This window comes from Mixophyes fleayi, chromosome 2 (genome assembly GCF_038048845.1).
Source record: "Mixophyes fleayi isolate aMixFle1 chromosome 2, aMixFle1.hap1, whole genome shotgun sequence".
NCBI lineage: Eukaryota > Metazoa > Chordata > Amphibia > Anura > Limnodynastidae > Mixophyes > Mixophyes fleayi.
Genome location: NC_134403.1, coordinates 85,539,686 through 85,611,774, shown reverse-complemented (window position 1 = coordinate 85,611,774; position 72,089 = coordinate 85,539,686). Strand labels below are relative to the sequence as shown.

Here is a 72,089-nt window from a genome sequence, read left to right as displayed (position 1 = left end):
CTTTCTGTAACTAGCTTATTGACCTGAACTGCCTCACAGAACGCCATCATACAATGTTGCCATACTCTCGCTCCAGCATGCTACCAGCTCTACAAGCACAAATCCCTTCTTTTCCCTGATACTGGCTCTGTATATAAGACTGACCCACTACATTATGGTGCAGGTTATAAAAGCCCTCTTGCTGCATCCCTCTCACCATACAGCCTGGAGAAGAAATGCCCACCCGCATAGTGTTGACACTGGCCCTGGATGTCCAGCAAAGCCAATAGTATCATAAGGAGGTCCTTAGATGCGTAAAGAGTGTATGTGCGTGTGTGTCACACACACACACGGCCTGACTGATTCAATAGGGCATGTATTCTGAGCACAAGCTGCGCTCAGTATTTCACACCCGTATTTAGGTTTTGCATGCGGCCGAATTAATCAGGATCCGTGCCCTGCTGAATTCGGGCACAGGGCTGCTTTACAGCACAGGAGGCTGCAAGTATGTATATACCTGTCATCGCCTGCAGAGCTGGCGGATCGTGCATCATTACAGCCTCCTGATCCCGCCGTGGTGTAAAAATAAAAAAACGAATTAAAAAAAATGTGGGGTCCCCCCTCCTAATGCTATTAACCAGCCTACTGCTCGTTGCTGCGAAATTGGGGGAAGAAAATGCGTGGGATCCCCCCGATTTCACGAAAACTAGCACTAGGCAGAGCGGCCGGGGTTAGGGGCACTATAGCAGGGGGTCACGCAGCAAGAGGTCCCCCTGCCATAATGACATACCAACCCCAGGCTGTTCAGCACAGGATTAAATGCCCGAGGGAGTGGGGTTTGCATATAAAATGCGCGGCCCCCCTTCTAGGGAGACCCAGCCCTGTGCTGAAAGCCATAGAGCTCTTCCTACACCACTGGGGCGGTGGGTGTAGAGTAATAAAGTGAAAGAAATTAAAGAAAAAGTATAAAACACTATTTTACTTTGTGGAACTACAAGTCCCAGCCAGTCCGGGCTGCCATTAACAGTCTGGACATGCTAGTGCTTGTAGAACCAATGGCAGTCAGGACATGCTGGCACTTGGAGTCCCACAAGTACCAGCATGCCCTGACACCCAGGGCCCACTGAGCCATTTAGTCCCACATAATACATTTTAAATAAACCAAACAATCCTGATTACAACCACATTTGTTTAATAAAAATAATAAAACCCCTAAAATATACCACACACGTCTTTAAAATCACATATATTTATTAAAAATAATAAATACCCATATACTTACCATCTGATGTCTTCGTCTGCAAACATATCAATCTTGTAATCTTTTATTCCAATATTGCTTGAAACCAACCATAAAAAACTCATAATCTTCCACAGGTCCTGTAGGTGTCCAAAAAAAAAATCACATCCAAGGTCCTAGAGAGGCCCAAAAAAATAAACCCTCAAAAAATATTTTAAATGTTCTTAAAAATAATCTTATTTTCTTCAGTCTAAAAGACACCAAAATAATGTAAACAAAAAATTCTTACGAACGACCACACTTTGATCTTCTATGGAAAATCACCGGAACCAGAATGAAATATCAAGAGACACGTGGCCTCCTTTAATTTGTATAAAGAATCGGACTTTCTATGGATAATCTATCCTCCTGATGAAGTCTATTAGATGACACGCGTTGAGGCAATTACATGTGGCAGACTACTCCTAATTGTGTCCGTTTTCCAACTGTTTTGAACCATCTGTAAGACAAGTCCCTGGTTCCTGACCCCACTGACTGGTAACTGAGAACTGTGAGAACTGGGGGTAAATGTATCAATCTGTGCGTTCTTGGGCTGATTTAAAACGGTAATGTCTTTAAAGGCAAGTGTAAAGATATTGCCTTTTTAAAATTGCCCTGGAAAGTTGCCGAATATTGGCGACTTGCAGGATTCACAGATTGATACATTTACCCACTTGTGTTATTTTACCTGGACTGGCCAGGTCCTCAGGTTTCTGGCCGTTGCATGTGTGCGGCGGCCATCTTTAGATGGACTCTGGCGCTGGGAGGGTTAGCACCCGGTGCTGGAGTGGTTAAAGTACTGGCGCTAATAGGGTACAATAGGGTATTATTGGGAAATAAACAAAAAAAAATGTAGCGGCGCTAAAATATTATTTGATGGAAAGACGTTTTTACATGTGCGCTGCTGCACCGAGTATACCCTGCACCACAGCACTATGTGGGTTAAACCCCGGCAAGTAAGCAAGTGTTTTAATGTTTATGTCTAAAATAAAAATGTCTATTTGAATGTGCGCTGCGGCACTACAGAAGGAATACCCAGCACCAAGATGTTAACCCCCGGCGCTAGGCGCAGTGGAGTGTGACAAACGATTTTAAATGTATTTAAGGGTTTAACTAAATTAATGAAAATATGTATATGTGTAGGTGCTGCGGCACCAGTCATTAACCGGCGCACAGCCCTGGAAGGGATAACGCCCGGCGCTAGGCTAGGAGTGTAACCATGTGCATTTAAAATGTACGTTTAAAATCACTATGTGCAAAAAAATTATATAATAGGAATAAAAGTATTTACTGTCTCTGGTGGTCCAGTCGGGGCTGCAGAGGCAAGCCTGGATCCTTCACCCCCCAGCAGCCAACTTCAGTGGCTGCCAGAGAAACTTACCAACTAGCCTCCTATATGCAAATAGAGCTAGGGGGTGCACTCCCCCTTGCCACTAGCAGCAATGTAAAAAGGTGTTAACATCTCCAGAATGATTCACGTGCAGGCTGGATGAATCAGTCTAGATTGATTAAAGGGGCAGAAGGCTGGATTACCTCATGCCAAGCTAGTGTCCCAAACTGAATACAAAGCGCTCTATGTTACACTGAAATTTATTATACCATCTGTACTTCGGAAGATCACTAGTACCTTAATTTAGTGTATGTAACTGTCCTTTTCAGGACTTCCTGAGCTAATAAACGTCAATGGCTTCAAGAACCTGCTTTGATGCCTACTTACTTGCTGTGACCACAGATTAGACCAATCTAATCCTTTATCCGTCTGTTCTGAGGTTGGGACCCAGCAATCAAGTACCAATGCTTTGCCTGCTACCTGCAGCTATGGCTAGTGAGATAGGCCAGGGGGAACCATCCACAGCAACCCAGATCTGAAGGCAAGAGGTCAGGGCTACCAAGCCAGGTATACCAGCAAGGGCATATACTAGCAGCGAGTGTTACCCAGAAGGTTGCGGTTCTGGATGCCGCAAAGGAGTCCAGTGGTGGTAGCAGCAAAAGCCCCTCCTACTGTGGTTAGAGAGCTCATTAAGGAAAAGGGGAAGGTGGCAAGGTAAGCCCAGCCGGTCCCCAGCAATACAATAGACAGGGTGGCATAGGAGGTCAATCCTGTCACAACTGGACTACAAATAAGGTTTTGAATTATTTATTTATTGTGAGTAGGGATGTGCACCGGCGACTTTTGGTGTCCCGTGTTTTGTGTTTTGGATTCGGATTTTCTTGAGGTTTTGGGTTCGGATTTGTTTCGCAAAACACCTGCCGAAAGGTTTTGGTTCGGATTTAAGGTTTTGGATTCGGATTTTTTTTAAAAAAAGCATAAAAAGTTAAAAAATCAAGTTTTTGGGCTTATTTTCACTCCTACGCTATTATTAACCTTAATAACAATCATTTCCACTAATTTACAGTGTATTCTGAAAACCTCACAATATTGTTATTAGTCCAAAACGTTGCAACGAGGTATCTTTCTGGACTGCGTAGTGGAGTGGTCCCCACAATATAATAAGAAAACCATCAACTGGTCTTAATTACACCAAAAATTGTACCTGGACTGCGTAGAGGAGTGGTCACCACAATATAATAAGAAAACCATCAACTGGTCTTAATTACACCAAAAATTGTACCTGGACTGCGTAGAGGAGTGGTCACCACAATATAATTTAACAACCCTCAACTGGTCTAAATCGCACCAAAAAAAGTACCTGGACTGCGTAGAGGAGTGGTCACCACAATATAATTTAACAACCCTCAACTGGTCTAAATCGCACCAAAAAAAGTACCTGGACTGCGTAGAGGAGTGGTCACCACAATATAATTTAAAAACCCTGAATTGGTCTGAATCGCACCAAAAAATGTACCTGGACTGCGTAGAGGAGTGGTTACCACAATATAATTTAAAAACCCTGAACTGGTCTGAAACGCACCAAAAAATGTACCTGGACTGCGTAGAGGAGTGGTCACCACAATATAATTTAAAAACCCTGAACTGGTCTAAATCGCACCAAAAAAAGTACCTGGACTGCGTAGAGGAGTGGTCACCACAATATAATTTAAAAACCCTGAATTGGTCTGAATCGCACCAAAAAATGTACCTGGACTGCGTAGAGGAGTGGTCACCACAATATAATTTAAAAACCCTGAACTGGTCTGAATCGCACCAAAAAATGTACCTGGACTGCGTAGAGGAGTGGTCACCACAATATAATTTAAAAACCCTTAACTAGTCTGAATCGCACCCAAAAATGTACCTGGACTGCGTAGAGGAGTGGTCACCACAATATAATTTAAAAACCCTGAACTGGTCTGAATGGCACCAAAAAATGTACCTGGACTGCGTAGAGGAGTGGTCAACACAATATAATTTAACAACCCTCAACTGGTCTGAATCGCACCAAAAAATGTATCTGGACTGCGTAGAGGAGTGGTCCCTACAATATAATTAAAAAACCCTCCACGGGTCTGAATTCCAAAAAAAAAGTTTCTTGACTGCGTATTTGGGTGGCCCCGGTACACAATTTTTTACTGGGGCCACAATATAATTAAAAAACCCTCCACGGGTCTGAATTCCACCAAAAAAGTTTATGGACTGCATAGTGTAGTGTTCCCCACAATATTATTTAAAAATTTTGCAGCAACAGTCAACGTTGTTTAATATCTGATACACCTCTATCTGGACTGCATAGTGGAGTGGCCCCGGTACTAAATTTGGTACCGGGGCCACAATACCTCCTCCAACTTCCAAGTGTAGTGTTTATAACGAATAAACACTACAGTAATTCTAGCACGTCAATACCTCTTGTTTTAAATAATGACAGGGCATTTTACTTTTGGTTTAATTTTTGGAATTTGTTGACATTTTGTTTTACTTTTTGAACATGGCAAACGACTGTTGAATGGTCACAAAATGCCAAAAAAATAGTTGCAAGATGGAATTGTCCTTGGGGATGTTGTTGAAATATGGACATGCACACTATAACAAACCAATCATTTCAGCGACAGGGCCTACCAAACAACTGTGGCTGAAATGATTGGTTTGTTTGGGCCCCCACACCAAAAAAACAATTCATCTCTCCCTGTACAAACTAAACACGCTCTACTGAGGAAAGATGTCGTCCTCATCCTCAACCTCTGATTCCTCTCCCCCTACAGTGTGTACTTCCTCCTCCTCACACATTATCAATTCGTCCCCGCTGGACTCCACAACCACAGGTCCCTCTGTACTATCTGGAGGGCAGTGCTGTACTTCATTGAGGAATTGATTATTCATTTTTATAAACATCATTTTTTCAACGTTGTGAAGAAGCAACCTCCTTCGCCGCTCACTGACCAGGTTCCCCGCTGCACTAAAAACTCTTTCCGAGTACACACTGGAGGGGGGACAACTCAGGTAAAATAGAGCAAGTTTGTACAGGGGCTTCCAAACTGCCTTTTTTTCCTGCCAGTAACAATATGGACTGTCTGACATGTCTATTTGGATGGTGTCAGCAAAATAATCCTCCACCATTTTTTCAATTGTGACAGCATCCAATGCAGCGACAGTAGACATGTCTGCAATGGTTGGCAGGTCCTTCAGTCCGGACCAGATGTTATCAGCATCCCCGCCAGCGGCTCTTTTAGGAAAACTGAGCTTTTTCCTCGCAGCCATAGATGTGGAAGAAAATGAGGGTGGAGCTGTTGGCATGTCACGGTCCTCTTCAGAGGACAATCTCCTGACCAGCAGGTCTTTGCACCGCTGTAGACTTGTGTCCGCCGGAAACAGAGACACAACATACGCTTTAAACCGAGGATCGAGCACGGTGGCCAGAATGTATTCCTCTGACTTTAAAAGAGTGACCACCCTCGGATCCTGGCAAAGCGTACGAAGGGCTACATCCACAAGAGCTACATGCTTGGTGTAATCGCAATGGTTTACCAGCTCCTCCCTCACTTTCTCCAGCTGCTTCTGCAACAGCCTGATCAGGGGAATGACCTGACTCAAGCTGGCAGTGTCGGAACTGACTTCTTGTGTGGCAAGTTCAAACGGCTGGAGAACCTTGCACAACACGGAAATCAGTCTCCACTGCGCTTGACTCAGGTGCATCCCCACTCCTTTGCCTATGTCGAAGGTGGCTGTGTAGGCCTGAATGGCCTTTTGCTGCTCCTCCATCCTCTGCAGCATATAGAGGGTGGAGTTCCAGCGCGTCACAACCTCTTGTTTGAGGTGATGGCAGGGCAGGTTTATGGTTTTTTGATGTGCCTCTAGTCTGCGGTAGGCACTGGCTGAATGCCGAAAGTGTCCTGCAATTTTGCGCGCCACCGCAACCATCTCCTGCACACCCCTGTCACTCTTGAGGTAATGCTGCACCACCAAATTAATGGTGTGGGCAAAACATGGGACGTGCTGGAAATTGCCCATATTTAATGCCCGCACAATGTTACTGGCATTGTCTGACACCACAAATCCCCATGAGAGTCTAAGTGGGGTAAGCCACTGGGAGATAATTTCCCTCAGTTTCTCTAATATGTTGTCAGCGTTGTGCCTCTTATTAAAGCCTGTAATACACAATGTTGCCTGCCTTTGCACGAGCAGCCATTTTGTAGATGCTGCTACTGATGCAGCTGTTGCTGTTGCTGCGGAAGGGGATGCATCTACCCAGTGGGCTGTCACAGTCATATAGTCCTTCGTTTGCCCAGAACCACTTGTCCACTTGTCCGTGGTTAAGTGGACAGTGGGTACAACCGCATTTTTTAGAGCACTGAGGACACTTGATCGTATTTCTTTGTACATTTTTGGTATCGCCTGCCTAGTGAAGTGGAATCTCGACGGGATTTGGTACCTCCATCAACCCTCTAAATCCCACTCCACTGATGGCGGACACCGGGCGCACGTCTAACACCAACATTGCAGTTACAGCCGCAGTTATATGCTTTGCAATAGGGTGACTACTATCGTATTTTGTGGTAATGGCAAACGACTGTTGGACGGTCAATTGTTTTGTGAAAGACTTAGCGGTCTTACGACTTCCCCTCTGGGAAGATGACCGACTAACAGCAGCAACAGCAGCAGTGGCAGTAGTAGGCGTACCGCTGCAGGATTCCTCGGATGAATCCCGTATTGAAGAGGACTCAGTCTGGCTGCTGACTTGGGCTGCAGGACTGAATCTGATGGAGATCGTGGAGGACGTTGACGAGGAGGGTGTTGCTGGTGTGTATCCAACTGGACCACGGGATTTAGGTGTCCCTGTACCGATAACGGTCCTAGCCCCAGTTCCTGAACTAACCACTGAACTATGAAGGTTATTCAGGTGACGTATAAGGGAGGATATCCCTAGGTGGGCAAGATCCTTACCCCTGCTTATTTGAGCTTTACATAAGCTACATATGGTCATACATTGGTTGTCCGGATTTGGATAAAAATAACTCCAGACCGAAGAGGTGCATTTTTTGGTCTTCTGACCAGGCATGACGATGGGCTTTTTCATCCCATGGACATCAGCTGTTTTCCCCCCTGGTACCTCATTTTCAATAACCACATCACCATCCTCATCTTCAAGTTCCTCCACAGCGCCAGCTACATCATCAATAGCCTCCTCCCGAGCCACCTCTTCCCGTACAGTGATGGGAAGGTCAGGCTTGACAACCACCAACACTCTTGGACTCGCCTTGGGGATTTGCGATAATTTCTCTTTAGAAGGCAGAGTTGTTTGCTGTTTTGTTGCTGACAGCATAACTCTCTTCAATTTTTTGTAGGGGGGGGGAGGAGGAGGAGGGCTAAGATCCTTGGGTGAAGCTGAACCACTAGTCATGAACACGGGCCAGGGCCTAAGCCGTTCCTTGCCACTCCATGTCATAAATGGCATATTGGCAACTTTACGTTTCTCCGCAGATGATTTTAAGTTTCTCTTTTTGCTAATTTTACTTAACTTGGGCTTTTTGGATTTTACATGCCCTGTACTAGGAGATTGGGCATCGGGCTTGGAAGACGACGTTGATGGCATTTCATCGTCTATGTCATGACTAGTGGCAGCAGCTTCAGCATTAGGAGGAAGTGGGTCTTGATCTTTCCCTACTTTATCCTCCAAATTTTTGGTCTCCATTATATGTAGCACAAGATACTGCAGAATGTGTGAACTTGGTAATATTGCAGTACCAATGGACTTATACTGCTGGATTGGTTTTGCAAATTTTGTTATAATTATTTTTTTTAAAAAAAAAAAAAAATTTTTATAAGTTTTTTTTTTTTTTTTTTAAAAACTTGGGAATAATGGGGAAATAACTATGCCCTTAGAAGCACAGAGCACAGGACACAGCACCACTGGACTGAACAGGACACAGCACAGGACCCAGCAGCACCACTGAACTCAGAAGGACAGAGCACAGGAAACAGCACCACTGGACTGATACTGCAGGATGTGTGAACTTTGTAATATTGCAGTACCACTGAACTTTTACTGCTGAATGTGTGAACTTGGTAATATTGCAGTACCAATGGGCTTATACTGCAGGATTGGTTTTGCAAATTTTGTTGTAATTAATTTTTTTTTTTAATTCTTTTTTTGTATTTTTTTTTATAACTTTTTTTTACATTTTTTAAACACTTGCGAATAATGGGGAAATAACTATGCCCTTAGAAGCACAGAGCACAGGACACAGCACCACTGGACTGAACAGGACACAGCACAGGACCCAGCAGCACCACTGAACTCAAAATTGACAGAGCACAGCACACAGCACCACTGGACTGATACTGCAGAACACAGCACAGCACAGCACAGAACTAAACAGCACAGCACGAGATCTACCAGGACAGAGGACCACCTAACACATCCTCCCTCTACCCTGATCAATGCCTGAGTGAAGATGGCGGCGACTAGCGGGGAATTTATAGGATCCGAGTATCGCGATATCCGACAGCGGGAATATGACTCCGAGCCTCGGTTTCAGGTTTTCATTTGGCGCAATTACCCGGATCTGTCTCGGATCCGACTCGGATCGGAAACGTTCGGGTGGGCTCGGATTCACGAAATCCGAGTGCGCTCATCTCTAATTGTGAGCGTGAAATTTCTATGACTTTCAATAAATCTGGTTTTCTAAAAGAAAAATATTACACCATATGAGATCTCCCATTCTTTCTTTCGGTTATAGAGTGAACTGGACAAGCAGTGCTGTGTCAACAAGAACCTCTGCAGATAAGCAGACTTTTATTTATCTATCTGGTACACATATATACAGGGGCGCGCTGGGCAGGGGCAGTGGCGGATTACCCCCCCTAGCAGGGGCTTGCTGCCGACAGCTACACACTGTGCAGTTCCGTTCAGCAGTGACAGTGTGCTGCCCAGCTGCACTGTCACTGCTGAACGGACCTGCACATACTGTGCAGCCGCCGGCAGCCTTAGAAGTCGGAAAGGGGGCGGGGCCTAAATCGCCCCCCCTACATCGCCCGGGGTATAATAATTTCCTAGATCCGCCCCTGGGCAGGGGGGCATATGACCCCCGGGCCGCAGAGTTAAATTGTATTTTGGGCCGCCTGGTGGTCCAGTGGTAATGCGATGGAGACAGCCTTTGCAGCATCTGTCACATCACATAGTGCTCACTGCAGCCGCATCATTCATTCACAGAATATTGTACTACAGCTTGTAGTACAATATTCTGTGAATGGATGATGCCCCCGCAGTGAATACTATGCGATGAGACAGCCCCTGCACAGTCCGCAAAGGCTGTCTCCATCACATCTCACTTGTAAGGCAGTATCTAGATCCCCTTCACCCTGTGACATCGGCAGGTCATGTGACTGCTGCAGTCAGATGGTGCACAGTGCAGGAGCTGCTGCTGGAAATCGTCATGTTCCTGTGCTGCCACTGATGGAAGAAGGGGTAAAGTGATGGGGAGGGGGCATGTGTGTGTAAAGCATGTGGCAGAGGGGAGCATGTGTGTGTAAAGCATGTGGCAGAGGGGGCATATGTGGGCAGAGGGTGTATGTGTGTGTAAAGCATGTGCCAGGGGGGCATGTGTGTGTAAAGCATGTGGCAGAGGGGTATGTGTGTAAAGCATGTGGCAGAGGGCGCATTTGTGTGTAAAGCATGTGGCAGAGGGGGTATGTGTGTGTAAAGCATGTGGCAGAGGGGGCATGTGTGTGTAAAGCATGTGGCAGAGAGGGCATATGTGGGCAGAGGGGGTATGTGTGTGTAAAGCATGTGCCAGGGGGGCATGTGTGTGTAAAGCATGTGGAAGAGGGGTATGTGTGTGTAAAGCATGTGCCAGGGGGGCATGTGTGTGTAAAGCATGTGGAAGAGGGGTATGTGTGTGTAAAGTGTTATGAATATTGTTTTATGAATCATTATAACATGGTGTTTTCAAATGTTAATGTAGTTTTATTTGAATAAATAAAAGTATTTTCACACCACTGCCTCTATTATATCTAAATATAACAGACTTATAACATCTGTATCTGGTACCATTCCTTGGTAGTCTACCCAATCATATTAGACTTAATATAACATTTGATTATACAAGAACTAGTGTTGACCATCACAATATGATTAGTTAATAGCACATTACCCATGCTGGGTCATATCATAAGCAGCAACCCCTATACATATCATAAAGTACAGAGGGGGTATGTGTGTGTAAAGCATGTGGCAAAGGGGGTATGTGTGTGTAAAGTGTTATGAATATTGTTTTATGAATCATTATAACATGGTGTTTTTAAATGTTAATGTAGTTTTATTTGAATAAATAAAAGTATTTTCACACCACTGCCTCTATTATATCTAAATATAACAGACTTATAACATCTGTATCTGGTACCATTCCTTGGTAGTCTACCCAATCATATTAGACTTAATATAACATTTGATTATACAAGAACTAGTGTTGACCATCACAATATGATTAGTTAATAGCACATTACCCATGCTGGGTCATATCATAAGCAGCAACCCCTATACATATCATAAAGTACACAGGAGTTTTTACATACTGTCCAGTAAGCACCTGATAAGTTTAAACCTTAATACACTTTGTATTACACTTTTTGATAGTGCTGGATCATTCGTATATGTGTTTATGTAAAATTTGATCGTTCTGGACCACCTATAGACCTGCAGCTGCTTTAGTTATACAAAGACAACTGTCTAAGAGGGTATATTTACTAAACTGCAGGTTTGAAAAAGTGGAGATGTTGTCTATAGCAACCAATCAGATTCTAGTTATCATTTATATAGTACATTCTACAAAATGACAGATAAATCTGGTTGCTATAGCCAACATCTACACTATTTCAACCCCCCCCAGTTTAGTAAATATACCCCTAAGTGTAATTCTGTGTGCATAAATATAGTGTATGGAGTATGTTAATATAATGTGGGAGGGAAGGGGGCTCTTAATATAGTGTGGGAGGTAGGCTATTAATTTAATGCTAGACTGTGGGTCGGAGCTAATTATTTTATAGTGGGTGCTATTAATTAATTTGTGGGGTGATGGTGGGGCTATTTAATTTAATAGTGGGAGCTTTTAGTTTAAGGTGAGGTGACAGGACCTTTAATTTAATGCTGGGGTGGGTTGGGGCTATTAATTGAATATGGAGCTGAGTTTGGGGAGGAGTGCTATTTATTAAATGTCAATAGGAATTATTTAATGCAGGGGATGGTTTTGGAAAATGGTTATATTTATTAACCGAAAATGCTATTTAGTTTATTGCTGTGGCTGTTTGGTTGAAGGGAAATAGGTTTATTTATTAAAAGGGAATACTGTTGATTTAATGTTCAGGCTAGTTGTAGGGAAATAGATCTATTTATCAAATATGAATAAGATTACAGTATTTCCCCATGTATAAGACGCACCTTTTCCCCCAAAATTTTGGGTTTAAAAACTGGGTGCGTCTTATACAGTGGTATTGCTAATTCTGCCTTACCCTGTAAGATGCTTCCTCTGTCCGGTAAAGTCTTCTTTCTTCTGTCCGTTCTGATCCCGATGCTGGAAAGTCGCTTACCGTCCACTTCCCGATCACCAGATGTGATGCGTGAACCGCCGTTAGAACGCACACTTCCGATTTCTGCATTTGGCGTTTTGTCCAATCAGGACTTTGTCAAAGTCCTGATTGGACATCCTGGCATCGGGAAGAGGATGGTAAGCGACTTTCCAGGATCGGGATCAGAATGGACAGAAGAAAGAAGACTTTACCGGACAGAGGAAGCATCTGTCTCCGTCTCTCCTCTCTGTAGTACCCGCTGCACAATTACTCTGCAAAAAACATTATCCTCAATTTTTTCACATGATTTATACAGGTGCGTCTTATACTTGGGAGCGTCTTATACATGGGGAAATACGCTATTTTAATGTCAGGGCTGGAGGGGGGCCTAATTATAAAACGTGGGTGAAATATTGATTTAATGCTGCGGATGGTTGAAGTTTTCTAAGTTTCATGTACCCATTTTTTTTTTTTTTACCAAATAGGGCCTCCAAGGATCCAGACAAGCAGCAACTGAGCTAAAGACACCAGCAACCACAGGTGGTGAAAGTGACAAGAACAGATAGGAGAGAGCAGGATATTCTGCCAACTGTTCGGAATCTGGTGGGGCAGACCCAAATTTGGGTGACTTTCTCACTTAGTCAGACTACAAGGACAGTTGGGAGGTATGTCCTGCTTCACACTGTACTGCTCGTAAAGGCAGAGCTGCGTGCACCTAACAGTAGTACACACAGTATTGCCTGTATAGTTGTCTAAAATGATAACCATGTTACATCATAGGGGCCCCCCTGCTTATAATCCCCTGTGCCCCCCAAAGAGCCTTAATCCAGTTCTGGGCCAGGGTGTCAGATTGAAACCTAGTGCTCTGCTCCTCCTACCAGTACCACACCTCATATTATTTGTTTTAGGTTAACCCTAAAGCAAATAATAACCATATTTTAGAATATAGGGCGAAGCAAAAACAAGCCCAGTATAATCAGCTTGCTAAGAAAAAAGAGAAATATATAAATAAAAAAAATTCAATATAAAGTGTTGTTTGTTTTTTGTTGCATTATTTGTTTTCATTATTTAAGATTTATCATTTAAAATAATAAAGCATTGCTGGTTTAAGCAACACTAAAATAGCCTCTTTTTATATTGATAAATATATATTGTACCAAAAACCACCTTTTAAGGATGGGCCGCTACTTATGGGCCAGTGCTGTGTGCTTGCCCCTCGAGCTAAAGTCTGCCAGCCAGCCCCTGCATATATATGTGGTTTGGTGTGACACTATTGCACTAATTGTAGAATCCTTCTTCCTGTTTCTATGGGCATGACTGGAGAAAATACACACTGTTCTAGCTGAGTAACCCAGGATTCGTGTGTTGATGAGCCTTGCTGAGACATACATCTGGTATGCTTTTAATTGACACCTATTGTTTTTTTGGATTATCTTCCCATATTGCCTCCTGGAATCTCTGTAAATAACAAACTCAGTGTGAGGTGGCACTTAGGAAATTTGCAGATAGATGGAAATATGCTTTAATGATCCTACTTTTCAGTTTTTACAGTAACTTTCATCACCATCACACACACACTTGTTTTTATTTTATTGTGAGGACCTATGTCTGGAACATAACACATAGGGGCAGCCTTTTCCTAATGCCTTGTTAACAGGCATTAACAATTGTATGGGTATGTGTAGCAGCTGTTTGTCACCAGTTATCACATGAGATTTTCGGTTTGACTTTGATCAAATTATTGACATGGACTGCATGGTGGAAAAAGTTTCATGTATTTCGGCTGTCTGAGAGCATCCATATGCCCCGGTTACGTCAGTCTCATTATGGTGAACATGCTGGATCTGCCGGGCTATTTTTGAGAGCCTTCTCACAGTACAGCAGTACTGCTTTTTGTTATACACCCCCTTTTTTGGGGAAAGTGTTTGGATGGAGGCCGCATCATCTTTTCGGCCTTCTGTGATCAAAACAACGCTGTCATCAAGTCAATAATCATTATAGAATGCGCCTCCGTGTTCCTTTGCTTTGTTCGCTGCCCCGTAATGGAGCATCACCGCTGCTATTGCTGGTGTCTGAACCACTCTCCTCTGAAGGGTCAGGGACATAATCATCTCCACTGCTCTCCAGGCAATCGTCTGAGCCACTACTGGTCTGTGTCATTACCTACTGTCCCCACTTTCCTTTTGGCAGGAAGGATGTGACCGTCTCCTCTTCCCGTTATGTGTAAAAGCTGCAATCTCCTTCACTTGTGCACGTGGTCTAACGCTGCTTTTCCAGTGATATCCAGTGGTGTCATGCACATATTGTCCCCTTTATCATAGAAAAACAGACTTTTATGATCCAAAAAAGTGTCTCGCAGGAACATGCCAGATTTTAATGTATATTAGCAAGGTCATCTGCATTGACTAGCGTTGGTATTTTCTGTCCCCACTATGACTGTGATCCCCACCGTGTTGTTGTGTAAATAGATCAAGTCCCCCACAGGTATATACCGCTACTTCTCCTACTGCCTTCATTGTAAAACTATCAAATTTCATTCACTTACCTTTTCTACATTTCAATTTAAACTGTGTATAATATATAATATATATATATATATATATATATATAGTATACACACATGCATACATACACGTGACATTTAGGTTGTGACATAATCTGTATACAGTACATTATAGGAAGGATGTGATTCTATCGTTAAGCTTCATAAATTAGCTATACCAGTTATAGGCTCGCCTGGGACGCACTTCGCCCTCCATGACATGCTCTGATGCAGGCAATGGATATAACGCACTGTATGCAGAAATTATTAGGCAGGATAGAGAAACTAAAAGTACATTTCAATGTACTGGTTACCCGCCAAGTGTGGAACGGTCTTGTTTACCCGATGCATGTGCACTTGACCATCCCTTTGTGTGTCAAAAGTGATTTTGCATACTGCTAGCCCCCTAACTCAATGAGATTTCAACTTTAGTAAGCAAATGTAAAATAAAATGCTGTAGACTATACCTTGGTAAGACTCCCACCTAGATACCCATTTGAAACTCTTTAACGGTCATCTCTTACAAAACGCCCATTAAAACATACGGCTGCCAATGAAATCCCCAGTTCTGCTTAGCTGCAATCTTAACACAGTGTAGGCTGTTCTTGAGTCTTGATTTTACTGAACGTATTTACAATGTCTAAGCTCACTTCCAATTTATGAGCTAAGGAACAGTAATATTAGGATATAGTGCACCAGAGTTGATATATACACTAATGGATGTCCCAGCGAGTGATGCCTATAAACCCAACTGTCCTGTCACCACTTAACACCTTGGCAATTATTGCTGATGGTTAATGACTTGCACCACAGCCACGTTATCAAACTCAAAGGTGCTGTGCCTCTTGGTTAGCCAATGTCCCTGTATCTCCCTTGTCACCTTATTTGGAAAATGAATCCTGCACTACTAATTTCATGGTCAGTCTTTTAGTAACTTGCTCCTAAGAGGTCCATTCTCCATGCTTATTTTAATGTTTGAGAAATTGCTCCTGCTTGGCTGCCCATCTATTAATTTTGTTGGCTTACTGGACATTGATGCATTTGTGAAAAAGAGATCCTCAGTCTGGTTTGATTCAATGGGTTGTTTTGTTTTTTTCACCCTATGAATTACATCAGATCAAGGAAATATTATAGGTAGGTATACACAACCACCACTGCATTACAGAAAATATTTTGGGGACAAGAATATTACAATTAATATTGCAGCAGCAATAATTATATATTCATCTAAGGGGACACTATTAGTTATGATTAAATATAGGGGGCACTATTTATATTTATTAAATAGATGGGGGCTCAAGTATTAATAATTAAATTGACAGGCAACTCACTATTATTTGTTGTGTGCCTGGTGCGCACTGGCCAGGGGTACCAGGTATATTTGCAATGGTCCGGTCATGTGTTGGTGCAGGTACCTGCAAGTTTGTCCAGCCCCCTTCTAGATGACCAGGATTGCGGCACTATTGCGAGGCAAAATAGTTCAAGATAATTTCATCTGTGTGCAGTTTGAGGTATCTCATGTCTCGCAACCACTGTTTTTTTCTGGCAGTTTAACAAAGCATTATAGCAATGATGGTTGCTTGTCTTTACTCTTTTTTCATAGTGACAATAATGAGTATATGGTGCAATTGTGCCTGTTTCTGCGACATCCCATACATTGAAACCATGGGAAGTGGGTGTGATCCGGGACAAATACCTAAAATTCGGTTAGCCAAGCTGTCTATAACCGAGAAATTACCGGGTCTAACAAGGCTAAGTACATATAAAATACATACAACCACATATAAAAATAGTCACAGTAATATTTACAAATACATGGGAAAATCATAAAACAAAAGTTAAAAAAAAAATCTGGAATAAAAATCTCAAAAAAAGGCAATCTCATAGTTTTCATTCAGACTATTTGCAAATAATATATTTAAGTGAAATATCTAAAACATGTTTCTTCGCAATAACTTTTTTTCATAAGACACCACCTTTCACCCAATTGCTAATGTTCTATTGCTTTTAATGACATATTTGGAGTCAGTTATGTTCATTAATGAAATGTCTAGAACGGAATGGCTCTTCAGTTTGTTTTTAATGTTTCGGACATGCTCTTGTATTGTAAGTCAGAGCTCTTATTTTTCCTACATATTTATTTACACAAATACTTTCCAGGAGAAAAATCACTGAGGTAATTATAGTTAGTGAAATATTTAATCTCAAAACTCTTTGAAATTCAAAATTAAAGACACAGCATTAGTATATTTTCAAATGTTACAGTACCCACATTTCTAAAAACAAAAAACAATTTACATGGTTTCCCATATCATCAGCTATTTATGTCAGCTCACTCACATCAGTCCTTGCCCCCATTGGAGCTTACCGTCTAAATTCCCTAACACACACCCTGAGAGATTAAGGTCAATTTTTAAAAGCAGCCAATTAACATACTACTATGTTTTTGGAGTGTATGAGGAAACTGGAGCACCCGAAGGAAACCCACGCAAACATGGGGAGAACATACAAACTCCACAGATATAAAATATCTAAAAATATTTTTTTAGGATGGCTGAATATTCATGTATTTTGTATGTAACCTTGTAAAATAATGTCAATGTGTGCTTTGCTGAATGCCATGTGTTTTACCTGTGTAAGGTTCAAGAGTATTTTGAAAGTAACCAGGCCAGACTGATTACACAAACTCTGTAAAGCCACAGAGATGTTAACAGTCTGGCCAGACAAGCAAAGAGGTAAGAAATCCTGTCCTTTGAGATGCCAGACGATATCTCAGGAAATAGAGAACTAATTTTTAAAGCTCTGTGGCGTTCTGGGAACCAGTCTGCCCTGACATTGAGAGTTCATTTTCAAAGGGTGGGGACAGTCTGAGGAAGGTTACAAATCAGCTGCCTACCCAGTAAGGTTGTTCATTCTATGGGGAGACCTGTCTAGGTGGGGGGAATGTGCCATTTTCCCCCGAAGTGTATTCCTCTCACGCCAAGTCTTAAACTAGTAAGTTAGTGATTCTAGTTTTATTTCTGAAACTTATTTGTGCAACTTTTTTTTGTATGTCTTATCAACTGTTTTGTACTTCATCCTTGGAAACATTGTTAAGATTAAATACATTTAATCTAGTATATTCTGTGTTTCTTTGTGAATTGATGAAGCCAAGTGAGGCTCATGCTACATGTGTATGTGATTTATGTGTGAAACACTAATAAGTGGTTTAGGTGAATACAAGGACTCCAAAGTAAATCCTTTGTGGCGGATAAGGTGTATGCATTGGTGAGGCAGTAGTTCCCAAACTTTTTCAGTTTGCGGCACCCTTAGAAACTCCATAATTTTTTCAAGGCACCCCTCCAAAATAATTACCGAGCAGTCCCGTTTTTTTAAGTCAAAATAACGTAAGAAGTATTTAGGTCAAGACAGAAATACTTAGAAAGTTGTTTGCAAAAATAATATACATAAATCCAAGGGAAAAGAATATATTTATATATTTTTTTTCAATTATTTCTGTCAAAGAATAATTTACAACTAATATTAAGAGGAAAGAACCAGGGAAAGTATATATAGAGGCACTCCGGGTTATGGAATTAAAATAACATTTTATTGGTATGCATTAAAAGTATTATCTTGAAACATCTAGCGAAATAATAGTAAAAACATGTGCAAAGTGAAGTTTAAATGCAGACTTAGCTGCAATTGCTATGTTCTCACGTCGTTATATTTGAATATTATATTTGTTGATATTATTATATTTTATTCTGCTGATTGATATTAGATCACGCACGTGCCCAATAGTAATATAATTGTCCTAATTAATGAATATCAATGGGGACAAGGTAGTGTGTTAGAAAACCTGTGTAAAATGTTATTTTAATTCCATACCCCGGAGTGCCTCTATATATACACTTTCTTTCCCTGGTTCTTTACTCTAACTTACTAGTATAAGGGAGCACCCTCCAGTCAATATATTATATAAAATCTGGAATACAAAATTAGTAAATTGGGGTTTAATACTAGTTAATTTTATGAACCCACTTAGTGCGGTCATCCCTATGCTTATTACCTAATATTAAGAGGAATAAGATCAAACAAAACATGTACAAAAATCATCACAATGTGCCTCTTCAACCCCACCCTGTCTGCCCCTCTTCATCCTCACTCTGCCCCCTCCTTCATTCTTTTACCCCTCCATTTCTTAACTTACCATACTTGGCCTTCTTTCTTTTATCTTCTGTCTTCTCACCAATGGGGCGGCGCCCAGAACCCACCATCCTTCCCTCTCCTGCCGCTTCTCACTGAATGTCGGGCATGATGACGTCACACCTGACATTCAGTGAGGGAGGAGGATGCTAGGTCCCGGCCGCCGCTGAATTGGTAAGTTGTTGTTTTTTTTTTGTCCCCTGGCCGCGGCACCCCTGGGAGCTGCGGCGCATACTTTTCCTGCCTATTCAAACTTACAATCTGGTATTCGGTGCTTGAAACACACAGGCAGACTGACTTGACTAAGATCATAAAGAGCCGGCACTAGAAGTCCAGTATATCCATTAGTTTGTTCATGTGTTGTGCTATTCCTTCTCCCATATGAGTAAAAAAAAAGAGGATTTATACTTCCGATAAATCGGTTTCTCTGATTCCATCTGGGGGACACTGCTAACCATGGAGTTGAGTAGGGTAGGGTAGGGAGGAGTCTGGCACCTAAACAGTTAACTTTTCTAGCTGCTGACAGACCATCCCCCCGCCAACTCCCAACAGAACTCAGTTTGATTAACAAAGCCCCAAGAGAATAGGCCAATCAACCAAGAACACCTAGAAGCAAGCAGAATGGAGGGAACGCAGTGTCCCCCAGATGGAATCAGAGAAACCAATTTATCGTAAGTATAAATCCTCTTTTCTCATCCATCTGGGGGACACTGCTAACCATGGGGACTTACTAAAGCAGTCCCTCTGATGGGTGGGACCGCTCTGATCCCCCAGCACGTAGAGTACTACGGCCAATTGAGGCGTCCAAGACGCCAGCCAATGGATTGGTAAAATCTTGTGAAAATATGGACAGAGGACCCGGTAAGTGCTCTGCATAACTGGTCCGCTGAGGTCCGATTCAGTGAAGCCCACGACGTGCCCACAGAACGGGTAGAAAGGGCAACAATACACTCTGGTAGTGGACGGTTAGTACAGACATAAGCTTGCTTTATAGTCAGAGCAAGCCACTTAGCAAGATTGTTTAGATGCTGATCATCCACGTCCAAAATAATCGAACAAGATAAATAAGGAACCTGTCCTACGAAGCCTTGCAGTTATTTTGACATCAATTCGTAGAGCCTTGACCACATCCAAAATTTCATGTTCCCTGTTCCAGATCCCTGAGGATCCTCTGTGAACACAGGAACCCTCATTTGCTGGTTTACATTAAAACCAGACACCACCCTAGAAAGAATGATGAATTGTCCCCTAGGACTGCTCTATCATCCTGAAAAAACAGATAAGGTTCACGACAAAGCCCCCTCAGCTCAGATACCCTTTGAGCTGCGGCAAATAGCAAGAAGGAAAACCACCTTCCAAGTAAAAACCGTAATTCTGCTGACTGTAACGGTATGTACTGAAGCTCCTGCAGCATATAAAAGGACTAAACAAAGAACCCAATATTCGCTGGTGGAACATAGGGAGGTTGTATATGAAGCACTCCCTGTAAGAAAGTCTTAACATCCAAACCATCTTGTATAAAAACAAGATAAAAGGACTCTGAACTGCAGGCCTTATTCCTACACCCTGTATGTATAAACGCCAAATGCGGCGATAATTTGAGCCGAACCGGCTTTCTAGCCTAGATAAGGGTATCAATAATCCTGGAAATAAACCCTCTGGATTTCCACAGAATGGCTTCAAAAGCCATGCCATTAAATTCAATTGGGCTAGAATCTGATGCAAGAAAGTCCCTGAATCAGCAGAAGTTTCCAAAGGGGTAACGGAATACCCAGGTCCAATGTCATAAGAAGCTCTGGACACCAGACTCTTCATGTCCAAGCTGGCGCCACGAGAATGACTGGCCGATCTCCTTGCTTGATTCTCCAAAGGACCATGGGAATCATTGATATAGGAGGAAACAGGTAACCTAACCTGAAGTCCCCTGGCATTGTGAACACATACACTGCCATTATCAGATCTCTTCTGGCCTTGCACTAAATCTTGTAACCTTCATGTTGTGACTCAACATCATCCGAGAGACTGTCTCGTCTCCAGAGATAACACCATCTGACGATCTAGCTTCAGATGGGACCACCCCTTGAAAACACAGAGAGTGGATCCTGACATAAGGGAGAGTCTCAAAAGATGCTACCATGTTTCCTCATACACAGAAGGACCTACGGCCTCCTACAGGACAGAATCCTGTTCATCCCCTCTTCCAGAGGATCTTGTCCTCTGGAAGAAAAATCCTGTGACAAACCATGTGCATAATTAGCCCCAGGAATAACCTCCTTTCAAAAGGTATCAACTGTGACTTCGGTGGTTCAGTCATATCACTCCTGAACCAGAACGGTAAATTGCAGTAACCAATAACCGTGCTGATGCAGCTTTATTAACCAATGTCCAGATAGGGTACTACCTGCACCCTTCTGGTATGAAGAAAAGCCACCATTACCGCCCTTATCTCTGGAAACACCCTTGGTGCTATAGGAGATTTAATTGCTTGATTTTCAATCCTGGCCTAAACGAGCCATCCTGCTCCTGGACCAAAAAGAGGTTGGAGTAAAACCCCAGCTTCTTCTGATCTTTGGGAACCTTTACAATAATTCTCTGTGAAAAGTAGAGTATATCCACAGTGGAGCATTGCCTGTCTTTTGAGTGGGAGACGGGGCAAAACTGGTTACCGAAAAAAAACCTGTGAGACGCTGGCCCCACCACATCCATCATGGAACCTCTTGTGACCCCTGATGACTGTCCACTGATCTCTGGACAGCAGCAGGCGTATCACCACCCACCCCTACCTCCAACAGAGGAGGGAGAGCATCATGCTGCCGGTGTATCCGGAAGCTGGGAGGAGGAACGCCCAGAAGAGGAGGATGAGGCTGATCTTCCCCAAAGATTGTCTCCTACCTCCAGAAGATCCTGATCTAACCGGCTGACCTTTGCCAGACATGCCCCCCAAAAGGGCTGTCTGAAGGAACCAAACCTCAGAATCCTAGATCTTGAAGTATTAACTCCACTAGCGTAAGGAAGGGATAATAATCTCTCAGATTCCACATACACATTCCATATCTTAACCATAATGTTCTTCTTGTCGCTACAATTGTAGCCGAAATAGAAGAAAAATGGATGCTGAATTCTGGTCTGCTTCATACACCTAACCCGTGTCTTCCTTCAGATGCATAGCCAAGGAAAACAGCTCCGTATCCTACAAAGCAGATGCCAAGTGGCCAGCCCATGCTTCCATCTACCTGGCAACCCAGGTCAATGAAAATGGTGGTCTAAAAAAAAAATTATTTTTTTTACATAGCAAACCCTGTCTGGATGTTTCCAAGAAGCCGCTGCAATCTCTCTCAACTCTGCCGAGTGAGGGAAAATGAATAGACTCTCTTGCAACCTCGTAAAAAAAAAAAAAAAAAAAAAAAAAAAAAAAAAAGAGACCAGTCCAGACCTAGTTCACAAATCCCAAGGTCTGATGTACTACCTAGAACCCTCCTATGATCCTACTAATGAGGAATCTCAGTCCTCTAACAATTCACCTTCTTGCTCAGAGGAACCCTCTGAGTCAGCCCATAGAACAGCAAATTTGCTGATCTATGTCTCTTATTTTTAGGTAAATGTTTCGGGTTCTTCAGTCACTAGTTTAACCAATATAAACCTGTCATTTCTGAATTCCTGGCCTACTATCACTGCAGACCCTCCAGGCTTCCCACAGGGGAAGATACCCGATGCGCTAGAGAAAGATTGTCCTACTACCGAGGGTAAAGGACTTGTTCTCTTTGTAGACATGCCTGAACTAACAAGGCTACCGTTTTCAGAGGCAGAAGGTCACACCTCAACCACCACTGGAACCTCCAATGGGTTAGATAATAGTTTGACCAGGGTACCAACCCCGTGTCCCAAAACAGTACCCACTCAGGAGGATTGCAACCTGAATGGAGCTGTCTTCACGTTGCGCCACAACTGACGCCGCAGCGCAATCAGTACAGAGCGCCCCTGTGTCCTAATGTTCACCCGCTATTTAGCATTACATTTGGAACAGGGAAAATACGTGGCACATTTTGCTTTACTTCTCTCAATTTTAGTAGAAAATAAACTACCACAGAGCAAAATACAGGTACATATACAGAAGGTATTTACACAGAAAACACTAATTCATCTATGAACAAGTCAAAAAGATACTATTTCTGTCAATGAGAGAGCAATAATTTCTTATAAATATTATGCTATTCCCCCCCAAAATGTGCTCAGAATCTTATACCTCCCTATCTCCTATAGAGAGTAAAAAATATACTTAGCCAAGGGAAGGCTGCAAGCAGCTGCAGACCTTGCAGATTGGCTGCAATCAGCACAGAGCATCCCTGATTCCCAATGCTCACCAGCTAATTTAGCATTACCTTTGGAACAGGGAAAACCACTTGGCACATGTTGCTTTACTTTTCTCACATTTTTAGTAGAAAATAAACTACCACACAGCAAAATACAGGTACATAAACAGAAGGTATTTACACAGAAAACACCAATTCATCTATGAACCAGTCAAAAGATAGTATTTCTGTTCATGAGAGAGCAATAATCTCTTATAAATATTATGCTCTTCTCTCAAAATGTGGTCAGAATCTATACTTCTCTATCAGTCGTATCCACTATATAGAGTATAAGATATAATTAGCCAAGGGAAGGCTGTCTGCTGCAGCAGATTTTCCAGAATGACTGCAATCAGCACAGAGCACCCGGGTTCCCAATGCTCACAAGCTAATTTAGCATTACATTTGGAACAGACCATATATTTGGCACATGTTGCTTTACTTTTATCAGCCCTCACAAGAGAAGCAAAATTAAAGTCACGTACAGACAGAATAAGCACAAACACACAAGATAATTTTCAGAAGGGAGAGCTATAATCTTTTTAACATTAAGCTCTACTTAGTATATGTGCCCACAATACTTATACTTCTCTATCCAGCATATAGAGAGAATAAATGATACTTAGCAGGGAGATGTCAGCAGCTGCACTTCCTCCGAATGGCTGCCGTGTCCTTTTCGCTTTGTATTTTGGCGCCAGAGGGAATCTCCACGTGCTCTCTCAGCAAGGGGAGGGGTGGCTTTCTTACACAGCTCCCCTCCGCATTTCTTGCCCAGAATATCAGCGATTTCCACTTCTACAGCAAGTGGAATCGTGTGATATCTGCTACTCTGTCCCCTGAAAAGCACAGCCATTACCCCAAGTTTCCCCTCCTCTTTTCACTGAGGAGGGGACTTGGTACACTCCACTCCTTGTCATGGCCCCGGGGAACGGCAGGAGTACCGGCGCTCTTTGCCTGTGGCAGCGCCTGACCCTGCTAGCAGTGTGAGAGCGGTCTGTTGTAGACCGCTTATCACACTGTGAGAAGTCTCACTGCTCCATGTGAAAAACTGTCAGTGGGAGCCGCGGCTCCCCTGCTGACAGCTGCTTCTCTGTTCACGAGTCTGCTCTGTATTACAGAGCCAGTCAACAGAAAAAAAAAACACCTCTATAAAGAAAAGAAAAAAGCCTAATTACAGTGAACCCAGTTCACTGTACAGCTCTTCAACTTCAGCCCATACTCCTTGGGCACCTACTTCAAACTGAGTTCTGTTGGGAGTTGGCGGGGGGGATGGTCTGTCAGCAGCTAGAAAAGTTAACTGTTTAGGTGCCAGACTCCTCCCTACCCTACTCAACCCCATGGTTAGCAGTGTCCCCCAGATGGATGAAAGCAATGGGTAATTTCACTTTGACCTTTACTTTTATTGAAATATAAACAGATAACATCCAAAACCTTATCTATCCCATTTTCTGATCTGTGTAACCCCCTCCCTCCCAGGCACTGGTGGGATCCATGATAAAATTGGGAAGAGAGCAGAATTCCAGGGCAGACCCTTGAACATACCCAGCAAAAGGGCACTGATGTTTAAACTCCCATTGCAATACATAGCCTTGACTTACAGGGTAGTGCACTACAGAAGCTTTTTTCTTTAATGGCAATTTTTTCCTTTTCTTGTGGTCATAATAACCGATTGACAGAATTATACTGATTTGTAGCAAAGTCTGACACAGTGAAGTGAATCTTCTGTTCTTCTGAAAAGATTACTTACTCTATATGAATTTGCAGACTTTACACATGTCGACACAGAAATATTACTAAATTAGAATACAATGTATTTGTTTCTATAACGACACAAAAGGTTTAATTTTTTATTTTACACATTTCAAGAAAAACTGGTCAAATAAGACTCCTTCTGAAAATGATCTCAAGGTCCTATAAATTCAAGATCTTGAGATCTTATAGTGAACAGCCTTTGAACCCTCAAAGAGTTTGAGTAAACTAGAGCATTGTCTTTTAAAAGATATGCAAATCCTTTGAGCAGACAAAATTTACGCCAGGCAGTATTCCTAGGTCAATGGCAATGATGGTGTGACAAGCAATGGATACCTTCAATGAACTTTAAAACTCTTTCTTTAGATCTAGAGTAGAAAAAACAATTTTAAGTTATTATAAATTTTGCAGTATTCAAATGAAAGTACAACTTCACCCAAAACTACTATTTAGTTAGACAAGATAAAAGAAAAATGTACTTATAACCACTGAGGGAGCAGAGTTAACAATTTGTGTAAGAGATCTACTGCTTGTGGAGGGTGTTCATCAAATTCCTAACCGTGTTGTCAAGTCACCACCCCAGAGCTTTCCATTGTGGGAACGGAATGCTTGGATGTTTAAAGCCATTGGGGGATATGCCAGAACGGAGGATCAGGAAGCAGAGGTAAGTATTTCTCATTTTATTTATTTTGCCAAACTAAACACAAGAAATTATTTTATTTTTTTTAAAATTGTGTTAATTTTAAGTAACTTTTACAGATAAACTATCAAGACTTCTTGGAAAAACAAAACAAAAAAACATAACTAATTCAGACATTACAATGAATACAAATAACTTGTACTGTGTATGCATACATAGTACAACTGAAGTTACTACTTCTACCTTTAAATTAAAATCACCCTATTTCCACTCACCACTTTTCAATAGCAGTTCTCCTTTTCGCGACTGGTCTAGTTTATCAAGAAACTGTTCAAATACCTTCACATAAGGAGCCAAGCTGGTTCTTCTATAATCTAAAACAGAAATATACACTGTGCAAATGTATAAAAGTCAAAAAATAGCATTTTAAGACTTCTTAACCTGCTGCACTATATATGCTCCTCTGCATTTAGCATTTCAATCTTGAAGCTTGTGTTTGATGTGTTTTCATAGAATCCAAAGTTTTCCCATTTCATGAACAGAAGAAAGAAAAGACGAGAGCAACAAGGAAATATAGTGGAAAAAGGCTTCTTAGACAGCACACATTTTAATAGTAGAATTTTCATGTTTGAAAAACTTTTATGAATCCCAACTCAGTCAGCCTCACCATCAGCAAGGGATACAAGCAGCACATAAAAGGCGCTTGGACATAATTAGCCAACATTCTCCCAAGGTTCTGCATGAAAATGTGCTAACATGTCTTGTGAGTTTCAGTGACTATCACCCCACCACACCCGGCTTTTTCCAATTAATGTTCATTTTCGTTCTCATTAGAAGAGAGGTCTACCCACAGGTTTTTTTTTTGTTTTGTTTTTTAGTGTTGGTTTTCTTTGTTTTACCATTTTCATTTTCTGTTCATAATTGCGATTTCCTATCCCTTACCTCCTACCTTTCTCATTCCTTCTTTACCCCTAATCAAATTATTGAGGTGTATGTTTTTTTTATTATTATTTCTGTTGTATTGTATACATTTTTCTATTGCCTATAAAAAATAAAAATGTTTGTGTTTTTGTTTAGTTTTTTTTTTAACAATATGCTAGCACTTCATTTTTATTTTGTTTGCTTTTTAAATATGGGGGGGGTATTAGTGATTTGTGGCAGCTGGGAGCCAACTTGCAGAGAGTGGACAGCCATTCTCATGCCATCCCTCTGTATTAAATTGTTCTGCATCAGGAACAAAAAAAAAATATCTATTCAAGCAATTACAATAACATTAGAACAAGAATGAAAATGGGAGCAAGTTTATCATTGGAGCCAATTTGGGTTTAATAATAATTTCAATAAATAGAAATTACCTCTCATTCTCCGTTTAATGTCAGGTTCTCCATCATTGGGGCTACCAAGATCCTCTTCTTTGGTGCTCACATTATCTAACTCGCTACAAATCATGCTAGAGGGAACAAGGATACAAATATTTTAAAGATATAAGTTTAACACACAATCAATAACGTTCAATGAAAACGCCTGAAAGAGTTAGGAATATAGCAATACTCTGCAATGTCCTACAGACATTGACCTTGTTTCTCAGGGAAAGGAAAGAAACAGAGTACAACATAGACCAGCTGTCCAGATCAGAATTAGGGAGTGTATGGGAACATTTGTTTCTTATCTCTAAGAAAGAAAAGTTTGCTACACATTAACAATTTAATAATGTGAAACTGACAAGATGTCCTTAAATAGAAGGACTATTTTATAACTGTATTCGAAAACTTTATTGCTAAACACTGAAATATGACAGACTTGCTACTGCAGACTGTTCTGCATGCAATTAAAAAAATAAATACACATGTGATCCCTGATCCATAACTGGTTTATATTTGTTGGTACTGTTACCTTGATTGCTCAACCAGGATAATATGTTTTTCTCTTATGTATTAGATTCCATAATTTATATTTTTGGACATATCCACATTCCCGCCCCCCCCATTTTTAAAATAATAATAATAATAATAATAATAATAATAATAATAATAATAATAATAATAATAAAAAAGGCTATACACATTAAGACAATGAATCTAAAATCCAATTTGACGTATGACAAAAACAAGAAACACGAACTACTAAAACACACTAAACATGTAAATAATTGGGGAGTGAGAAAGTGGTTTTGGTTCAAAGCGGTTGTGTAACAGAGGATCGTTGCAGTTTCTAAGGTGACTGTGACAAGTTTAAACTTGGGCCTCATTTTCCGCAAATTCTGAGCATGGCTTAAAAACCGCAGGCTACACTCTTATACAGACACTAAGAATAGGCACCAACTAAGCTTCCAAGATGGAGAATATTTGTTTTATTACATACTGCTCAGACATTACATAGATTTGTTTTTTTTTCAGTTTCATGTAGAAGTGTATTATTTGATGCCTACCTTATTGTTGGTACTGCAAATGGATCAAAATGGTCCAATTTTTTCAGATCTATTGGAACAGAAATTCGACCTGGAAGAAGATGGTTAAAAATGTCTTTCTTACGTTGCCCAAATGTTTGTGCCTTCATGCATTTGAACATTGAATTTCAACATTGAAATATAAACAAGAAAAAATTGACATGGCAGATTATTGATTTTAAGAATGAAAATACTGTGAGATATGCACATGTTGTATTGTGCACTTTTACCTGTTTTAGGGTGTACGCTGAAGGGGCTTTTTAGCAAGTGATTGACTCCTTTGCTGACATTCACATCTAAGCGGGGATAGCAGTACTGTAACATAATTTCCTTGGCTGCGAAATGGCCTTTCTTTAAATCCTATTAAATGCATACAAATAGATGAAACAAGGTTAAGTTACAGAGAAATGGTCTCAAAAGTTTGAAGTTAAATTTAACTAATCAGACAAAAATACAATCCTATTAATACTAAAGGTTAATTGCAATGTGCAGTAACTAACGCACACCATTCTTGAGGAAAAAAAGCTGGAAGACTGAACCGAGGATATATGGCCAAGATAATCAAGAAGCGAGTACAGTTAGCCACAATTACATGAAAATTGGCATTAGAAAGAGCGGACACTACATTCAGGCAATCTAATTTGAAGGGTTGGGACAATGTCCTTTGAGGATTACTAATGCTTACATACCGGGTCGAGTAAGCATTTCTTTAACTTCTCCCAGCGCTCAACAGAGGAACGTGTTTTCTTGAAATCTCGCTGCAGATTCTCTCGAACTGGTGATTAAGGTTGTCAAGGCATAAAACTATTCCTAATCTCAAAATGAATAAAACTGGCACACTTATTGACAAACAGACAACAGTCTATAGAAACAAGGTACCACTAATAAGTGAGTGATAGTCATGTAAAAGGATATCTCCAGGAACAAGCGCCAGCACTTTCTCCCAGCACTGCTTATTCTCCAGAATATCCTGATCCACCAAGGCATATTGCTCAAAGTATTTCTCTACCACAGCAATGGATTTTCTGTAAGAGAAGGAACCAGTGTTATTATTTGCATTTGTGATTGTGCTCGGCTTTCGCTACATCATTCCCAATCACTCCCATCACAGCGAGAAAACTTCTCATAAAGTCTGCAAGTCACAACTACCCACTGTGTGTCCTCACTCATTCTACATCCCACTGTCAAGATTGCAGCAACTCATGTATTAACCAGACATTAGCAATACAAAATGGCAAATGACAATCATGACTAATAAAGTTAATTTGTAGATTTGAATGTGTAGCTACATAAAACCTCTAGAACGAACATAGAGCAAATACCCAAATAAAGGAAAAAAAAAAAAATATGTAGAGAATTATGAAAAGTAGTAAGAACTAATAACATTCTCCCTCTTTATACCACTATATTTTATTTAATATGCATTGAAATGTATTAAGTCCTTTTCAGGTCACCCTCCTTATAACACCCCTGCTTTAAAAGCACTGTAACCTGTTATTTGGATCTAGTACAGTATAGTAAGTGAAATGATACAGTCTACAGTGCTTACAACCGTACTAATGACCTTTCTCATCTCCTCACCAACTGGAGCCCAGATCATTTCTATTGCTGAAATGGTAATCAATTAACACTGAAACAGTGTTTTATTGCTGCTTCGTTATATCAGTTGCACTTGCCATTCAGGACGGAAATGGGGCCTAGAAGATATCAATGAGAATATTATAGAGAAATCTTTCTCCAGATTGTATTGCTACCCTGAGCTCCACCTGCTGAATGCTAAATGCTACAGATATAGCATAGTGCTGTGCTATATAATTTTGCTTACCATTCAGGAGCTGGAATTTAAAAGCCATTGCAGACCCAAATGACACATTACTGCAGAAGGAGGCCACTTTTATACATCCACCCCTACTAGTGACCGTGGCCCTAAAGGCTCAGTGGTACCAGTTCTACATATCATAGAAAGTAACATGAAAAAGTATACTAGCTAGAAACATGGACCTCCCCCCACAAATAAATAAATGGCAATAAGAAGAGAGAGGCAAGGAACTGGTGTCCACTGATTTTTATAAAGAATGCATATGTTATGTGACAACAAAGCAAATGTATGTCAGTAAGATGGTTTTGATGCTGGATTTAATGCTGGCAGAAGCAAACCAGGTGATTGAGTAGACATACTTTATAAATGGATGAATGGTATCGGAGAGTTGTACTTTCTTTATGGTTTCCTCACCTCCCTAAAGGGGAGCAAAACAAGCAATCATCAGTTAAACAAGCAAAATATGATTAACAGGGTGCATTCCCTAATTTATTTATCATTTATTTAAATAGCACCAATCATATTACAAAGCCCTGTACACAGAATATGTAATCATTCACACCAGTTACTGCCCCATTGGAGCTTTACCTTTTCATTGCATAATTGTCCTAAAATAATCCTAATTTATAACATTAAAAGTATCCTTTCAGCTACTTCAAGGACTAAGCTTCTTTATAAAATAAAGTTGAGGGTTTGCAAAATATTCATAATGGAGATAAAAACAAAAAAAATAAATAAATCAGAAACAGGGGCTTAAGTGAACTTTCCAGTCTTCTGGTTAACCGCTTCATGCTCTGAGATGGATTACATTTCTATGACCAGGCCCATTTTCATGGCTGTGCCCTGCAATTTCACGAAGAACTACTTTTTGAGATAAATAGATTACATATTTCTATCATGTTTAACTACTCAGAGAAGACAGGTGGGGGGAAACAAAAAACAAAAACACCCACTCGACATGTTTCAGTAATTTGAACCCATTGTTACTTTTTGGAACGTAAATCTAGTTCTCTTGAGTCCGTTATAGGGACATGGTTTATCTTTTTTCTTAAGTTTTTCCTCTCCAGAAGAAAACTTTAAAGGGAGTCAATCAGGAACTCCAGATTGGGCACTTTCAATATTTCCCCACTATTTTTATTAAAGTAGCACCCATATAGAATGCTCGCTCTTTAAATAGCTAGTTTTAAAGTACCTTTTAAGAAGGCATCTGTTATTGTCCTTAGCTACCACACCCACCCAACAAAATGTCTATTTTGTACAGCTCTCTGTTGGCAAACCAAAAAATACTGCCAGATACACAAACACAGGCCCACAGTATATCAAGTGGTGGCGAATGGGATAAGGAATAAAAAGTGTGTCAGGGCAGAGAGCTCAGAGGTGCTTTCCAAAGCCTCTCTGCTTTGGAAAGCACCTCATGTGGCGGTGGTTGCCAGGGTAGTCCAGACTCATAAATTATTAACATCCTGAATAAAAATAAGCAAGGTAAAATGGTAGATTCCAAAAGTCTTTATATAAATTTTCACAGTGATTTATGTCAAAAGAAAAAATTCAATAAAAATACCAAGAGTAAAAAAAAAAACCCACCAAACAAACACACCTAATTTTTTGCCACTTTAATAATAGAACTAATGCAAATTGGATTTAGCTATTGCCTACAAACCTGAAAGAAATCCCTAGGGATGGTATATGCTGATGTCACTGGTATTTCATGTTACAATGTGTAAATATCAAACCAAACCAATCCGTTACAGGCATCATTGTTGGTCCAAAAGGCTGCAAGCCACAGTCAGGAGATGGAAGTGTACGCAAGACTGCGATTAATTCATCTTCATAAAGACTTTTCTAAATGTAATTTTGTGTACATGGAAAGCCCCTCTACTCAAACATCACATCCCACAGTTCCCAGTACAAACATTCTAATGATTTTTACTCAACAAAAAAAACATTATATACCGTACCTTCACTAGACTTAAATATTCAGCCACAGCTGATCTTTCAGCTTGAGAGAGTTTTCTAGCAGACTCATCACACACCCAGCAGTGGACTCCTCTCCTGCCTGAGTAAACCCAAAACCGATACCGAAAACCAAAGTCCTCTATAAAGATAAAAATGATGACAAAATGTAAATTGTTACTTTATGGCAGTAAGTATAGCTAAAAAAATATATTCTAAAGCAAGGATATTTACAGTTGGCTCAAGTTATTGTTCATGTATAATTCTCAATCATTTTCCATTACTAGGTTTCCGTCGTATAATGAATATGGAAGTTACAGAACAGTTACGAAGTTGAAAGAGGCAGGATGCAATAACTTACAGAGAGACTAAACATTAGATTCTGTTAATGTATTGTAATTTTTCTTGTTAATAAATCAACATAAGTCTTAAAAAATAAATAAATTGCATTTATTTCTGTAACATTTTGCACATAACCTAAATATAGAACCATACCAATCGAACTAATCATAAAATAAAATTTACACACTTAGGAGGTATAGAAAATGTAGATATTCTGAAACAGTTACAAATATATGATTAAATGCAATGAAACTACATTTATTTCAGAATTTGTCCATGGATTTACATGACCAGCAATTACATTCTTATAACTATTCATGTTTGCAATTAATGATAATACTGTTATGGATTTTTGTGAACAGAAAAATAATTATCATGTGTTACAATGGTAAACAATGGGTATATCCTCCAGCCTCCTGGAGGATGGACACAAAGGGCACAAGGACAGGTCAAACTCCCAGGTAAAAATGCCAGGAATCCAGTTTGTCCTTAGGATATGTACACAAGCCCAGCACAGGCCATGTAATTTGTATTTCTTTTTTATTACCCTGTGCATATTACCTTCTCTTCCACTGACATATGCAACTTGTCCCTACTGTACTTTCAGACTGCACAATGGGTTGTGCACAATACCATGGGGTTACCTCCTATTAAGAGAATCACCCCTGATGAGTAAAGTCCTGGAAGTGTGCCCCCCCCAGCAATGAATAGGCAAGTGTATTCCACCTGGCAGGTGATGGAACAGCTGAAACATTTGCACACATCCCTGGAGATGTGAGTGTATGCCAGATCTGCTCCACGGTTCACCTCAGACAGAGTACACAGGAGCAAGTAAAAGAGAAGCTAATGCAGAAAGATGATCCCCAGTCGTTCCCCTCACCATGTCTCTTGGCAGTGTGCAAGGCCAACATTTGTCTCTCCCTTGGCAGGTAGCGGAGGGGACATTAAGCATCACTTCCACCACCTTAACGCTGCTTTGACGAGGAAGGGACCCTGTGCTTCTCAAGCTTTAAGGCTAGATGACTAACTTGGCCCCATTATCATGTGCTCCTACCACTATGACTCCCCACGCAAGCCGCAACCACAAACTTCTGCTGTGCGTTAGGCTAAACAACTGCCAAGGGATAGGTGTAGGATCTGCCACCCCTAATAGGACAGGTGTCTCTCCCCAGCACAACTCTGGATTTGTGTTTGATGCAGAAATTTATATATATATATGAGTTAACACCAGAATGCTGCAGTGCACACACAAAAACCATAACCTCACACAATTACTTTGCTCCAGTCTGGCCTGAGAGAGATCAGAGATCTGACTGCATGATACAAAGCATCTGTGACATCCTCCTTATTTAGCATCACAAGACTAAGCTTCCCTACGGGCATAACAAGCTGCTCTGCCAAACGTACTAAATCCCCATTCTGTGTGGCCTGCTGCCAGCTCTGATTCCTTCAACTGGCCCCAGTAAGGCTGAACCAACCTTGACAACAGACCTGGCAAAATATCTGGACAGCCTTTCAAAGCTGTCTGCACTGCTCACCAGAGTGTTCGATCACCTGTTGGCAGAGCTCCCTTGGACCCTTGTTCTATTGCTCCCGCTTTTAGTTGTCCCATAAGAGACAACGTTCCTCCCCTACGTAAAGCTTATACCAATGCAAAGGAGGAACTACTACTACCACCTCCATCTGGTCCAGAAGCACCTTTCTTTCCCAAAATGAGACAAAGGATAACCAAACCCATGATTCTATTGCATTTTGCTCCTCTTACAAGTAGTTTAACAGCCAGAGCGGTGTCTGCTATTTACAGACACAAGACTTCTAGGCTGTGGTGTAGTTCTAGACTCCTTAACCATTTAGCATCCTTGATTGCTGGTCTATACGTTCCTAAAGATAAGCATCCTGGATGAAAGGCTGCTATCCTATGTCCTCCATCATCGACTTGAAGGGTTATATGGTGTGGGTTAAGAGGGACAACAATTCCACCCTGTCAAACATCAACCACCAAGGGAACCTGAAAAGGAGCAGAAAGGTGATGGTTGAGGCAGCTAGTATTCTGGCTGACTGGCAGTTTACACCCAAGGCAACACGGCCTTCCACATTCTAGAAGTGTAACCCGTTCTCTCTTATTTAAGTTGTGAACAGTTAGATGCCGACCATTGGCTTTTTCATTCAGATGTCTTTCCAGCTCACTTCCATTACGATGAAGGTATTGTCTTCTTACTCCCACTTAAATTAGGATGTTGTGCTTGCTTTCTTTTGATTCTCTCCCTCTCACCCCCAATAAGCGGACTTTTAATCCTTGAATGTGCTGCATACTTTATGAAACTTAGGTCCAGACTCCCTCATAAGTTTCAACTTTTTGTACTTTCTTCTTGACCCCATAGAGCAGGTCTGGCCAACCTGTGGCTCTCCAGCTGTTGTGAAACTACAAATCCCAGCATGCCTGGCTGGCTATCTACTGGCAAAGCATGCTGGGATGTGTAGTTTCAAAGCACCTGGAGAGCCACAGGTTGGCCAGGCTTGCCATAGAGGCAGAGCAGCTCCTAAGCTATATCTGGAGACATCAGCTTATTGTATAAGGAATATTCTCTTCTCAATAAAGGCCCACCCAGCCCAGGCAATAAGCACATCCTGGGCTTTCCATATCCAAGCCTCTGCAAAACTGTGCATCATGGTAACATGGTGCTCCACATACACCTTCAGGAAGTTTTATGAGATTCTTTCGGTGGCATCAGCAAACACCAGCTTTTGGCACACGGTGCTGCAGGCTTCTAGAGAATCTTGTATTAGTTATATTTACCTCTTTATCCAATTAATTACTTTTTTCAGGTAGCCTTTGACATAAACGATCTTTCTAATACCAAGGCCAGCAGGAGGATCAGTGTGTCATTCTTCCTTAGTGCCCAATCTCCTGGAGGCAGGGTTTATACACATAGGCATGTGTACATGAGAAAGGACTTTAATGGAATAAAAATCATATTTTTCCTCACACGGTCGAAGAGAGCTACCATTGCCACAGGTAAAATGAAATAGCAGGTTAAAAAGATAGTTATCACGTAATGGTAGGCTGTTTGGCTGTGCACGGCAGATTACTTTCCAAGACAGCATCATCATGGGGCAGTTCAACAGTTTAGATACAAAACATTGATTTGATAGGAATTTTTCACTATGACTCAAAAGAAAACTATTAGTTTTTTTAATCTTGTCCAAAGGCCATCTAAAGCTGGACACACATTACAATCCAAGCATACAGTTGTTAATACAATTATCAAAGAATTGACGAGTGTAAGTGTATTGGACAGACTTTAAATCACATGTATATAACCACATTGGTAGACAATGCAATTGCTTTTGGTGGATAATGTTATCTGAGAATCAGACTAAAGCATGTGAATTATAGTTGTACGATTGAAGTCTAACGATCCTACAACTGTCCTACATTGCACATACACAGCAAATGTCTAGATATATAAACAATTGGTGTTCATTTGTAAAACTGATCATACAAAATGCATGTTTCCTTTATTGTGCATGAGTTTATCTTACTAGACATCTGGAGAAGTGAAACAAAAGACACAGAATACAAAACGGACACCTACACTACCCATATGATAGTAAAGGAATTTTAAAACTATTGTGAGCACTGCTTTTTTATGATGCAGCTGTCCCCTAAAATCACTTACAAACAGCTAGAGGAGCACGTGTCTGAAAAACAGAAGTTCAGATGCTTTGCCGATATGGACAGGTGGCTCTTGGTTGGGTGGTTACGACACCCATCCAATTTCAAGATGCTCCTCTCATATCACGTCTTTTTAACCAGTAAGCCCCATTCCAATATTTTTCATCAGGCATCTCTGAAGTCGTACAACACAAGCCAGTTTGGGTGGAAAGCTCCATAGCAAAGATATCAGGAGTGCTATGGTAATATGGGGTAAGGTAGATTGTAAAACCGCTCTACTCCAAGTTGTAAAACTCTTTCCATATAATCAAAAATATATTATGTGTGTGTGTTTTTAATTATAATGCATCAGTATTCTGGTCAGTGGTTCCCATGTCATGCAATATTTCTGGCTAGCCTCAATTTGCATCATAATGGGGTTGCCGACACAAAAGGCTGTATAAAGTCACATAAAAATATCTACCTGTATTTTAAAACAAATTATTTAGTAAATAGGAAATTAAACCCTTCCCCTGACTACACATTTCAGAGCCTTTGTAATATAACTTATCAGATATTTCACATCATATAACATGGTAAATAAAATAAGGTCACAAATTGCCTACCAGTCAGAGCTCTATCCAGGATTCGAATGGCGATGGTCATCAAAGTCCAGCACTTACTGCATATATCTGCAGAACTGGAACACCAGATTTACTCAGCTATTGATCATAATATACAAGAATCAGAGAAGCTATTTTTTTTAAACCATATAATAGTGCATTGTACAACAGCAGGATTGTTGAAGGTTGCCCATCCCTGCTCTAAAGGATCAGCAGATATCTATTTGGAATTATATGTTTTTTTTACCACTTTCAAAATACTTGGGAGACATTCTAATTTGACTTTGGGCATTATATATACACACTACAACAAGCCAGCATGTGCAAATAAATATAATGGGACTGAGCAAGTCAAAAGATCTCAATCTCCGTACAAAGTAGAAAGTGCACTAAGTATGTGCAATACACAACAGTGGTGCCAGCTGGTTTATTTGAAAGTGAGATGAGATTAGAAGGAGCGAAATGCATCAGAAACATCAGTTGATGGATAACAGGGGAAAAAACATCCACATATGAATCAGTCCATTGTTTTCTTTTAAATATTTTCTATAGTTCCCCACTGCAGGGCAGCACGGTGGCGTAGTGGTTAGCACCTCTGCCTTACAGCACTGGGGTCATGAGTTCAATTCCCGACCATGGCTTTATCTGCGAGGAGTTTGTATATTCTCCCCGTGCTTGCGTGGGTTTCCTCCGGGTGCTCTGGTTCCCTCCCACACTCCAAAAAACATACTGGTAGGTTAATTGGCTGCGAACAAAATTGACCCTAGTCTGTCTGTGTGTCTGTGTGTTTGTTAGGGAATTTAGACTGTAAGCCCCAATGGGGCAGGGACTGATGTGAATGAGTTATCTGTACAGCGCTGCGGAATTAGTGGAGCTATATAAATAAATCGTGATGATGACTCAATAAAATTGTTGTATTTTATTTATCTCATTACTACAAGTTGTTTTGCTAAAAAACAAACAAAAAAAAATAATACATGTTGAATTTATGTTCCGTGTCCAGAATAAGGAATTCATATCTTACAACAGGTCTTGAACATGACAAAAAAGGGAGAATGGAACCAGTTTTACAACACATTAAATACCAACTTTGCATTTTTGCCATGCCGGACTTGGCAATATTGACTGTAGTTTGCTTTCAATAAAATTTCATTACTTAAAGCGACACATGACAGTTATTGGGGGGAGGGGTCTACATACATGATTCTAACAAAACTTTAGACATGACACAGCACAACCATAATTTTATTTTGCTAAAAAAAGAAGAAAATATAAATTTACCTGCAGCATCTCCGAACATCGTCATAGTCGGTCATATCTATATCAAACACCAGCTCTTTCTCTTGTGCTTGAAATGTGCCAGATTTCACAGAGTTGTGTAGGTTAGGCTATGGATAAGATGTACATTATAAACAGATCATTTACATGTCCCATTTTCCAACACCACTCTCAAAAAAATAGTCACTGTTGCCCAACAGACAGCCTTCAGTACTACAAATGGCCCAGGACATCAGCAAAAGAGCTTGTTAGGATTCTCTGTTCTCCACAGGTCAGAGATAATGGAAAGGCGATCATGCCGACATTGCCATCAGACACAGCATGAACTTTTCCTGTAGTACGGCACTGCCAATTAATGAGTCTCCTGCTCATCTTTACAGATTGGTGCAGAGGCTGGTGGAGGAGAGAGAAGAAGAATCACGGTATAGGCTCTGCCGTGCTTCCCGTGTCACTGTATGCCAGGCTGAAATATTTCACTAAACTGAGCAAGAGATATTTCTGGCAACTAAAAGCAGATGAAATACACATACAATAAATACAATGGAGCAGTACCCAGGCACTAACTCACTAATGGTGAGGACAGAAAAGTGGGGCTACCTTGTCAAGTGGTTGGTAAAATAAATTTCAAACCTAAACTGTTATTTCTAAAATCATCCTTCCTTCTAATCGCTGACCAAATGAAAAAGCCTGGATGATCCTAACTGATAATTCCATTACCATGAATCATCAATGGCAGCATCAACCATGAAATTGTCCGCTAACTGCAGATAAAAGGCAGGAAGCAGAAGATAAACCCCCCTCTTCCACACTCCCAATAATACAGCAAAATACAAATAAACAGTTGAGTACAATTGGATAACTTGAAAAGGCTGTTTTAAATGTATGGGGTGGGGCAGATAACACTATGGTTGTAGTCATGGAGGATTCATACATATCACCCCATGACACCACATAATTCAATTTATGAACGGCCCATCTAGCTGTAATATCCTGAAAGATCCTTTGATTTAAAAGACTATAACCCTATGGCTGTTTGTCCAGTGGCCGGGGACGTCCACTAGGATGATTAGCCTTCCTTTCAAATGATCATCTAAAAGGGACAAAACATATTCCCCATCTGTCGATTTACATATAATACTGTTGCAACCTTGACCGACAATGCTTATATTTCTATTGAAAACTCAATATACAGATTCTTTCAGTGTCTAAAGCATGCTGCTAGAAACTCTTCAAAGGATAAAGTTTCCCATGGGTAGCATTTGACAGGCCCTGTAGGTAATAATCTTTTATGTATCACCCTCATCTTATACTGGTACTGCTAACCTTACAAACTTTGCCATTGTAATTCTGCTTTGCTTTTTAACCTACAGAATGAATTTGTAAATCTTAGGTTTAAAATGGTCCAGCTAAGTACCTCTTTTCTCCCCTTTACAGCAAAACTATCGCAAAGTATAATGAAACTGGTCGAAGATTTGTATGCTTAACATGAGCTACCCATATATCTACACATTTTATTCTAGACCAGAGCAAAATAGTAAAAAACAACAACAAAATAAAACAAAAAACAAAACATTTTCAAGCGTATAGTTTATTATGAAAACCTATATACAGAATTCTGCTTTTTGCCGTTTTGGAAAGGTAGACTGATTACAAAAGCAAGAACTACAAAGGGGCAGAATAAATTTGGCATGAGGTGCCATAGAACATCATCCGATGTTCAGATGCTCATATTATGGTATGAAATCTCTGCCCATATGCCTGCACACCTCTGCGACTTGAAGAAAAAGGAGCAGATTTGTGCTAAAACGCTGACGGGATATGTCTCTTCAGATTGTTCCGGAGACGCTTGGCGTCACCTGGTGCCGAAGTAAATCTGCCCCAAAGTATTTATTGGTGGTATTTAGAAAAACAAGACAAACCCACAACTTTTTGGGCTATTTTGAGTAGAATTTCTGTTGTGACAGGATGTATAATTAGACTAATGGTATTTTCTGAAAATTAAAAGACTACTAAAAAAACCAAAAACAAAGGTATAATTTGCGTGGGTACTGCATAAACAAATGCAAATGACCGATATTGATGTTGGAATGTTACCAAAAAGAGCAAATATAGGCTCATCACAGGAGTGAGAAAACAATTACCTTGTGGGAATATACTGCTCCTATATCTATTTTGTACGGGTTCATTTTCTGAATCTCTTTCTCCAGCTCGCTCTGGTTGTTGAATGACTGATATCGCACATATATGTCATCCTTCAAGGTGAAACTAAACTCCCGATGCTGAAAGTAATTTTTCACAACTGAAAGAACAAAGAAGTATTTGTTTTATTTTACAAAAATATATTTCCTAATCATCCACAAATAATGTATTTTATGTTCTACTGTCTGCCCTGAACCTGGATTACAGAAAGGATTTCAGCTATGTCACTATACAATGAAGTAGCAAGTAAACCATAAAAAAATTAAAGTGCCAACCATCCAGCCGATACTGCCAAAGCTTTCATGTATGTAAACAGGTTAGTTATTCTTCACCTTCTATACTCAGAAATGTATGACTGAACATAGTTATGTGAGAAAACCTAAAGGATAAAGCCACTGAAAAATAAAAATCTCAATAAAATTCAAATTCTCATGCCTACCCAAAATTGATGTGTTCTCAGTCCACTTTGTCAACTTGCTTGTCTGATTCAAACAGGCAAAAATGGGTGTTAATGCCCCTCCCCATAGGCAAACAGAGGAAGGCCTCCCTAGTGCCTGGAAACCCCCCTCCAAGCGTGAGGCACTGTATAATTGAGGTGGCTGGACACTGCCCCAGCTTCACAAGGTTCTGCTAGAAAAGAGAGCTGCATGCACCTAACAGTAGTGCACGCAGCATTGCCCATGTATATTATGGGGATAGGGAGAGTTGGAGAGCAGCCAAGCACTCTCTAAAATTATAGCCATGCATGCTGGTCACGCCCACTGGCAGCATGATGTGGAAACCCCCCTCTGCAAATAGTACGTTTGCCCCTGCTCCCCAATGTTGGCCTCAGATGGATGAAGGCATTGCAGATGCCAAAAATGTGGCTTTAACTACAGCGTGTGGTGATATTTTATCTATGCAGTCCCTCCTACCAGCTGCAAAGTTTGCCCTGCGGCTCTTCTTGCAATTCAATTTCGAAATATATGAGGCATGTAATCTGTTCAAAATGCAAAAACAAATATTGTACAGCAGATTACATCTTTTCTACTTTAACATTTTGAGTTTAATTATTCTTTAAATGTGACCAATATTAAACATGATGTATAAACCAGTTTATGCAACAGTAGATCTGTAATCTGTTAAAGTTTTAACAACATCACTTGCACACAGGCCACATTCAAACATGTAACCTGAATTTAGCAATGTGCCAGACAAATTCTACATACCTATAAACCATGTTTACATGGAGACTGCAAGCAATCTATAAAACGTAAAGATCAAAACCAGTAGGTACAAATTTAAATTCAAACATAATGTACATTTTGCATTGTGAAGATATATAGGAAACTGATGTCACCAGTCTAGCATAAGACTAAAAGTTTTCACACACGGTCTGAGCGCTGAATGACAGGATCATTGTTAAATTTTTGAACGTAGACACAGAGGCCTGTAGTGGTATTCTTCCAACCGAATTTTCACTCATTGTTGTTAATGTTCTCTTTAATTTAGATAAGATAATTATTGACATCATCTTATAGATTGTAAGCTTGCGAGCAGGGTTCTCTTACCTGTCTGTATGTATTACCCAGTATTGTCTTATTAATGTTTGTTCTCAATTGTAAAGCGCTACGGAATTTGCTGGCGCTATATAAATAAATGTTGATGATGATGATGTTTGTTTTGGAGCCATACATGCTACCGTATTTCCCCATGTATAAGACGCACCTTTTTCCCCAAAATTTTGGGTCTAATAACTGGGTGCGTCTTATACAGGGGTAGTAGCAATTACCCTGTCAGATGACTCCTCTGTCCGGTAAAGTCTTCTCTCCGTCTGATCCTGATGCTGGAAACCCGATTAAGGTCCTCTCTGCGATGTCTGAATGTCCTTTCAGGATCAGACAGAGAGAAGATAGAAGACTTTACCAGACAGAGGAATCATCTGACAGGGTAAGTCAGAATTCACTATAGCGTAGTCTCTCCACTGTATAAGCTGGAAAATTGAGGATAATGTTTATCCTCAATTTTTTCACATGATTTATATAGGTGCGTCTTATACAGTGGAGCGTCCTGTACATGGGGAAATACGGTATATACCTATGTATGCACACAAGAGATGTTGATGTAAATGGAGATATCCTTGTGCATATACAATACTGTATAACATAATGTAGAGTACGATTGCATAGACACAAGATGGAATAAATATCAATGTACACACAATTCATAATACAGAAAGAGCTAGCAAGGATATATCAGGGTGTACTCATGAGATGCAGAATAGTCTAATGTATACACACATACATGCATGAGCCAGGAAGTAGAATCTATAGTGGGTATATATGTATGCTAAAATAAGATGCAACATAATTTGCAATGAAAAAAAATCTATATATACACATACACACAGTACACTGATTTAGTATACACAGAGGAGATGGGTTACAGAGTGATCTGTAATGGAGAGATCAACATATGCACGTTAGATGGGATGTGGAATGAGTAGTCATGTGAAGATCAATAACACACACACTGAATGGTAATGAATATATCTGTTATCACATATATTATATAGGTTATATGATATGTCATTAGGATACCAGTGAACAGAATGGTACGGAAGCAGGTATGATAGGGATGTGAATCTGCTGCAGTGTTATATTGATGTCTCCTCACCTCCCCCGTAGTTCAGCCATCTGTAGTATTGATAGAAAGGGAAGAGCCTTCTGTAATACAGAGGAAGCAGGTCCGGCAGGCTGGCGGGGTCGTACTGTGACAAGTCCATGGTGTAACATAAAGCGACCACCAAGACTGACTGCAGCACAAACTACGCGGGAAAAAATAAGCCCCTCCCCCTTACACAAATCTATATGATTTCCGGTTTCCTCCAAAAGCATGCCGGGAGTTGTAGTTATACCAGACATATGTGTGGATAGGGAGGCGGGTTACATGGTAGCGGCACATGGTGTGGTGACCTGTGGTTTATTACGGTGTGTAATGTGAGCTAGGAGACTTGAGGCTCTGATGACGATTGCTGTTTTGTTTATTGGACAAAAATGACAGAAATACTGCCATGTAAATTTACACTTAAATTGCAAGGAAGAGAGATCTAACAAGCTAGAGTGAATGTTACACCTTTTACTCTTTAACACGGAGCCACCATTAGAGGGAGCGGTAGGATCACAGGTGTCTGCACTGCCTACTATTTATGAAGTAAGAAGCAAAGGGGAAAATACATTCGCTGCTGCACCACATAATGTGGTCAGTGCAGGGGGCTGGTGGCCTCCACCTCTCTCTCACCGTCTCGGTCCTATAGTGAGCAGTGGTGGACTGGGTCTAAAAATGTTGGTTGCCAGGAAACAAAGGGGGCCCACCCACAACTATAAGGGTATCATTTAATTTTTATAAGAAATAAATACAATTTTCAAAAAATTATGTAAGTGGAAAAAGGGTACAATTAACTTTTTTGTGAAATGTATATTTTTTAGTAATTACAGTGTACATGCATTGTATATATTACTGGCAGTATACAGATACTAAATGTAAATAGAGATAGTTATAATTTATTTCTATTTTTTTTAATTAAATGGATATTTTTAAATAGTTTGCATTGAACATTTTACACCTTAACAAGTCAGTGGCGGATCTACCCTAGCAGCAGTGACGGCTCACTATACTAATGTTCCTGACTGGCAGAGAATCCTGTTCGGCCCGCGCTGATGGTGTTTTAACACAATCAGCACGGCCGAGATGCATTATCTGCTTACCTGTCAGCGGCCGGGAACATCAGTATAGTAAGCTGCCGCTGGAAGCCCCATGCTTCTATTAAGAAAAAAGGGGGAGGGGCACAAATCGCCCCCCTAAAAAAGATTCTAGGTCGCCTCTGTAACTGGGAAGTTCAAAAGCATATTTCATGCAATCCATGATATTAAGAGCAATTGTTTGAATTCATTAGATGATTGTGCAAATCTGTCAATAATTGCTTCTGCATCCAAGTCATCTAACATGTATGATTCCAAGTTCTCCGGCTCAGACAGTGAATTTTTTAGTCTTGTCTTTATGATCTTTAGCTTTGAAAATGTCCTCTTACATTGGACTTGAGTAACTGATAGTGTGCAGATCACTTTATAAAGGTCATCATATATCATACTTGCCAACTCCCGGAAACTTGTTTCCGGAAGAGGGGGCGTGACTGCGGGGCGGGGCCAATTTCGTCATTTTGGTCCCGCCCCCCCCGCGAAAAACTTACTTTTTACGTCTTACTAATTTACGTTGCGGGGCCAAAATGACGTGATTGGCCTCGCCGCGCCCTCCAAAATAGCGTGAATCAAATGACGAAATCCAAGATGCGGGAGAAATGCCAGCTTGCCCGGAGACTGACCCGAATTTCGGGAGTCTCCAGGACTTTCCGGGAGAGTTGGCAAGTATGTTTTATATATATATATATATATATATATATATATATGCTTTGTCATAAAATCTATTGGATGCCAGAATTTTAAGTACACACGATGAGCAAGTGCTACAAATTTTACACTTGTTGCAACTGGAATCTATACCCTCTCCATCATTAAACAATAGCTTTAATACATCAAATTTCAAAACCAAAGAAAACAATTCCAATATTACTTGATCTTTGCTAATTTGTGGGGACAGCTTACTAATACCTTCCAATGCCTCATCTTCAAGGTCCTTCTTTGTAATAGTTTAAAACTTTGCTGGGTCCAAGCAGGATAAATCTTTATATAACTTTTTATGTTGTACAAAGCGTGAATCTATTGACTGAACAATGTGGTCCATTATTAGGTTAAGCACATTTACTCAAAAATCAACTAGAGAATCTGAGGAATTTTCTTCATCCTCTATAACGGCGGTTCCCAAACTGTGCGCCGCGGCTCCCAGGGGTGCCGCGGCGCTATCACTGGGGTGCCGTGGGCCAGCCATAAAAAAAAAAAAAGAACACAGAAACTTACCAATCCGTCGGGCGCCGGGACCCAGCAGCCTCCTCGCTCCCGCAGCTGTGACTGAATATCGACGTCCGTAACAAGCTGCGGGAGAGAGGAGGCTGCTGGGTCCCGGCGCCCGACGGATTGGTAAGTTTCTGTGTTCTTTTTTTTTTATGCCTGGCGCGGGGCAGAGGATGGGGACAGAGAGCAGAGGATGGTGACAGAGAGGCAGAGGATGGTGACAGGGCAGAGGGGGGACACAGCGTGAGAGGGGCAGTGAAGGGGGACACAGCGTGAGAGGGGCAGTGGAGGGGGAAACAGCGTGAGAGGGGCAGTGGAGGGGGACACAGCGTGAGAGGGGCAGTGGAGGGGGAAACAGCGTGAGAGGGGCAGTGGAGGGGGACACAGCGTGAGAGGGGCAGTGGAGGGGACAGAGGGCAGAGGGGGCAGTGTGTCTGGATGCAGAGGGGGCATTTTTGCATACAACTAAATAAGTATTTCTGTCCTGACCTAAATACTTATTACAATTTTTTGACCCAACTACTTCTAAAACAGGACTGCTCAATAATTATTTTGGAGGGGTGCCTTGAAAAAATTTGGAGACTCTAAGGGTGCCGCGAACTGCAAAAGTTTGGGAACCACAGGTCTATAAGCTCATCTGCTGGTCTGTTCTTCTGCTGTCTCTTAACTCGCAGTGTTGTTTCCAAAGAGTCAATTTCCAAGGCATGGCTCCGGCGTGAGCTGCAGCTCCTCTGCTCATCCTAACCTAGTACGGAGACGCAGTCCCTGCATTATCTCTGTGCTCAGATTTCAACAATCTTCCTTTGGCTCCGGACTCAACCTTGTCACAGGTACTATTGACTGTTACATATTATATCACCGTGTGCCTATAATTGTAGTTACCCCTGGCAACCGCCAAGGAACGGTTTTCCTCCAATCTCTGGACTCTCACCGGTACTGTGGGTTGTAGTTACCCTTGGCTACTGCCTACGTTCAGTTTCATCATCTTTATATATCACTGCAAGTTCTGTTCCTTTCCGGACAAGCACCGGTACAGAAGTCTCTGTGGATCAGGGGACTTCTTTATCAACTGTTCCTTATTTATTCCAGTGGCCACGAGTGATATATCAGTCTTGACACCATCCACTCGGTGTCTCACCGGACTCCCCCCTGCACTTTCTGCTCTACGGCCTCGGTAACTATTCCTGGGTTCTCCCCAGACAGTGCACATCTCACGACCCTCTGTTTGTCTGCAGCCAAGTCTGTCCCCACCACTAGGGGCAACAGTGAACACCAGACTTTCGGAGCAGACTCCGGGTTTTGCTGAACTGGCTGGAGGGGTTCCAAACACTGGGCAGCGTCAGGAAAGAGAGTAACAAATAGTCCCTGGAGGTAGGCCTCAAGACTCAGACTCAGAGATTTTACGGATGCGTATATTGTTATGCCTCTCGCGTTTTTCCAGGTCCTCATTTTTATTGCGGAGTTCCACCAATTTGATATTAAAATATTCCATGTCCTTCTGAGTGTCGAGTTGGATTCTATGAAATTGTTCTTGTCGGGTTTTCAGTTTGGCAGTGCGGGAGGAAAGTGAGGAGATGCCAGTTCTTATGGAGGAGACAACCTTTTTAAGTTGGGACTCCAGTGACTGTTTAAAGTCTGTAATCAGAGTAGTTACAGCAAGAATGTCCTCTTCGGTGGAAGGTGTTGAGGTGTGAGCAGCGTCACGATCCACATTGGGACTGGATGGAGATGAAGGGCCCATTTGTGAGCAGGATTTTTCCTGTCTAGTAATGTGGTGAGTAATTTCATAGGGTACACCCTTTTTTGGTTGTTTTGAAGAGCGCTGCATCAGGAAGTCCATGATGGGAGGCAATGAGTGAAGAAATAAAAATGGGGGGGGGGGCAATCAGTAATGGTGCTGAGCTGCAGAGATCCGCAAGATCACACCCGTAGCAATATGGGGAGGGGTTTATATGCTTAAGTATCCATGTAGAGTTTCAGTACAAGTGCTACAATTGATAAGTCTGGATGGCTGGTCAGGGGTTTATGCTTCTAGTTCAGGAAGCAAATTCAGAAATTGTTTGACCTAACAAGGGAAATGTCTCCTCTGGGCGCTGGCACCCTCAGTATCTCGCAACTGGCCTTCCATTGGATTTCCTTTATTGCTGTTGCTGTGTGTGCAGACTTTTGATTTGTGGCAGGTTTTATAGAATGCAGTAGTGGTAAAGTGGTAAGTGGCCACTAGGTAACTGTAGAGCTGCAATTAGCAGATGCAGTTAACAATCAGGTTGGTGCGATGTTGTTGCTTAGGCATACCAAAGTTGCTTTACAGGACCAGTGGTCCAAGAGTACCTGAGTTGGGGGGTGTAAATATTGCTCCAGTGGTGCTAGGTGGAGGAGTCACAGAGGCGCAGGGCTCACAGTGGAGATCAGCCGCCTAAGAAGATGGCGGTACCACGTGATGTTGGCAGATAGATGTCGTGCTAGAGACTAGAAGCAGCCTGCAGTGCCCAGGTGGCTAGGAGATGAGGTGCTGGGTCCAGCAACTACAGTACTCGGCAGAGCCAGCTTCTGTCCTGTAGGTCCCAAGAGACATGGATGGCGGTGGAATGTTGCAGGGATGGGGGCTGGAGACTGGAGCAAGGTCATTGCCAGACAGCACTGCGGGTAGAAGGTGCGTGTACTTGGACTGCCAGGTTATGTGCCGGGAAGCCGCCAGCCAGGTCCAAAGATGGTCAGCTCCAATCCGTGTGTTAATGGTCTTATCATAAACCAGTAGAACCAGATGGAGAGGTCTTCACCTATAGCAGCCGCCTTTCCCATAGAGCTCGTTATGCTCACAGGTGCTCGGATGCCCCCAGGTCTTATACTCAAGGTAGTACAGGTTTATGAACTTACGGTAGCGCAGAGTAGCAGGGTGTAGAATAAGCGTAGTCAGGAAACAGGCCAAGATCGTAGGTCTGAAGAAGGCAAGTTGTCAGGGTTGGCAGCGATCAAGAGAGGTCCGTGTCACAAAGCAAAGGTCAGGGCAACGAGCAATCAATTAAGGTCCAGGTTCCAGGCAGAGGGTCAAAAACACAGAAGTAAATCCAAAGATCAGCAAACAGCACAGGAGCAGGGAAGCAGATAGGATACTAAGTGCTATAACCTACAGAGAGGCTAAGCCCTCCCTGCCTTAAATACTTTGATGGGCAAATCAGAAAGGAGGAGGACAGGGCTGACAATCCGCCTCAGAAGGCTGCTAATTAATTACTAGCTAGAACTAGCATAGGTAATATCATAAACCAGGAACATGTACAAATGTGTAAATGAACAAATAAAAATCATACGAGAGCTCCCCCTGGAGTTGGAGGTTGTCCCTTCACCCTCTTACTCTATGCCACCAAGATAACCCCAAAGAATAATAACATTGCATTGTAACTAATGCACGTGCCGGGCTGCTAGATCACGCCAGGATGCGGCGTACCGCAGCGGCTCATGACACTGGGGCAGGTGGGAGGGAAGAGGGAGTCCACTATGGCGAGAAATCACTTGATTTTAAACGGAGCTACTTTTGCTGCCATCTAGAATGGCAACATAGCCACGCCCCGATATATTTCTCTTTAAAGCCGTTGATAATTACCAAATTCTTTCACCTTGCTTCTCATCCTTCTATTCCGACCTCTACTGGTGATGAGTAGGAGGTCAGTCAAATCTTGGACTCGAGCATTTTTCATGGACGTTGTTCATTTTTGGTCCATTGGAAGGGCTCCGGACCAGAAGAAAAATCCTGGGTTGACAAGAGGGCTCTTCATTCCCCTCTTCTTTTGAAAGAATTCTACAAGAACCTCTCTGATTACCCTTTGATTTGGAGGAGGGGAAGGGGGGCCGTCAGGAGCCGTCCCTGTGTCTGTGCTTCCACACAGGGACGGGCGCCTGTTTCCTGTGCTACGGCCGTGTCTGGTTGCTCAGCAACCAGACACATAGATCCCTGCAGCTGAGCTGGGGCTTCCACGCATGTGCGTCCCGTTGCTAGGCAACGTGACGTTACTCTCAGACCTAACGGCAGCTGCTGACATCACTGCCGCTCGTAATTAAAGCTGTGTTCCCTTCCTATATATAGGAGACTCTGGCACCATTAGGGTGCCAGAGTATTTGGTCCCCCTGCTCCAGCGCTGCTACTACTTTCCTGTTTTATTTCCAGTTATTTGACCTCGGCTTCCCTGTGTCCTCGCTTCTGCTCATTCCCTTGGCACTATATTGATACTTGTGTTTCTGACCTCGGCTTCCCTGTGACCTCACTTCTGCCTAGCCCTTCTGGTGTGTTATTTACTGCTATGGTTGATCTGGCTTGCCTGACTATGCTGTTGGATCTCCCTGGCTTGTTTCTGTGCACTCAGCCTGACTCAGATTGCCTGACTTTCCTTACTATCTGTTGCTTCGCTGGTAACCCTCTTTGAAGAGCGCAACCTGTGCGTCTCCCACAGCAAAACCCAAACTCTCTTTATCATTGCTAATTAAGCAATGAAAGCTGGCATTTTAATTGCTTGTGTATAAAAGTTATAGAATCAGAATCTTGAAAAAGTTTGTTGTATTTTCAGTATATGCAGACTTAAAACTATTTTATTCCAATATGCTATGTGCAGAAAGCCCTATCCTGAGAAAAGATATAAATATATTTTTCACATTGGAAAACTAAAAAAAAAATATTCTTAAGGAAGAGTACCACAAACCATAAAATCAGGTTACTCATAATAGGGGAAGGGGGAGGAGGCACTCGGGCCATTAGATGCTTTACTTCAAGATTCTTAGATTTCAGTTGGAAGATTAGTTTACGCTATTGTTGTCTTGTCTGGGTTTTGTACCTGTTCTGCTTGCTGGAAGAAAACAACTTTAAAGACCACTACACCACAAACTGAAATTTTCTGATCTGAACCATAGAGATAAACCTTGTTAAAGGTAATACCTTGTTGACTGTTAAAATGGCATGTCACTGTTACTCTATTAAGAAGTACAGTATTATTTCATCACTCAATTGAATACAGTTCTAGCTTTCCCACATCTTTAGGACAGTGTTCAGTACTGGCCAAAACTTTTGAGAATGACACAAGAATTGGTTTTCACAAAGTTTGCTGCTTCAGTGTTTTTATATATTTTTATCAGATGTTGCTATGGTATACTGAAGTAAAATTACAAGCATTTCATAAGTGTCAAAGGCTTTTATTGACAATTACATTAAGTTTATGCAAAAGAGTCAATATTTGCAGTATTAACCCTTCTTTTTGAAGACTTCTGCAATTTGCCCTGGCATGCTGTCAATCTTTATTCATAGCTGTGTTCTTAGGCAAAATTGTGAGTGAGCCCACTCCCAGGATGCTTTACTGTTGACATGACACAGGACTGATAGTAGCACTCACCTTTCCTTCCCCGCAAAGTGTTTTTCCAGATTTCCCAAACAATCTGAAAGTGGATTCATCAGAGAAAATGACTTTACTCCAGTCCTCAGCAGTCCAATCCCTGTATATTTTGCAGTCTTTCCCTGATTTCCCTGGAGAGAAGTGGCTTCTTTGGTGGCCTTCTTGACACCAGGCTATCCTCCAAAAGTCTTCACCTCACTGTGTGTCCAGATGCACTCACACCTGCCTGCTGTCATTCCTGAACAAGCTCTGCACTGGTGGTGCCCAGCGCCCGCAGCTGAATCAAGTTTAAGAGATGTCCTGGTGCTTGCTGGATGTTCTTGTGTGCCCTGAAGCATTCTTTACAAATATTGAACCTCTCTCCTTGATGTTCTTGATGATCCGATAAATGGTTGATTTAGCTGCAATCTTACTAGCAGCAATATCCTTGCCTGTGAAGCCCTTTTTGTGCAAAGCAATGAAGACTGCATGTGTTTTCTTGCAGCTAACCATGGTTAACAGAGGAAAAACAATGAATTCAAGCACCACCTTCATTTTAAAGCTTCCAGTCTGTTATTTTAACTCAATCAGCATGACAGAGTGATCTCCAGCCAACCTTGTCCTTGTCAACACTCTCACCTGTGTTAACGAGAGAATCACTGAGCTGATGTCATCTGGTCCTTTTGTGGCAGGTGTAACGGATTTACTGGATTCTCTACTAACCTTGATTAACGCTGGCTTACCTGAGGTGCGGAGTCTAACGATCTCCCCGGTATTCACCAAGAACCGCCGCAAGGCGGGATGGGCTTTGCTGCCAGGAGTCGCAGGTCGCGGTCCTCAGGTTTGCCCCAAGGTGTAGTACAGCGGAGCAGGAGCAAAGATGAGAGTAGTCGGACAGGCCGGGTCGGTACACAGGCGGGCAATGAATACAGAATCAGGAAGCGGTCTCGGAGTCAATCAAACCGGGTCGGTACACGGGTCACAAGAACAGAAGCGAGGTCAGCTAGCCGGGTCGGTACACAGAGGACAACGGAATCCAGAAGAGTGAACAAGCTGGGTCGGTACACTGGGAGTCAATACACATGAAGCAGGAACAAGGAAGGACACAGGAATCAGGAGCCAGGAACTGGTAAGTTGCTCTGACACTCTCCAAGTGTCAGAGCTAGGTTTTTATGTCCCATTTGAATTCCCCGCCCTGGTGGTGATCATGTGACGACCCTAGGTAGCGGTCACGTGATCGCTGAACCTGGAAGTGCGGCTTCCGGGTCCGACGGAGCGGCGGGGGAGCGAGGAATGGTAAGTATCGTAACAGTACCCCCTACCTTAAAGGTGGACTCCGAACACCTATACAGGTTTACAGGGAAATCTTTTATGAAAGAGTTTGAGTAGACGGGGTGCATGAAGGTCGACTGCTCTTACCCAGGAGCGTTCCTCGGGACCGTAACCTTTCCAGTCTACTAGGAATTGTATACCACCTCTGTTTTTACGGGAGTCCAAGATTTGTTTTACTTCATATTCACCCTGATTCTGAATAATAACAGGGGGAGGAGTCCTAGGAGGGGTGGAAAACTTGTTCGTACCCACTGGTTTCAGCAATGATACATGAAAAACATCTGGAATATGTAGAGAACGTGGTAAGCTTAATCTGAACGCTACTGGATTGATGATCTCTGAGATGGAAAATGGACCAATGAACCTGGGAGCAAATTTCTTGCTGGGAACCTTTAACCGAGTGTTCTGTGTAGATAGCCAAATTTTATCCCCGATAGAGAAATTAGGGCTGGCTCCTCTCTTTTTATCATAGAACTCCTTAGAACGAGAGATGGCTTTTCTGAGACTTGATTTGGTTTGTTCCCAGATATGTGCGAAGTTACGAAATAATACGTCTACTGCTAGGACTTCAGAAGCAGTAATTTGGGAAAAGGTGGGTAATCTAGGATGACAGCCATAGAGAACGAAAAAAGGAGAATTAGAGAGAGCCTCATGGAAATGGTTATTATGGGCAAACTCAGCCCATGGAAGGAGGTCCACTCAGTTGTCTTGATTGGCAGATATGAATATTCTTAAAAATTTCTCCAACTCCTGGTTGGTTCTCTCTGTGAGACCGTTAGACTAGGGGTGATATGCAGAGGAAAAATCAAGCTTGATCCCAGATTTATGACAAAAGGATCTCCAGAATTTGGATATAAACTGAGATCCTCGATCGGAGACAATGTGATGAGGACAACCATGAAGGCGGAATATCTCTTTGATGAAAATATCAGCCAACGAGGAGGAGGATGGAAGACCTTTCAATAGAATGAAGTGAGCAGTTTTCGAAAAGCGGTCTGTGACCACTAGGACCACAGTACAAGACTTGGAGGGAGGTAGGTCAGTGATAAAATCCATGGAGATTTGTGACCATGGGTATTCAGGAACTGGTAATGGAAGTAGATGACCATAAGGCCTCCTCCTGGGGGTTTTGTGTTAGGCACATATGGAACATGAAGACACAAACTTCCTTACATCTTCCCGTATGGAAGGCCACCAGTAATTGCGAGATAACAGGGCCCAAGTCTTGCGGATGCCAGCATGACCCGAGAAGAGGGAACGATGAGCCCATCGTAGAAGTTTGATGCGAAGAGGTGCAGAAATGAAGGTTTTGCCTGGAGGACAGCTTTTCTTGATATGGGTTGCTGCCAATATTCGACTAGGGTCCAGAATAAATTTATTCTCCTCCAAGGGTTCCGAGTCAGCAGGATCAAATGAGCGAGATAGAGCATCTGCCTTGATATTTTTAGATCCAGAACGGAAGGAAATGTTGAAGTCAAATCGGGAGAAGAATAAGGACCATCTTGCTTGTCGAGGATTTAGGCAGCGTGCCGTACGTAGATATAGCAAGTTCTTGTGATCAGTGTAGATAGTGATGGGGAACTGGGCTCCTTCTAGAAGATGCCTCCATTCAAAAAGAGCCAATTTGATGGCCAGGAGCTCCTTATCCCCGATACCGTAGTTCTTCTCAGTAGGAAGAAGACGACGGGAAAAGAATCCGCATGGACGTAGTTTACCGGTAGTGTCTCGTTGAGAAAGAACTGCTCCTGTACCTACGGAGGATGCGTCCACCTCTAGAATGAACGGGCAAGAACAGTCAGGTTGCTGGAGGATGGGTGCTGAGGAAAAGAAGGATTTTAAGGTAGCAAAGGCTTGGATGGCCTCTCCAGACCATATTTTGGCATTCGCAGACTTACGGGTTAAGGAAGTGATGGGAGCCACAAGGTAGAGTATCCTTTAATGAACTGGCGGTAGTAATTGGAGAATCCCAGGAACCGCTGTGTAGCCTTAAGGCCCGAGGGTTGAGGCCAATCTAGTATGGCTTTTAACTTGGTAGGATCCATTTGCAATCCAGTACCAGAGATGATATAGCCTAAGAAGGGAACTTGCCTTTGTTCAAAGATGCACTTCTCTAATTTACAATATAGATAATTCTTCCTAATGCGGGACAGAACCTCCAAGACATGTTTGCGATGTGATACTAAGTCTTGGGAGAAGATGAGGATATCATCCAAGTAGATGACCACACATTGATATAATAGGTCTTGAAAGAGTTCTTTCATGAAGCCTTGAAAAACAGCCGGGGCATTGCATAACCCAAACGGCATGACCAAGTATTCAAAGTGACCGTCCCGGGTGTTGAAGGCTGTCTTCCACTCATCTCCATCCTTAATGCGCACCAGGTTATAGGCCCCTCTGAGGTCCAATTTAGAAAAGATGGTAGCCCCCTTTATCCGATCAAATAATTCTGAGATTAATGGTAAAGGGTACCGATTTTTTTACGGTGATGGCATTAAGGCCTCGATAGTCAATACAAGGGCGGAGGCCCCCGTCCTTCTTCTTTAAGAAGAAAAAGCCTGCCCCAGCAGGAGAAGAGGATTTCCGGATAAAGCCTTTTCTGAGATTGTCTTGGACATAATCCTCCATGGCCTTAGATTCGGGAACGGAAAGTGGATAAACTCTGCCTCGGGGTACTGGTTTTCCAGGAATAAGATCTATATTACAGTCCCAAATTCTATGTGGAGGGAGTTTCGTGGCCTCTTGTTCACAAAAGACATCGGAAAAGGTTTGGTAGGGTTCAGGAAGCAGTGCCAAGGGTACCCTCCTGTGGCGTTTGGGACCCTCCTTTGGAACTACTTTTGATAGACAATGATTAAAGCAATGTTGTCCCCAGGATAAGATATGACCGGACTGCCAATCCACGTTAGGAGAATGGAGACGGAGCCACGGAAGTCCAAGGATAACAGGAGTGGTGTAGTTTTATGGATGACGAAGAAGGAGATACTCTCCTGATGTAGGGCTCCAATCTGAAGACGAAGAGGAGAGGTGCGTAAATAGATAGATCCTTCAGGAATTCTTCCCCCATCGATGGCTAAAAGGGAGATAGGTTGTTCTAGGGCTAGCGTGGAGTTGCTTTACCAAGGCAGCCGAAATGAAATTCCCAGCTGCTCCGGAGTCAAGGAGTGCGGATTGAGAAAAGGTATGTTGTCCAGACTGTATAGAAATGGGAATAGTGACACAATCATTATTATAAGGAACTGAGGGAGAAGAAATAAGGAGGCCTAACGACACAGTTCCTGAACACGTTAGGCCCTGTCATTTCCCGGACGTTTGAGACAAGAGTTCAGAAGATGCCCGCTCTCTCCACAATATAAACATAACTTGTTTCGGAATCTTCTCCCTCTCTCTTCGGCCGATAGGCGGGTCCTTCCCAATTGCATTGGTTCCTCGGGTGGAAGAACAGGTGTTTGAAAATTGGGGGCTAGACGGATCATACTGCGTCGGGACTGTTCCTTCTCAGAACTACGCTCCTTGAAACGTAAGTCAATCTTAACGCAGAGGGAGATGAGATCGTCTAAAGATGCAGGGTGTTCCTGAGACACCAGCTCGTATTTAATCCGATCTGAAAGACCCTGCCAGAATGTAGCTACAAGAGTCTCATCGTTCCAGCGGAGTTCCGAGGCCATAGTTCTGAAGTGGACCGCATACTGACCCACAGACTGGTTTCCTTGGCGGAGACGCAATAACCCAGCAGCGGCATTGGAAACCCTTCCGGGCTCGTCAAAAATCTTCCTAAAGGTGGACAAAAAGGTGGATAAACTATGCAGGATAGGATCATTCCGCTCCCATAATGGGGATGCCCATGCTAAGGCTTGACCAGAGAGCAGTGATATCACATAGGCCACTTTAGCCTTTTCAGAAGGAAAATTCCCTGGCAACAGTTCAAAGTGGATGGAGTATTGGTTCAGGAATCCTCTGCAAAGTTTAGGGTCTCCATCGAATTTAGGCGGATTAGGCATCCGAAATTGGGAGAAAGAAGCTGCTGCTGCAGGAGGGGGGTCCGGAGCCGCACTCACTGGTGCTGGAGGTCCGGTAGCCGCTAAGGTGTTCTGAACAACGTCCAGCCGGGTAGATAAGCTCTGAAGGAATTTTAAAAGTTGCTCTTGGTTCGCCTCCTGTTTATCCATTCTACCCACTAAATGCTCCAGTAGATCTTTAACCGCTGGATCCATGGTCAGAGCAAACTGTAACGGATTTACTGGATTCTCTAATAACCTTGATTAACGCTGGCTTACCTGAGGTGCGGAGTCTAACGATCTCCCCGGTATTCACCAAGAACCGCCGCAAGGCGGGATGGGCTTTGCTGCCAGGAGTCGCAGGTCGCAGTCCTCAGGTTTGCCCCAAGGTGTAGTACAGCGGAGCAGGAGCAAGATGAGAGTAGTCGGACAGGCCGGGTCGGTACACAGGCAGGCAATGCAGACAGAATCAGGAAGCGGTCTCGGAGTCGATCAAACCTAGTCGGTACACGGGTCACAAGAACAGAAGCGAGGTCAGCTAGCCGGATCGGTACACAGAGAACAACGGAATCCAGAAGAGTGAACAAGCCGGGTCGGTACACTGGGAGTCAATACACATGAAGCAGGAACAAGGAAGGACACAGGAATCAGGAGCCAGGAACTGGTAAGTTGCTCTGACACTCTCCAAGTGTCAGAGCTAGGTTTTTATGCAGAGTCCCATTTGAATTCCCCGCCCTGGTGGTGATCATGTAACCGCCCTAGGTAGCGGTCACGTGATCGCTGAACCCGGAAGTGCGGCTTCCGGGTCCGACGGAGCGGCGGGGGAGCGAGGAATGGTAAGTATCGTAACAGCAGGACTGAAATGCAGTGGAAATGTTGTCATGGCAAAGAGGGACTTTCATCTAAACACCCTTCATGAGATTCTGGAGTATATGCAAATTGCCATCATAAAAACTGAGGCAGCAGACTTTGTGAAAAATAATATTTGTGCCATGCTCAAAACTTTTGGCCGCGACTGCAAAAACGGAATTAGATAATGCAAAGAGAGGCCCTAAAGCCAAACGCACATAAACGCAATGGGCCTGATTCATTAAGGAAAGTAAAGCAAAAATGAGTAACTTTGCACCTTGGCAAAATCATATTGCATTGGAGGGGGAGCTAAATTTGAAATTTATGGTTGGGGAAGGGCATGTTCTAGATTAACTTTTCATTTCCGTGTAAAAATAAAGCTATTAAGTATTTGTGTGCTACATGAAAAAGCAACCAGTATTTAACTTATGTGCAAAATAATAAACTAATATGCACCGCTTGCATTGTAACATGGTTGTGTCCAGGAAAACTTACTAATTTTTTTGCCTTACTTTCCTTAATGATTTAGGCAAATATGTTTGTGTGTACAATGCACTTATTAAGGGTTAAAGTTTTAGTAAGCTTCCTGGCATTAGCCAATAGAATTTGTAGGGGAGGTCCTTGGATTCTCTATATAAGTTTCCACATTTGGATATTCTGCTTATTTTGCTGCACAAAATCCCTGGACATGTAAAGCAAGAAGGCTCAGTATTTGGCAAATTTTATTGCATTTCTTTGTGTTTTATTCAATTCTATTTACCTGTTGCTCTTTCTTGATTCCTTTTCTGCTTTTCCCCAGTCTCTCTTTCCCCAGTCTCTCTTACCCCATTTACTTCCTTTTGCTGTCTCTTTGTCTTTCTTTCTTTTAAACCCCGTCCCCTTTTTTAGTTCCTTTTCTGTCCCCCATAATGCTTTCCAATGTCCCTAGGAGATTGTCCTCTCGGCCTGCCCAGTTGCGTCATGGCTCCCCTGTCTCCTCAGGGAGCCATTCACCATTGGCAGCCTCCTCCCTCGTTGCTCCGGGTCCCACTGGGGGTAGCATGGTGGGTACTGACCGTCGGGGAACCGCTCCTGCAGCTTTATTGTAGCTCATTCAGAGCTCTGATCATCGCTATTCAGGCACATAGCCCATCAGTTGGGTAACAACTGCTGACCATTGATCGCAGAAGAAGGTCACGTGCTCCGGAGCAAGAAGGCTCTCTGCTCAGCTCCGGAGCTCAGCTCTCATCAGCCAGGCGGCAGAGGGGGGATCCAGAGATGCACGGTGAGTGAGTGTACAGTGCAGGCGCCCCCCGCCGGCACCCCCCACACACACACATTCCAACAGGGTGGGTCGAAAGGGGGCACAGTACAGCCATGCCCCAAAACTGTAAGGGATGAAGCTGTTGCATGTGCACCTGCAGGGTGGTAAGAGCTAGAATTTGTAATGAAATATTTCATATGCAGCCATTTATATTTTCATGATTCTGTAGCCAGAATGCAGATTGCACTGTCAGAGCTGGGTTACTAGCAAGATAGTGAGACTTCAAACTGCTGGGAACCAGGCTGGCATTTGGAATACAACATTGCACTGGCAACAGGTAAGGACTCCAGGAAGTCCTTCTATAGTTGTTATTATTATTATTATTATTATTAATATTTATTTATAAAGGCGCCACAAGGCATCCGCAGCGCCGTACAGAGACAAACAAAATTACAATACAATGGGAGACAGCACAGTACAGTAAACACAGCAACTCAGTAAGCTCAATGCACAGCTAGAGAGGGCGGGGAAGGGGGAGGGAGGATCCACAAACGACGGGGCCCAAGAAGGAGGGCGCGGAAGACAGGGAGACCCCCAGGGGGGAGGAGGGAGCGAGAGTGGACGTGGGGTGGAGGACCCTCGAGGAGGAGGGCTAAGTAGCTGGAGAGCAGAGTTAGAAGTGGTGGAAACAGGAGGAGAGATGGCCCTGCTCAGAGGAGCGTACAATCTAAAGGGAGGGGTGGACAGACAGAGAGACGCAGGGGAGAGAGGGAGAGTAGGGGGACAGAGGCAGAAGATAAGGTAGGAAGTTAAGTGGGAGACAGAAATGCTTTAAGAAAAAGGTGGGTTTTTAGGGCCCGTTTGAAACTGGACAGATTAGGGGAAGTTCTGATGGAGGGAGGGAGCTTGTTCCAGTGGAGGGGGGCAGCACGGGCAAAGTCTTGGATATGCGCGTGGGAGGAGGTTATAAGAGGGGAAGAGAGGCGACGGTCAGAGGCAGAACGGAGAAGGCGGGATGGAGCATGAATAGAGAGGAGGGTGGAGATGTATGGCGCAGTGGAGTTGGCGAGGGCCTTGTAGGTGAGTGTGAGGAGCTTAAAGAGGATTCTGAAGGGGAATGGGAGCCAGTGAAGGGCTAGGTAGAGGGGGGAGACAAAAGAGGGAGAGAGGAAAATAAGCCTAGCTGCAGCGTTAAGGACGGATCGAAGGGGATCGAGATGAGAGTTGGGGAGGCCAGTGAGGAGGAGGTTGCAGTAGTTCTTGTTGATTGCTGATTGGAGACTGCAATCAGCTGGCCAGAAGCAGCACTCTGAGTTGCTGAAAAGGATTAGGTGACTATATCCAAGATATCAGCTCCCATGAACTGGTTTTAGAGGGAATCTGAAATGGAGGCTGTTTTCACCTGATTGGCTGAGAGGAATCATGTGACCGAATCCAAGATGGTTATGCCCATCCTCTGATTCTGGAGGGATGTCTGGAGTTGAGACAGACTGGACAGCATCTTGCAGAGAGGTCTGAAACCAGCAGAGAGAACCGCAGGGACAACTTGGAAAGGCAGCGAAGAGGTAAGTGACAGAACCTGAGAGTTTGGTGTGTGACTATATGGCTACATATAATAGGTTGATACCTACATTTAAATGCCATCCTATTAAGGGAATGGACATTGTAGGAAGTAGTTGATACCAGAGACAGCTGGGTGTGATTATCAAGTTGCCTGATGATTGATTAATACAAGTTTATTTGTCCTGCTCTATCACCATTTAGTTTGCCTTTGTCAGGCGCCGCTCTCACACCATGCTAGGTGTTGGGAGCGGACGCCTGACTCGTCCGTCGGATCTCCGTCCCGTTGCCTAGCAATGGGACGTACTTCCGGGTTCGCGGCCGTGCAGTGCGCGCGTCCTGTTGCTAGGCAACGGGACACTTTTTCTCTTATATCGGCGGTCAGGAGCACCGCCACAGGTCCAATCAGGGCTAGTGCCCTACTATAATAAGCCTCTTCTTTTCTTTATCCAGTGCCAGAGTATTGGTTTCACCTTTCTCCAGCGTTGTATTCTGTTCCCATATTCTAGTGGCCTTTGGTGTTTGACCCCCGGCTTGTTTCTGACCATTCTCTGTTCCACAATTTGGCTTCATCGTTTATTGGATTCTGACCTTTGGCTTTCCTCCCGACCATTCCTCTGGATCACCCTTGTGTACCACGCTATCGTTTGGCTACGACCCGGGTCGCACGACTACTCCTGCAATCTCCCACTGCACTGTTAACTAGCTTGAAGGACTGCGACCTGCGTGCCCCACGCAGCCAAGCCCATACCTCTTTGCGGGGGTCCCTGGTGAGTGACGTTAGACTCCGCGCCTTCCTGCCTAGTAGAGTCAATACCAGTCAGCGGCATCTCAAAGTCCGATCGTGACAGCCTTGACTAAGCATATAGCAGCGACGCGTGAGTTGCTGCGTATGCTGGGGACCTTGTGTCCTCCATTTATGTGTCCATGTGAATAGACCACTAATTATGTGTCTCAATTGATTCAAATTCTATATTACCAATGTAGGTTTACAATGTGGGATTAGTCCGAGTGGGATAGTGATGATCGACCCCTGCATCACTTGGGGATCCAATCTCTGTGCCGGACAACTCATTTATCGTACCTTTTGGTATATCTATCATTAATTGTAGGGATGAGTGGGCTCGGATATCTGAAATCCGAGCCCACCCGAACCTTGCCGATCCGAGCCGGATCCGAGACAGATCCGGGTATTCCCGCCAATTGCAAAACTGAAAGCGAGGCTCCGAGTCATAATCCCGTTGTCGGATCTCGCGATACTCGGATTCTATAAATTCCCCGCTGGCCGCCGCCATCTTCACTCAGGCATTGATCAGGGTAGAGGGAGGTTGTGTTAGGTGGTCTTCTGCCCTGCTATATCCTGTGCTGTGCTCAGTCCAGTGGTGCTGTGTCCTGTGCTCTGTCCTTCTGAGTTCAGTGGTGCTGCTGGGTCCTGTGCTGTGTCCTGTTCAGTCCAGTGGTGCTGTGTCCTGTGCTCTGTCCTTCTGAGTTCAGTGGTGCTGCTGGGTCCTGTGCTGTGTCCTGTTCAGTCCAGTGGTGCTGTGTCCTGTGCTCTGTCCTTCTAAGGGCATTGTTATTTCCCCATTATTCCCAAGTTATAAATTTTTTAAAAAAAAGTTATAAACAAAATAAATAAAAAAAAAAAATCCAAAAACAATCCTGCAGTATAAGTCCATTGGTACTGCAATATTACAAAGTTCACTGATTCTGCAGTATAAGTCCACCAGTGGTACTGCAATATTACAAAGTTCACTGATTCTGCAGTATAAGTCCAGTGGTACTGCAATATTACAAAGTTCACTGATTCTGCAGTATAAGTCCAGTGGTACTCTCCTGTGCCGCATATAATTTTTAAAGGCTTAGCCGAGTGTGTGTGGCTTAGGGGTACGCTCTCTTGTGCTACATATAATGGAAAACAAAAATTTGGAGGATAAAGCTGCGAGGAAAAAGCTCAGTTTTCCTAAAAGAGCCGCTGGCGGGGATGCTGATAACATCTGGTCCGGACTGAAGGACCTGCCAATCATTACAGACATGTCTACTGTTGCTGCATTGGATGCTGTCACAATAGAAAAAATGGTGGAGGATTATTTTGCTGACACCATCCAAATAGACATGTCAGACAGTCCATATTGTTACTGGCAGGAAAAAAAGGCAGTTTGGAAGCCCCTGTACAAACTGGCTCTATTTTACCTGAGTTGTCCCCCCTCCAGTGTGTACTCGGAAAGAGTTTTTAGTGCAGCGGGGAACCTGGTCAGTGAGCGGCGAAGGAGGTTGCTTCCTCACAACGTTGAAAAAATGATGTTTATAAAAATGATTAATCAATTCCTCAATGAAGTACAGCACTGCCCTCCAGATAGTACAGAGGGACCTGTGGTTGTGGAGTCCAGCGGGGACGAATTGATAATGTGTGAGGAGGAGGAAGTACACACTGTAGGGGGAGAGGAATCAGAGGTTGATGATGAGGACGACATCTTTCCTCAGTAGAGCCTGTTTAGTTTGTACAGGGAGAGATGAATTGTTTTTTGGTGTGGGGGCCCAAACAAACCAATCATTTCAGCCACAGTTGTTTGGTAGGCCCTGTCGCTGAAATGATTGGTTTGTTAAAGTGTGCATGTCCTATTTCAACAACATAAGGGTGGGTGGGAGGGCCCAAGGACAATTCCATCTTGCAACTCTTTTTTTGGCATTATGTTGTATATTGTAGGGACCACTCCTCTACACAGTCCAGGTACAATTTTTGGTGGGATTCAGACCATTTGAGGGTTTTTAAATTATATTGTGGTGACCACTCCTCTACGCAGTCCAGGTACAATTTTTGGTGTAATTAAGACCAGTTGATGGTTTTCTTATTATATTGTGGGGACCACTCCTCTACGCAGTCCAGGTACAATTTTTGGTGGGATTCAGAGCATTTGAGGGTTTTTAATTTATATTGTGGTGACCACTCCTCTACGCAGTCCAGGTACATTATTCAGTCCGATTCAGACCAGTTGATGGTTTTCTTATTATATTGTGGTGACCACTCCTCTACGCAGTCCAGATACATTTATTGGAGCGATTCATACAAGTTCAGGGTTTTTAATTTATATTGTGGTGACCACTCCTCTACGCAGTCCAGGTACATTATTCGGTCCGATTCAGACCAGTTGATGGTTTTCTTATTATATTGTGGTGACCACTCCTCTACGCAGTCCAGATACATTTATTGGTGCGAATCATACAAGTTCAGGGTTTATAAATTATATTGTGGTGACCACTCCTCTACGCAGTCCAGATACATTTATTGGTGCGATTCATACAAGTTCAGGGTTTTTAATTTATATTGTGGTGACCACTCCTCTACGCAGTCCAGGTACATTATTCGGTCCGATTCAGACCAGTTGATGGTTTTCTTATTATATTGTGGTGACCACTCCTCTACGCAGTCCAGATACATTTATTGGTGCGAATCATACAAGTTCAGAGTTTTTAAATTATATTGTGGGGACCACTCCACTACGCAGTCCAGAAAGATACCTCGTTGCAACGTTTTAGACTAATAACTATATTGTGAGGTGTTCAGAATACACTGTAAATTAGTGGAAATGCTTGTTATTGAATGTTATTGAGGTTAATGATAGCGTAGGAGTGAAAATAAGCCCAAAAACTTGATTTTTGAACTTTTTATGCTTTTTTCAAAAAAAATCTGAATTCAAAACCTTAAATCCGAACCAAAACCTTTCGGCAGGTGTTTTGCAAAACAAATCCGAACCCAAAACATCACGAAAATCCGAATCCAAAAGACAAAACACGAGACCAAAAGTCGCCGGTGCACATCCCTAATTAATTGTGGATACCCTCAAAGAATTACATAGCCTTAATACAGTATTGGTATGCGACGCAGCTGCCTGGGTTAGCTAGTTTTTCATTATTACCCACCACTCAGTGGCTTACGAATGACGGGTAATAACCTGTCTGACTCAAGAGTATTCTGTGTTTTGTTATTGATAGACTCAGAATTGACATTACAGTTATAAGCTAGTGGGCGCAATCTATAACTCCCTTATTGGTGCTATGGAATTCATGATAAGCAGTTGGCTCAGTGTGAAGTGATGCTGATTTGTCTAATATTAAACTTGAGTCAACCAATATAGAAACTCACAGCTATCTGATTATTTTGTGATTACAGAGCGTAACGAAAAGTTATTTAATCAGTATTTGTCATGGAGCTTACCTGAGTTATAATTAACATACACTGATTTCTAAATTGAGGGCATGTTCCAACATTATTTGGACAAATACTATAGCAATACCATAATTCCAAAGTCCAGTTTTTAACCCACTACACTTTACACATTTTAATAAATTTGCTGACTTACTATCATTTTTGAGATAATATGAGCCCATGTTTTGCTGAACAGGAATACATGGTATTTTCCAATCATGTAAAGACATATGACATTCAGACTTTTAGGGGTATATTTACTAAACTGCGGGTTTGCAAAAGTGGAGATGTTGCCTATAGCAACCAATCAGATTCTAGTTTTGTTTAGTACATTCTACAAAATAACAGCTAGAATCTGATTGGTTGTTATAGGCAACATCTCCACTTTTCAAACCCGCAGTTTAGTAAGTATACCCCTGTTTTTGTGTACTATCCTTTGACACTTTTCTTCTCTTCTGCATTTGTGCAGCTATACTGTTATAAGGGGTAGTGTCTCCTTATATCTATAATGAATTCTAACATAAGCTGAAGGGATACGACTAATACTGTATAAATCTACAATCTGGGAGTCAACTAAAACTATAGGTTTCAGTCGATACACAGGGTTCACCCCGACTATATTTACATTTGGCACGACCTTTGAGCGGTATATTGAATTTAATAGCTTAGACCTAAAAACTATGGCTTCCAGTTGGTTAGGATTGGGTAGGCTGCGACTTGAGACAAGTCTTCCATTGCAGCGTTAAACTATTTAGGGTGATGGAAACCCAATGCCTCCTAGACATAGATAAGACCTACTGGTAAGTATATGCCTGACCCCTACCCTCGATGACCCAAGACTTTATTTTTTCTCTGACAAAGGCCTGATTAATTACGTGCCTCTGAGGTTTTTTTATGGGTTTTTTACCTTCATATGGATTACCGCATCACACCCACCTCCCTCTACTCAGCAACTTTCTTTTGGTGTATTTTGTTTATTTGTCAGGACACCATTTGACATAAAGTTGTTTCATTTACAGGTATGCACATGGCCAACATGGATATGGGTGGTTGGTCATTGATTCGTGTTCTGGGCGTCCAGGCACTATATGGCCCATGAGTGGTCATCCTTTCCCCACCCTGTTGAGATTCATTGGTTTGGTAAGAGGGTTGTGTGCTAGCTGGATCTTATGGCCATGTTGGTCTCAGATGTTGAGACTCGAGACCCTTGTCGAAGTCGTATAATTGGATGAAGGAAAGTATATTGGTTAATATTGTTTTATCATGAGATTGCACTCAGTATGCCACACTACATGTGGCATGATGCGATCACACGGTAAAATACGCACGCACCCACTCGCACTACAACATTTAGTTACTTATATATTTCATATTTATATTGATTCCAATCCACAGTGATTTATGAGCAGATAGTATTTAGTTTATTATTAGTTTGTATACTATGATTATATGTACACTTTAGTGTTATTTAAGGTCCAGGTTATAGGAAATGTGTTATGTCTGGTATCATTTTAATCCCCTATTCATCAGCAGTTGTCCGGTTCTTTTGCCGAAGAGATCACACATTGCATACTCTAGTTAGTGATGTTAGGGAATAAATACTTAAAGTGATACTCACTGTAATATGTAAATAGACTAGATTAAACTGGTTTCTGGGCGGGAGAATCATCTTGAATGTTGACCCTCAGCCTAGGAGGGGGTTGTTTGAACTAGCCTATGACCAGTTTACACTGGACCCACCTGAAGTCTGGACCTATAGAAGCAAGCCACATCATCTGCATTGTTCTCACTATAACTTTGTGTCACACACCGGTCCCATAGTTAGGTGTCGGCACTGTGACTTTCCCTTTAATAACCATGAGTCTGCTTGCTTCTGCCTCAGAGACATTCCTTTCACAGGTGTTCCTGGCTACTGTGATCTGGACCTCCTCCCGAACCTCATTGGTCCTGGAGCACTATATTAACCTCCCATGGTTATGGGTTCATTGCCTGTTCTTCGTGTTACTCTGATTGCATTTGGATCTGGCTGTATACCTCTCCTTCCGTGTGTTCGTTACCTGCTCGCTGGACTGAACTCCTTACTGCTGTTCACCTGCAAGCTGCAAACTTCTCACTGCTGTTCAGCTGCAAGCTGCAAACTCCGCACTGCTGTTCAGCTGCAAGCTGCAAACTCCTCACTGCTGTTCACCTGCAAGTTGTAACTTCTTACCACTGTTCATCTACAAGCTGCAAACTCCTCACCGCTGTTCACCTGCATGCTGTAACTTTTCTCCGCTATTCATCTGCACGCTGAACGAGTATCGTGAGTTGTTGCTAAACCTTTGCTTTATCTATTGGTTCAACTTTACTGCTGGCTGGCTAAGATCGCTGTATCTCACTGTTAGAGCTACTATCAAGTTACCTGTCACCTGTAGTTCCACGTCTGACACGGGTTATCCTTACTCTGCTGTTACCTGGTTACTGGACTGTTATTGTGAACTACTTGTGCCGATGGCTAGTACTTGGGCTCAAGTTGCATGTCTCTGTTCAGTTGCTCCATACTACAGCGAACTTACCATTGCAGTTACAACGAATCCTGCTACCTGTAGTTCCACGCATGAGTATGATACTACTCACGTCTCTGCTACTTCTAGGCAACATTCTACTGCATGTGTCAGTGTTCATCCAAGTCCTTGGGTTATGTTTAACGCTTACTGCTTTACTTAATAAGAATCAGCGATTCCAGGACCACCTGCTATGTTGAGTCATCTCTACTCTTGGATCAGCTAAGTTCTATATACTACTCTGTTTGGACTGTATGCTGTACCAGTGATTCACATTCATCTGCTGTGTGGTTCTCTACTGGATCCTAGTGTTCTTGTTTATCATCACTGCGTTGAACTGTATATCATTTCATCTCATGCTGTCACGGGCACTAGGAGTCTTTACCCAGGTATCACCAGATGATAGACTTACCAGAGCAGTATAGGTGGTAATATGGTACTCTGGTAGCGGGTTGATCACGGAACAGGAGACAGCAGATGATAAGAGAATGCTCGAGGAAAGTCTATGACTAGCAGCACTGGTAATAGGTAGATAACTGTACACGAGGAACTGGATGGACAAGGAAACGTGAGGGTAGTCAGTGGTCTGCATATAGCAAGTTGTACCACTGCTATAGTGAGGAGGAATGTCCAGGAGTAACGAGGAGGTGATGAGAGTCAGCGGTCTGCGTATAGCAAGTTGTACCGCTGTCTGGGTGAAGGAATGGAATCCAGGTGAAGGTATCCGGGAGTCAGTGGTCTGCGTTAGCAAGTTGTACCACTGCTATGTGAAAGGATACTGGAAACTGGTGACTCAGAAAACAGGGAACAGTGGTCTGCCTCTAGCAAGTTGTACCACTGAAATATATAAGTGAGGAGGAGCACGGGGAGATAAATGCAATGCAGAGTATACACGGGCACACTGAACTTGATCCCACGATGATATGCACACAATAATAATAACTGAGCAGCACTGCACAAATATACAAAGTCACGAGAACTATCCAGGCTAAACGGTAACACAGTCAAATGATAGCAATAGTCTCAGTGGATAGGAAACTCCAGAGGAGAACAACTCAGTCCAGCTAGATATGCAATACACCAGCACAGTCAATGAGAAGTATGCATACCGTGGTTCAGGAGAGCAGGCTGTCAGAGAGAGGTGCAGGGATACCTGAATGACTGGAGGCTGGCAGGATGCGAAGTCCCAGGAGGGTGGAAGCGGTAACCAAGTAGGTGCAGCGCACGGTAGGTAGACCAGCAAGGATGTACACAATACTCAGGAAGCAGTAGTATATAGAACTGGACACCTGGAGCACACGGGAGAGTTGAGGCGGTCTAGCTGAGATGAAAGCAGCGGAGCATTGATCCGATGCAGACAGGCGAGTTGACACAAGCAGGAACGCTGTAGAAGCCCGGAGCCAGCGGATCGGCTGGCTGCAGACACGATGAGTACTGGAGGGTTGCGATGAGCAGGACACTGCAGATACACGGAGGCAGCGGATAGGAATCAGCTGGTGCAGTCACGATGAAACACGGAAGAGTTGAGGTGAGCAGTATACTGTAGAAGCACGGAGGCAGCGGATAGGAATCAGCTGGTGCAGTTACGATGAAACACGGGAGAGTTGAAGTGGTTTGGAGACTGTAGAAGCACGGAGGCAGCGGATAGGAATCAGCTGGTGCAGTAACGATGAAACACGGGAGAGTTGAAGTGGTTTGGAGACTGTAGAAGCACGGAGGCAGCGGATAGGAATCAGCTGGTGCAGTCACGATGAAACACGAGAGTTGAAATGGTTTGGAAACCACAAACGAACAACAGGAATCAGCAGGAGCTGAATACACGAGGAAACACAGGAACACCTTCAGAGGCTCATAGGGAATGAGACTCCAAGATCAGGCAACGAGGTATTGACCACAGGTGCTTTAAATACGGAGTGTTGCCTGATCAGCCAATTAACTAAAAGGAACATGTACTGAAGGGTTGAAAGGGCTGCACATGCGCAGACCCTCAGGATGGTGGACGGCCACGGTTCCTAAACACACGAGAAGTAGCACTCACAGTCCGGTGAGTGACACATGTTGTTCCAAAGGGTTACCGACTATGAAGTAGTATATGTGAATTGTGTCTGCATTACTACGAATTGCCGTGTATTCATCTCTGCCAATATATATATATATATAGCCGTGAACTTATCCTGTAAATATCATTGTAATCTGCCTCCACCATCCTCGATAGTGAGTCAGCTGATCTGCAAAAAACCTCAGAGCCGTGACACACTGAGTGTATATAATAACAGCTTTCACTGGCACTGACCTCAGTCTTGTCTGACCACAGTATTCTGGAGTGAAATACTGTACGCTGGTACCAGTGGGAGCGCAGCTAGCGCAAGCGAGCGCAGCGGTATGTATTTATCTTTTGGTATTGGCTGTACTGTATTATAATCATGTATTGAATTGTTAAATTTTACATCTGCTAGAATAAATTACTTTGTGCTTTGGAAACACAATACAATCGCTTATGCAATGCTTATTTGAAAATGATAGAACTACTTTAATACCCTCCTGACATACTTGTCGTATATCTTGGGAGATAATGCTTTGTTTAAAAGCATATCCATTTAGTTGCTGATTAAAATCAAGCTGGATTTTAGAGGGATCAAAAGTAGATGGCTAGCAGTAAGTTGTCTTGGTCGGATATATCCCTTAGATCTGCTGATCGGTACTGTGAATCCGGTATGAGGCGGATTCTGCAAAAATGGAAAAAGTCCACTGGTATTTTAGTTAAGGAGCTCAGGGGGGATTGTTAATTTAACACCATTTGTTTGCAGTCATCAAAGTCATCTGTTCAGGCACGATGGGGTTCACCTTCCAGGTGAGGGGGTAATATCCATACCCCTATTATGAGGAGTCTGCTAAAAACTCTTAATAGGGCTACTGGCCATGTCTCTCTGGGTATGGTTTGATAATTAAACATCCCTTGCTTACGGTGAACCATGCTCACTTGTTCAGAGTAGATGGGGTGCGTCCTATGGACGAGGGGTTATGGCTGTTCATAGAACAGATTTATTGGAAATTAGGGGGTTTCGTTAAGTTGTTTTGATGGCGGGTGTGTTTGTCCAATAGAGGACCACAGCATTGGCAGGAAAGCATTGCAGTTAGCGGCTAATACAAGGCGCTTTTGTTGATTGCCCTCTGCAAAGTAAAAGTGGCTCTTGATCCTTTTATATAGGGGACCCCTGTTAGGAACCCCTCCAGCCGGCACAACACAACCCGGAGTCTACTCTGCCAGTCAGGTGTTCACTGGAGCCCCTGATGGTGGGGACAGACTGGGCTGCGGACTGACAGGGTCGTGAAGTGTGTACCGACTGGGGAGAACCCAGGCAAGCGGAGTGGAATCCAAGCAGAGGTCAGGGGCCGGCAGCAGACAACAGTACCAGTATACAAGCTGGGGTCAAGGGTCACGAGCAGACAGGGAGGTCGGTATTCAAGCCAGAAGTCAGGGTCACGAGATTCACAAGCAAAGTCCAAATCCAAGCCAAAGGTCATACATGGAAAATCAGTAGCGGTCTCAGAAGACTAGAACAGGAGCAAGCAGGTCAGCAGACTGGAGCACCGAAGCTATAACCGGCAGTGAGGTTGCAGACCTCACTGCCTTAAATACACGGGCAGACCAATCAAGGCTTGAGTGCACATTTGCAGGCTAATTGCCTGCTATACCGTTAGACAAATCAGAGCTTGCCCCTGGACCTACACTCAGGTGTAGGCTAATAAATAATATGCCCTGTTTAATCAGCCCACAGGCTGTGAAATACAAATGAGCATGCGCCTGGCTACACAACCTGCGGAGCGCATAAAGATTACTTTCGGCGTCTGGCCGGAAGTGACGTCCCGGTCGTCATAGCGATGGACAGGACGCAGGTGAGTGAGTCGCGGCGGCTGGGCACTGCCGCGGCTCGTAACAGTACCCCCCCCCCCCTTGAGGAGGGGTCGAGGGACCCCGACATCCAGGTTTTCTTGGGAACCTCTTAAAGAACTCTTTCAACTGTTTGGGGGCAAGGAGTTGTCTCCGCGGAACCCAAGACCGTTCTTCTAACCCGTGGTTCCTCCACTGCACCAGGAAGTGCACCTGTCCTTGCACTCTTTTAGAATCCAGGATCCTTTGAACCACATATCTTGGTGGTTTGCTTGAATTCCCCCTTAGCACACTTGACGACTGGGTTTGGCTAGGATACAGTACTGGTTTCAACAGCGAACAATGAAATGTGTTGGGGATTCTTAAGGCGCTCGGAATTTTTAGCCTAAAGGCAACAGAATTAACCTGCTTAACGATAGAAAATGGCCCGATGAACTTAGGGCCCAACTTCTTACAAGGCTGTCTAAGCCTGATATTTTTTGTAGACAACCAAACTTTCTGGCCCACCTTGAGGGAGCAGATGGTACGATGGCGTTCCAATTTTTTTTTTGCCACAAATGAGGCTTGTCTTAATGATGATTGGACCTTCTTCCAGACAACTCTGAGATCCCTGGCAGTGGAGCGGATCTTCTGGGTAACAACGGACTTGAGCGAGTATAAAGAGTTAGATCTGGGGTGAAAACCATAATTGCAAAAAAACGGAGAGGTTTTGGTGGATGAGTGACAGGAATTATTGTATACAAAACAGAAAGAAAGTTGTCAGCGCTTATCCTTTAAACTGCATATCTGTGTGTGTCTAGCAAAATGAAAACATGAGGTATTAGTTCATATTTTGATCAAAAGACTTAAGCCTGCACCCCACGTCAAAGGTACCTCATTATATGCAGGTCCTACACTGACCTATATGCTTTAAACACTATTAAAATGCAGTTAAAATCAGATGCACTCACCTCCCAGGTATAGGGGTTTACATCTAGCAAAGGCTGGCTTGTGAACCACACCCAAATGTGCCTTAAATAGGCTTGATGGACAGCTGCTATGACAAAAAGGCAATATTTTGAAACAAAACCAGAGAAAAAAATACAAGGAATTATTGTAGGCAAATTCCGCCCAGGGTAACAAGGAGGACCAGTTGTCATGGAACTCTGATGTGTAGCAACATAATAACTTCTCCAAGGACTGGTTAACCCTCTCAGTTTGCCCATTTGATTGAGGGTGATATGCGGATGACAAACTGACCTTGATTCCGAGAAGGGTACAGAAGGATCTCCAAAACAGTGCTATGAACTGATACCCCCGATCTGAAACGATGTCAGTAGGAAGTCCATGGAGCCGGAAAATGTGCTGAATAAATAAGACGGCCACATCTCGAGCAGAAGGGAGTCTGGTTAATGGAATGAAATGAGACATCTTACTAAACCGGTCTACCACGACCCAGATGGTATTGTGTCCTGTAGAGATAGGCAGATCCACTATAAAGTCCATGGACAAGTGCATCCATGGTTTTGCAGGAATGGCCAAAGAAACCAACTGGCCTACCGGACGAGTCCTGGGAATTTTGTTTCTGGCACAAACTTCACAAGACCGGACGTGATCCTTGACGTCAGCAGACAAATATGGCCACCATACCATACGTGAAATAATTTCCAATGTTTTGAAGACTCCAGGATGTCCAGCGGTCTGATTATTGTGTGCTTCCGAAAGGACTGCCTTCCTAAGATGTACTGGGACAAACAAGCATCCTACTGGAGTATTATCAGGAGCCAATTTCTGAAATCTTTGTAGGGTGCAACTTAGGTCTTGGGTTAACCCAGCATGAATCACGGACATGGGAACAATAGGCTCTGGGCTAGAGACCGGAGTATGATGTGCCAGGAAACTTCTGGACAGGGCGTCTGCCCGAACATTTTTAGAACCTGGACGATAGGTGATTATAAAGTTAAAACGGGTGAAGAACAGTGACCAACGAGCCTGTCGAGGGTTCAGTCGTTTGGCCGACTGTATATACTGTAGATTTTTATGATCCGTTATAACGGAGACCTGATGTGCAGCGCCTTCCAACCAATGTCGCCATTCCTCAAAGGCCCATTTAATTGCTAACATTTCCAACATCATAGTTGGTTTCCGCTGAAGAGAACTGACGGGAAAAATAGGCACATGGATGTAGACGGTGAGTATGGGGATCTTTTTGTGA

The 72,089-nt window shown here is 42.8% G+C and overlaps 1 protein-coding gene across 1 annotated transcript; it reads right to left on the bottom strand.

The window, feature by feature from the left end:
• Positions 1-25,107: 25,107 nt before the first annotated feature.
• On the bottom strand, positions 25,108-42,805 carry PRIM1 (DNA primase subunit 1). The gene is made up of 13 exons (XM_075199453.1): positions 42,633-42,805; positions 39,920-40,077; positions 37,782-37,888; positions 36,504-36,577; positions 31,886-32,022; positions 30,287-30,345; positions 29,024-29,133; positions 28,798-28,886; positions 28,339-28,468; positions 28,091-28,160; positions 27,018-27,112; positions 25,938-26,036; positions 25,108-25,390 (listed from the first exon to the last, which is right to left on the bottom strand). The coding sequence occupies exons 1-13, from the start codon at positions 42,739-42,741 to the stop codon at positions 25,371-25,373; spliced, it is 1,257 nt and encodes a 418-aa protein (XP_075055554.1). The 5' UTR covers positions 42,742-42,805; the 3' UTR covers positions 25,108-25,370.
• Between the last annotated feature and the right edge of the window lie 29,284 nt (positions 42,806-72,089).

Coding starts and splice junctions, on each gene's coding strand:
- PRIM1 (XM_075199453.1), bottom strand. CDS start 42,741: ATGGACTTGTCACAGTACGACCCCGCCAGCCTGCCGGACCTGCTTCCT. Junction 32,023..36,503: donor CCTGGATAGAGCTCTGACTG/GTAGGCAATTTG, acceptor TTATCTTTATAG/AGGACTTTGGTTTTCGGTAT. Junction 28,161..28,338: donor CAGCGTACACCCTAAAACAG/GTAAAAGTGCAC, acceptor ATCTTCTTCCAG/GTCGAATTTCTGTTCCAATA.